This window comes from Drosophila eugracilis, unplaced genomic scaffold (genome assembly GCF_018153835.1).
Source record: "Drosophila eugracilis isolate 14026-0451.02 unplaced genomic scaffold, ASM1815383v1 contig_1254, whole genome shotgun sequence".
NCBI classification, from domain to species: domain Eukaryota; kingdom Metazoa; phylum Arthropoda; class Insecta; order Diptera; family Drosophilidae; genus Drosophila; species Drosophila eugracilis.
Genome location: NW_024572045.1, coordinates 109,508 through 181,372, shown reverse-complemented (window position 1 = coordinate 181,372; position 71,865 = coordinate 109,508). Strand labels below are relative to the sequence as shown.

Genomic DNA, 71,865 nt, shown 5'->3' with positions numbered 1-71,865 from the left:
TGCTGGTGAAAAACATTCGCACTTCCATTCTTGCAGTTGGTCGATTACTGAGTGTACACCGACTCTGTCAAAGGCTCTTGAGGTGTGCATTTTTGACTTCGTCTCTAAGGGCGCTTCCGGAACCATGTCTGGATGATCGAAATCACAACAGTCTGACTCGCTGGCAGCGCGTCACATACCGCAAAGAGCAGTTTTGGGAGCTCTGGCGACGGGACTACCCTCACACGTTGCAAGAAGCAAATCAAGCCAACATCACGCATGGACAGCTGGTGATCATCGGTCGAATCTTAAACATTTGTTCTGGAGCTGATGGAAACGAAAGAGTTGTTGACATAAAAACGATGAAAGAAGTTACTCGCCGACCCATCTACAAAATGGCGCCGCTCCTAGTTTAAGTTATCTGTTGCAAGAACCAGAGTCCTTCGAACGGGGGGAGGATGTTGGAGCACGACATTAAATTTGTATTGTTAAAGAATCCTAAATTTTTAACCCGAATTGTATACGTAAATAAGATCTACTTTACTGTAACTGAAACGAGCTTGCATGCTCGTCACTTATATGAAACTTTGTACTCAGCAGCGAAATCAGTTCAATACAGATCTTCGGTAAACACAGAACAACATTCTGTTTCATTGCACTTTTTTGGACTCTAGTCTGCACACGGGCAGACACACATGAACGGATACCCATATTATTATTATTATATTATGATTACCTTATATATAGGTGTTTATAGTTTGAGGTGTTGAAGCTCGAGCTCCAGAGACGAGAAGAGACTCCAATGAATTAAAAAAGCTGTCTACGTTGGCTTCATCGTCACTTACTTATATCCGTAAGGAAAACATTATTGAGATTATTGTGAAAGCAGCCTTTTTATCAATAGATTTTGGTTTCGCATCAGATCTTGCATAGTTGTGCGCATAAACGACATAAATTCCGTAAGACTACATATCATAGCTTCAAAATTGCTGAGCTGTGTTCGGTTCTTGGTATGTTGATTGCGGAAATGAACTTTTTGAGGCAGGGGTAGCCAGTCCTTTCTTTAAAACACTTGCGTATGTCACATTTTTGGCTGCAGTCGATAAGAAGACTTCAGGGCTTGATCTGGAAGCTGTCGACTGTTTATTTTGTGTGCAGGCAGTAATTCCTCTCTGGTGGATGACGACTTTTCAGCTCCTTATTAAATAGGCAACCTCTATAGTTAGTAGTGTGATTGCCACTGCAATGGCCGCACTTTTTCGAGTTGTAGTCATCTTTGCTCGCTGGGCAGTGTGTGAAGTTATGAAGCTCTCCACAAACTACACACACCGGGCGCAGCTTACTGTAGGACCTTGGCCATATTCTTGGCAGTTCGCACATTGCAGCGGGCGATTGCGTTTGTGCAGTTCCTCAACTGTAATTCTGCAGGAGGAACCGAAGACTGTATATAGGTGCATTTCGCATTTCCTCAGGGCATTTTTTTGGAGCTCAACTATAAAGAATGCCTGCGGCTTTCAACCCCTGTTAAGGATATTGAGGACTGTCTCATCCCTAAATCCCTGCTCTTGTAGCGCCTTTGTTATCTCTGTAGGGGTTACTTCGGACCAGTCTGCACAGTCGGCTTAATATTTTCTTTCTTTTTATTCTGTTTTTTGGGCAGCTCAGCGGCAGATGTATTAATGTTTGCGCTACTAGCCGATGTTGTCGTTAAATGCGCTGTCGATACAGTCGCGGTTGTTATTGTTGTTGTTACGGTTGACGTTGTCAAAGAAATTGCAGTGCTAGTTACTGCGCTCTTTGGCTGCAGAGACAAACATGATAGGGAGGGGAGCAAGATGTTTAAGAATTCGGTCAAGTTGGAGGTAATTGACCGCACTTCAGAAGAGCTTGCATTACTTTCGGCTGCTTTAAATGAGAACGTTGATTGCCGTTTAGACTCGTTGAAATAGGGGTTGAGTTTGTTAGAGTTTTACGTGTTTTGTTTATATTAATTTATTAATTAATCAATATAAACATTAGCGATTTCATCACTGAAAGCGTTGTTTTACTCTGGTTCGTTCATAGGGTCGGAAACGCTTCCTTCTACCTGTTACATACTTTTCAACGAAGGTAATATACCCTTTTACTCTACGAGTAAGGGGTATAAAAGAGGACGTCGGTATGAGCTTGCAGGGCATTGGTAAACCTAATGACCAAGCAAAGAATAAAATACACACAATAGTGATGTCGCGAATAGGAAGTTGCCAGTTGTCCGATTTTTATGTTTCAGAAAATATTTTTGTATATCAACCGGATCAAACACATCAGCGGGTAGAAGGTGTCCGAAAATATTCAATTGGCAGATCCATTCTTCTTCTTGAGGCCCCAAAAAATTGGCATGCCTATCTGGGCAGATTCATCCTTTGATATTCTATCAGTTGGCCAGATAAAACAGGGGCCTAAACTTCCAATATGACAAAAAATTATTCCAGGCAGGATTACGTCAGGGAGATGTGCCTCGGAAAACATAATAAAGCCAGAAAATTCGGTACATCTCAGCTGTCCGTAAGAAGCATTGGAATCAATCGATACCACCCTGTAGACATTTTGGTCTAGGAGGACTTGCCACCTAGAACTAGAGTCCATACCCCTGAGCAACACTTTGAATTCTTAAAGACTGTCGCAAGGGACCCAAATCTTCTTTGCTCGTCGTATGTGTTTAAAAACGTAAATTTTTGTTACTTGAAGGACGATTTTCCTAAGATCCTTTTTTAAAGAAAAAGTATCTGGATTGCATGAAGGAATATGTATCAATGGGCAACACGTCTTCAACTGATGATAAAATTCCAGACTATTCACACTATTTCATTACGTCTTCGATGCTTCAATCCGCATATTAACGCAAGTGCGCTGAATGACATCTTGTTGGTAGTTACCAATAAGGAAATCAAACTTTACAGACTTAAACCCCTGGAGTGGTTTGGTTACTATGTAAAGATTACTTTCAATTTTGATTGGATGACACTTTCCTGGATCTGCGTGCGACAAACCAACCATTAGGCCTATTGTGTCCTTTGGCCAAAAAAGCCAAATGAACTGTCATAATAAAAGACTGTGCAGTTCGTATAAGGGCGCCAAATACATTCAATTGCAACCTACAAAATGAACTGGCATAAACTTTAACCAGCTTATTAGGTCGAATGTATCATATGTACCGCAGGAAAACGTAGGAAAAGGCCGAATTTTCCATAAGATTTTATATTGAATCGCAAAAACTGGTATTTCGCTGGTTTTTTATTTACTTTAAAAACTCGGTGATTGAAAACAGATGATAACAGACGATGTGGTTTTATGGGCGTGGCTAGATGGGAAAAAACAGTGCGCATTAGTGCATCATTAAAACCTACATTCTTAATCCTTTCTATCACTTATTGATACTGAGATATCCGCTCTTTTGAGCTTGGTGGACGTAGGAGTAGGTGTGGCGAGATAATGGTAACACCATAAGATGCGCTGGCATTTAAAGATCATACATACTGAATTTTAACTTCAGGCAGGTGTGCCCGGGAAAACAAAAATAAGGCAGAAAATTCGGTGCATCTCATCTGTCAGAATGAAGCATTGGAGTCAATCTATACCACCCTGTAGGAAATTTGGTCTAGGAGGATTTGCCGCCTAAAGCTAGAGTCCATACTTCTGAGCATCAGGGACCCAAATCCTGTCTGTTACTGATGAGAAAATTCCAGACGGTCTACACTATTTTATTCCGTTAAAAGTGGTATTCGATGCTTTAATCCAACTCTTTTTTGGATCTTTGTGCGACAAAACAAAATATACTCTGTGACTGTGCGACTTTTTGATCCATTTGGCCTATTGTGTCATTTGGCCACGAAGGTAAAAATGCCTTTACAAGTTTTGTGGCTTTGAAAATTAAATTGGTATAGTGTATCGAGTATGTTTCGTTGAAGAACTCTCAACATCCATTAGGTTCCCTCGCCCATCGTTTTTACCCGACTCAGAAAGTATTTCTCCTGTAAATACACACTTTGAACCACTTTCAGACTGGTATCAAAGAAGATAAATCTATTTTTGCAGGAAAATTAATTAGATTTGTGCTAAGTTGGTAGTCGGTTATTAAATGAACAAATTAGCAACTCTGTTTACAAGTACCCTTAAAGTGTAGGGGAAGAGGTAGAGAAATAATTTAAAAAGATTATTAAATAGGAAATAATTCAAAAATTGAAATCTCTTTACTGTTCATAGGTGTTGCCAATTTGTCCTTTTTTAGGATAGATGTGTCCATTTCAAGCTGCTCTGTTAGCATAAATTTGGATATATCATCTATCGGGTAAAACAACCTTTTTTATTTTGCCTTATCTGTTTCCGATATTTTATTTTTTTAATTTTTGTGCACTTTACTATTTTCAGCTATATCAACAACATTGTGCAACATGGTCAACGGTTTGGCATCGTAGTAAGCTGTAAAGTTCGTTTTCGGGCGCCATATACATCAATTGAAACATACCAAATGGACTGGCAAATAAAAATGTTAACCAACTTATTAGGTCGAATGTAGCATATGCACCGCAGGAATACGTAGAAAATGACCGAAAGTTCCATAAAATTTTATACTGAATCGCAAAAACTGGTAATTCGCTGGTTTTTTATTTACTTTAAAAATTTGGCGGTTCAAAACAGACGATAAGTCACGGATGTGGCTGCCCTAAGATCCGGCGTTAAAGGTCTGACCGGATTAAGCGGTATGTGGCTCGGCGATTGATTATGACCAAGAACTGGGAAATGCAACACTGTGTGATGGCGCTGTCCACAAACTTGACAGTCGTCCAATCTTGCCCAAATACTCAGCGAAAGAGAAATTGGCATCAAAAATCCTCGAACTCCGACTGGAATTCCTTCGTGGCATAGGTCAAATCAGAAAACACAATCACCCAATCCGTCTCCCTGAGCGCCATCCGTAGCTCCTTCTCTTTCTCCAGCCGCTTCTTCAAATAAATACTAGTTATGCTCGCAAGCGCAGGTTCACCTCATGGGCCACAATGTAAAGTTGTGTTCTCTTGTATTCAAAGGGGGCATTGTAAGAGGAGTTCCCAGGCAACGCGATCGGCTGATCCCTCCTAGTTTCCCGCACACTGCGACAAGCAGTTAATTTAACAGAGTACAAGTAGAGGTTAGTTTAAGGTTAATTTGAGCAAAGAATCAGCCGTGTCCATTGAGCAAATCGGTCTGTGATCAATCAAAAACAAATTTTAAGAATTTTTTGCTCTGCTTATTCTCTGACCGCGATCAAAGAAAGTAAAAGCCTTTTACATATGTGCGCAGACATATGTATAAGTTATGGCCGGACATGGCTTTAGGGTGGAGTGTTCTCCTAGATATTACCTGGTGAGGATTTATCGCATTGTTGTTCCTTGTTTTTACGTTACGGTAAATAAAACAATAGCTGTTTCTCAACTTTATAGTAGTTTATTTCTTAATCAAGAGTCGCCCCTAAAGTTGGGAGTTCAAATTTAAGTCCATCATTCAAATCGTTGTTTGTACCTCCTCATATTGTTGCTAGCAAAGCTGCGGAAGAACAGATCCTAACTGACTCTGTCGCTGGCCTTCCGTCGCTCTGCTTCCGTATGGTCTTTGCATTACCGTTTCTGCGACGCTGCTGCTCTCATAACCTAGCGGCTGCACTGTTTTAGCCACTTGAATGTTTGCCGTCGTCAGGTGATGAGAGGAGGCGCGGGTTGTGAGGCGGTGAAGGGAAGAGGCGCTTCGCCCCCTGTGTCCCACAGATTATTAGGCTTTGCTTGCATGTGAATTCCGCAGCTTTAAGATTCATTTGGTCGACGCTATAATTATTTTTATATTATTATAATTATTATTTTTATATTATTAATATTCTTGTATTATCATTATTTTTCTAATATTACTTGCGAATTATTATTATTTGTGGCTTGTTATTACTAAAAAAAATTGTTTCTGAGGGGAATGTTCTAAAAAAAAAAATTCTTATAAATATTTATCTTGAACTCGGTCTATCTTAAATATTTTTGCTTATATTTGGTAGAAATTTATCGGTTTTTATTCCATCTGTGCTTATGAGTTAGTTTAGATGAATTTTAATAATGTAAAGGGTTAAGATATTCTGTTGCTAGGCTTCCCTACTGAGAAAATAACAACTACATGTGTTGACCAAAACATTAATTCCTTAGGTGCGACTTATGAAAGATTGTTCCAGACCTTGTTTTGATAGTGACCCTTGCTGCTTAAAATTGGAAAGCCCTTGGTAGTTTTCCTAGAAAAAATGTCTACGGGTGTTTTATTCGTCACCGATAATTGAGTTAAGGCCGGTGGATTTGAAGTTGGGATATTCGGCTTTTAAGCATCGATATATTTCCATGGAGGTAGAATGTAATCTTTCTACCTGGCCCTTTACTTCACTTTTCTGAGTTGGAGTACGGTAGAGCTCGATTTCCAATGTTTAGAACAGTAGGGCATAGAAGGCCTCTTTCGTTATCAGTTAGTATCATTCTAGGCGCCGTTAAGTAATGAAGTGCGTCCAATAGTGTTTCACATTGATGATTGCTCATTTCGATTGTAAGGGGAAAGTTTAGCAAGTTTAGAGAATTTGTCGATGCAACTGAGGTATATTTTTTTCTTCAATGTAAAAACGTCGATATGAACTATCTCACATGGATAGTTAGGGATAAGGGTTAACTGTAGTAGTGGAATATTTGAATGCCTGTTGTGTGCAAATAATATTAGTCATCCTGAGGAAGAAATTCTTCTCTAGAATTTGAATACGGGTCTGTTTTGAATTTCTATACGCTCTGCGATGATCTCTTTCGATGACTTTGCAAATTTGCTCTTCGTCCGTGATATCCTGTACTAAATGCTGTGTTATGCGTATTTCAAATAATTTAAAATTCTGGAAGCAACAGGTTTGAAGGAGTAGGAAGGAGTTGGGTAATCGTGCGGAATTTTAATTCCATTTCAAGTACTTTTGTAGTGAGTTTAAAAGGTTTGATGGGGGAAGCGTTTACTGGAATTGAGTGACGCACATATCCAGCATGTGGGAGTTAACACGAGTAATCGGACAGATCTGGATAAGAAATCAATTTATTCCGGTAGGCGTTAATTGGTGTTTCAAAGTGGGGAATTAAATGAGACGCATAAGGAGCGCTATGAATTGTAGCTATAGAATCCGACTCGGATGCAGTATTAACATATAGGATGCAGGTAATTAACATACGTTGTAACTCTTATTGGTAGTCACTAAACTAACTTAAACCTTGTTAGTGGTTTGGTTAACTTGTAAAGAACACATCTACTTTCGATTGGATTACGAAATATACTCTGCTTTTAAAGTAGCTGTGGCTTCAAAAATTAGATTGTTACGAGTGCAATTACTATATTCATGGGAAGCCTTTAAGCAACTCTACTGCAACTACCCAAAGTCATGGTATCACGATTCGTTCACACAGATCCGCCAGTCACGATTGAAAAACATGGTTTCGTTGCCGCTTCCACGCGAGCATATTGAGCATGCATCTGCATTCGTACTCTAACTGCTGAAGGTGTAAGAGTGTAATTACTGACAGCCAAATCAAAAGTAGCTCCCTTCCAGACGAAAACTTTGCTTTGCCTTGAGCTGTATGCAGCTCACCTTTTACCAGATCTTTTTAATTTTGTAAGGCCTTTACTTAATTGCCCTAATACAAAAGTTGTCCCAAGCGACAATCTAATCTTCGTGTTTAGTGGTACGGTGTGTGTTGTGTCTACCGGATTTGTGCTTATAAGGATTGGTAGAAAAGCCTTCATATCGAAATGTTCGAAGATAATTGAGTCTGTATGTTCTTGAATATGAAACTTGTTAAGAACGATATGACTGTTAATATTAGTGTTTCATTTTTGAATGTGGTCTTTTGTAACCAATGCCGGATTTATAAAAGAGTATGTTCGTTCAATATTCGGTCACGTCGGGGTCACTATTAATATTTAATATGAGTTTATATTAAACGAACAAAAACTTGTGAAATGTAGGGTTTTAATTCGAACTCCCTATCGTTAGCACGTACCGGGCCCTGTCGTAGTTAATAAATGCGCTAATTCGGAAGCACCAGCATTTCACAAGTTTTCGTCGTGAATATAGGCATTTTAAACAAGTGTTCGCGTCGGTCTAACTTACACAGCAGCCAGAAGCCATCAAAAGCCCACTAGAAACAAGAGGAAACGCTAAAGTCGAGTGCCGCGACTATAAGACACCCGTTACTGTTTTACAAAATTTTAATATACTATTTTGCTAGTGGAAATTCACAAGGCGCCACCTATTGTCAGAGGAAGTATGTTGAGTATGCTTATAGTGACGTCACTGCCCATGTCAGGCCTTATAACCTTAATTTCTTTATAAATAGCGAAATAATGTTCCGATTAGAAAAATCTTTAGTAAATCGATACTGAATTTCAACTTTCTAGCTCAAATAGTTCCTGAGATTTCAGCTATTTTAGTTTTTTGTGATTTGTGGGCGTTAGAGTGGGCATGGCAGGATGCTGTAATAAACTTGCGCTGTCCCGGGACCTCAAGAATCTTCATGGTAAATCTAAACTTTGTATCTCTTATAGTTCCTGAGATCTCAGCGTTTATACGGACAGACGGACGGACGGACAGACGGACAAACGGACAGACAGACAGACATGGCTCATTCGTCTTCGCTATTCATTCTAATCAAGAATATATATACTTTATAGGATCGGAAACGCGTCCTTCTACCTGTTACATACTTTTCAACTAATCTAGTATACCATTTTACTCTACGAGTAACGGGTATAATTGCTCTACGAGTAACGGGTATAAAAACGATATACATGGCGCCAAAGACTTGAAGTTGCTGACCGGACCGATTCGGCTATACAGGTATAGAATGCTTAAGGCTAAAAGTTAATCTTTGGCGTTTTTATAAATTATTTCGGCTCAGCTTTCATCTTTTTGCATTCGTTAAAAATTTATTTGGGTGTTTATTTTAATTTCGTCGTAGACCCAACTTGTGTCTTAATTCCCGAACTTATCGTAGTGAGCACCAATTTGGGGTTCAATTTTAAGACAGGAAAAAGTGATTTATTTAGTTTTTGTTTTTCTTTTAGCCTGTTGCTCGAAAAAAATTACGTGACGTTTTTAAGCGCATTTTCTGTCCTAAATTTGCAGCATGTCTGCCATTTTCCAAGCCTCAACGCTATTTTCTGGGGACTTTGGATCCCGCTTATATATTCGTTGTCTTTTTATTTATCGGCCAGTGCATCATTTTCCGCTAAGTATCGTTACATATAAACGTAACAAAAACGTAACGTAAACTCTTTGCATTTTCCTTCCGGTCGTTGAACAAGTGCAAGCGTTGTTGTTGTTTTTTGCAGCGTTTTAGGGATTTTTGGCTAAGTTTGGGCTACCCTTTACTTTTTGTGCATGCCTCGTATTAGTGCCGAAGAAATTAACAATTAATATATTATGTTTATATTTTTTTTTCCAAAATTCATCTACAAGTCCCCTGCCGAAAAAATACCACTCGTTTATTTATTATATTTATTTTTTCTCGATATAAAATAAATTATTTATCACGCTCTTTGAATCTTAAAAAATTTCAATAAACATCAACGAACAAATTAACAAATAATATATTATTTGTATTTTTTTTTCGAAAATTCATCGACAAGTCCCCTGCTTGCCTACGTTCGGAATATACCACTCGTTTATTTTTTTTCGAATTCAAATAAATTTTTGATCGCGCTCTTCGATTGCTTAAAAATTTTAGTAAACAATAACATGGCGAGCAAAGATATCGAAGCGCTTACAAATAAACGAGATTTAATAATGAGGAGTATATCCCGAACACAGCTGTATTTACAAGAGGGTCGACTATATCTAAACCCAGTCGAATTAGAATATAGATTAGAAATTTTGAATTCGCACATTGAAAATGTGTGTGTTTATTCGTAGGAATAAACTCAGAGCATTGTTCCACGAGGAACTGGAAGAAACTGCCGTAATGGCCAGATCATTATTGATTTCGCTAATAAGCAAAGGCAGGCCTATGAACGCCGATGATGCTGCTCCGTCGGACACTTCTCAATGCTGTTTGCCGAGCGTTGCTCATCCAACTCTTCCAACTTCTTATTTTATAAGCCTTTTCGAAACATTTGTCGACAAAGATGATAATATCGGTCTGGCTGGCGACGCTTTAGGCACAGTCAGGAGGTTCCAAGTCACTGCGGTTAATTACCCCAAAGCCCTGGCTACCCTGAAGCAGGTGTACCATGTGTTCTTCGACAATATATCGACACTTTTAAATCTGCCGAAAATGTCCCAGCCATCAGCTACAGAGCTCTTTAGGATCCTCTGCAGTCTATTGGGAATGACAAACCGATAACGAATGCCTTCCTCATCCATTTAATAATGAGTAAAGTCGATGCAGGAACGAAGAGAAAGTGGGAAGAACAGTTGGACTATACTTCGCTTCCCCTTTGGAGCGAATGTGAGACGGCTTTGGATAGGCGATATGGCACATGGTCGCCGACGAGGCTTCCAAGCCTAAAAATGTTCAGCCTAACAATACGTTCCCGAAGAAGAGTGGAAATAAAAGTTTTCCGTTGGTCGCTGCCAGGGAGGACCCTGCCTTATGTGTGTTTTGCACCTCAGCAGAAAATCAAATAGGAAATTGCACCTTTTTCGCTTCTTTAAACGTGCAGCAGAGATTCGATTTTGCTAAAAAAAAAGTGCCCTTATGCATTAACTGCCTTTGCAAGGGTCACACTGTTAAAAAATGCAATTCGAACAAGTGCAAGGTGTGCAAATCTTCTCACCGCACAATATTGTACAGATACTCTGCTAATACAAATCTCACGTTGCCGCTTCCTCCCCACCCCGCGCTCATGCAAGAGTCTCCATCTACTTCTTATGTTATGCATGCGACTGTATCAGATAGAGTTAGTCTTTCCACAGCTATCGTGAGCGTATCAACGAAAAGTGACGAATTTGTGATGGCGTTGCTTGACTCTGGTTCACAAGTAAATTTTGAGACTACAAATTATGAGAGAGGGCGTGGTGTGCTCTAGTGCTCAGGCAACGAAAAATACACACAATAGTGAAGTCGCGAATAGGAAGCAGTCAGTTGTCGTCGGATTTTTATGTTTTTAAAAATATTTCTGGTTATCATCTGGATCAAGCGGTGAACACCAACGGGTAGAGGGTGCCTGAAAGTATTCGATTGGCAGATCCATTCTTCTTCAAGTCCCAAAAAAATTGACGTGCTTATCGGTGCAGATTCATCTTTGTAATTCTGTCAGTTGGTCAGATAAAGAAGGATGGCGCAAGCTAAGTATCCAAATGCTGCGAAGGTCATTCAGAAAGATTTGCGACGATCTGTTGACAGACGCCAGGAGCGTTGAAAAAGCGTTTTGCAAGAGGCAGGTTTTGAGTTGGCAAAGTGGTTTTCAAACTGATTTGTTGTCATCTCTGTTTATAGCATAAGATAATTTAAGTCTAATAAAAGAGTTAACATTGGAACTCCCTATCTTTAGCACGTACCGAGCCATGTCGTAGTCATATTAAATATTAAGAGTAAGTGGACCCGGTGTCTATGAGAAATTTATGCGGGTTTGTTGTACTCAATTTTAAAGATAACAGGACATAAGGTTAAGGTCTTCCGTGGGACTAATGGTTTAAGACGCCGACTGGTTGTCCGAGGCTTCTTGTAAAAAAATTGCACCATCGTTGATGTTCCATGAGGCAGTAGGGGTATTGTCGTTTCATTGGATTGTCGTTTCGGAATGGGTTCTGCCGACCTTTAGAGTTTTGGTCGTAAAAATTCTGTTTTGTTTGTGCAATTTCGAAAGCCTATAATACAGATTCCGGATGCTAGGATCTAATTGAGGCAGATGTCGGAGTATAGGGCGTGTTTTGCATAGGTGTCATTAGGTCATTAGTCAATGATTCCAGTTGGCCTCTTAACTTTGCTATTGTGAAGAATAGTTTATTAGAGTCCCCTTGGTAAGGTTAATAAGGTAAGCTTCATGTGCCATGCCTTTTACTCTAATCCGAATAGCCCTAAGCATCATTTGCCTGTACGACGTCTGATCTACGGACCATTTTATTAGCAATTCCTCGACGCTGGTAATGAAAGTTTCCAGATTGTCAGAGGGACCCTCAAAAGTTGGCAAAAGTTGCACAAACGCCAATATATCCTTCAGACTTAAATTTGTGTTGGCGATAGTCAACGAGCTGCTAACTGCGGGGCTGATGGAGCATGATGCATGACCAGAGTCTAAATTATTAATTTTGGTGTTAGATAGTGGAGATTCTTGTTCTATTTGATCAAGCCGCTCTTCTTATTCAAGTTTCCTAATGTTGTAATGCCTGATGAGGGGGATGAGTATTCCATTGCATTTGTGTCAAAGAAGCTAAACAAAGCACAACAAATTATTCTGTAACGGAGCAAGAACTCTTTGCAGTGTTGGTGTGCATCAAAAGGCTTACGGAATACATAGAGGGACACCAGTTTACCGTAATCACTGATCACGCTTCTTTAAAATGGTTAATGGCGCAGACCGATCTGCGTTCCCGATTGGCACGGTGAGCATTGAAACTTCAGGGCTTTGATTTCAAAATCGAGAACCGGAGTGGCAAGCTGAATATCGTTCCCGATGTTTTGTCCAGGGTGAATGGAAAGAATGTTGCAGCGGTAGACGTCGATCATGGGTTGATTGCGGACTTGCATGCCGAAGTATTTAAATCACCGGATTACTCAATGTTTCGAAAGCAAATACTAGCAAATTGGGATAAGCTGCCTGATCTAAAATTTGTTGATGATCTGGTATACAAACGGATGGAGCAAGATACGAGTGATGCAATTCACGATCAATTTATTTGGAAGAAATTGGGAAATGCTCATGACGATCCTTTAGCATCGCATGGTGAAATCCACAAGACCCTGGAGCGTATAAGGCGTTATTATTATTGGCCAGGGCTTGTGAAGGATGTCAAGGCATACGTTTAGGGATGTGAAATTTGTAAGGCAGCCAAGGCTGCTGAGGCTGAATAGGGTGCAGAAACCACCGATGGGAAACGCACCGGAGTCAAATAGATTCTTTCAAAGATTATACGTGGATTTCTTAGGTCACATAGGTATTTTTATTGTCTTGGATCATTATTCCAAATTTGTATTCCTGAAGGCAATAAAGAAGCAAACGCCAGAAAGACAAGACAAGGTCGTTATCAAGCATATGGAGCAGGAGTTGTTTCATACATTTGGATTTCCGGAGACGAGTATCTCGGACAATGGTTCGCAGTTTAAGGCAGACGTTATTCAAGCAAATGCTTCGGAACGGGTTAACCGATGCGTGATCGCGGCTATTAGGTAGTATGTAAGGCCAGATCAGAAAGACTGGGACGAAAAACTCAGCAGCATTTGATGTGCCTTATGAACAGGCATTCACTCCGCTATGGGAACGTGTTGGTGTTTGGATATCAGTTTATGGGTTCCGGGGCTACTTGCAAGTTCTAGGACTCTAGGGACTCAAGACCATGAGATGGAACAGGGAAGACTTCATGGAGATAGTGCGTGTCAAGGCTCGCGATATTTTGCAGAAGCAAAAGGAGAAAAATTAGTGATTATATTATTTGCGCACCAGACCTATATCTAGAGGTGCCGTGCGAACTCACCTTTGACAGGGGCTTATGTCAGAATTCGGCGGCTACCCGAATGAGGTTGAGTGTTGGGAGAGGGTCCCCGCTTGATTCGGGCGTCTCCGCTTTCTTTTTGATCTTGGCAGTCGAGCGGTGCAGTTCGATTTCGGTAAAGACAAGTTATATAAAACCGAAAGCAGTTAGACGCGAGTGAGAAAATGCATTCCTTTTTATTCTTTTTTCGTTGCCGCTGCCAAGACAAAGAGGAAATTTATTTTTTTATTCCGGAGAGCACTTTGCAGCCTGATTCAGCGCTGAGTCCCGCAGGGTGAGTCAAATTGTACTGCTAAAAGGGCGTTCGGTCTAATTGCATAAATTCCCCAAAGCAGGGCCCGGCCATAATATTATAATAAAACGAGAAAAGAGGCATAATTTATTCTGCTAACGAAGGAAGACCTTTGAGCGAAGCGGAGAATCCAAAGTCGAGCGGAGCTCAAGCAACCTGCAGCAGTTCCGCGATCCCGTCCCACAGCAGCCAGATAAGCATTTAAAAACCTAAGTTCGGTGCCCTTTGCCAAGCAAATCCAAGCGGGGCGAGATAAACAAGAAAACATGTAAAAGTCTACCGTTGAGTTTATCTGTCCCGCGGGGAGGCGCTCAAAAAGAGAGGGACTACCGGTCGAAGTGACGCTTTAGTCAAGCGGCGGCGCGATTGCGATTTTGATTGAATTTGAAGACGACACCGTCGGGTCTAGTTATTAAAGTTAAATCTTTTTTTTTATGTTCTCGGCATAGTGAAAAGTCAATAATTGTGAGTGGAAGGAATAGGGAAAAAAATGGTGGAAAGGAATATGGCGGCCATAAAAAATTTGGTCAGCCAGTTTTATTTATATTTAAATGAGTGGTTTTTTTTGTAACTTTTTTTTTGTGTGAATGTCAAGTGAAGTGGAAACCCGGTTTTTGCGTTTTTATAGCAAAAATGTTACAACAAAAAAAAATTATAACAGAAAGGAAAGTCCCGTTGGACATATTTCTTCCTTTCCCCCTTTTTCAGCTAGCTTCGACGAAAGCGCTTTCTTCAATAGATCCCTAAGGAAAAGTGGTTAGTGAGGAATTATCTAATTTATTATCTTTTGAAAATAACACCCGACCGCGATTTAATGCAAGCCTCATTATAGGCAATGCCTTTTCCACGGTGCCTGACAAATGCATCAAAATTAAGTTTTTTTCTGTTCTGAAAACCGAGTCTAGTACATTTTATGGAGAACAAATTCCCAAAAGTTTTTTTACTATTCATCCACCCGATTAAACGGCTTTGCCAATCGCTTGAAAGTACCGTAATTTGCTAGTTTTAAGTTTGAGTTTACCATTACCAGTATCCATATTTTTTAGTTTTTTTTCTATGTGTAATTTCTGTTTGCTTGTTAATTCTAATGTTTTGGGCCGTAAATAAATATTTTTTATAATGTTTTAAGAATTTCTAATTTTATTGCCTTCACCAGCATATCGCACCAGTAGTCGCCAGAGATTTAGGGGTCATACCATAGGATAGAATCAGATGTAGGGCGAAACAAAACCTCAACAACAGCCGAGGGTTTAGTTCCAGTTACGTGTTGATGAGAGACTGTTCTGTCTATATATGTGATTGTAGTTACTTGCTTGAACACTCGTAAGTTAAAAAATATATATTTTTTTTTATTAAAGCGAATTATTACAAGATTCTTTGATGAAGAACACCGACTCGAACAATTTTGTGTCTTGAACTGAACTTCACTGGGTGTTGAGTTTTACAGTAGTGCACTTAGATTTATAAACTTCACTTAATAGTATATCGATTATAATTATACTTGAACGCGTACCGATAATAACTATCCTCGAGCGTTAACTGTCTTAAACTGATTTTATCTTAAGTCTTAATTTACTATGAAGCCTTGGTTTTTGGGCTTTTACAATTATTATGTTCTCTGAGAGATCTTTCTTATATCTAAGCTTTATTCTCTTGTATTCAAGTTCGATACTCTTGAATACAAGATTTCTCTTTTCAAGTGTCCGTAACAGGACTCCTACTTTAACCTTAATCGTCAATGGAAAATTTCGGTATGAATGTTTAGTCTAAGAGTCTGAGTAACAAGACTCTCTTGTTTTTCGCAAGTGGAGAAAATAATTTAGGCCTGCGATCTGTCTATGTTTAGATAAAGTTCTGGGGTGTTTAGATAAAGGTCTGGGAAAGTTTATCTTTTCATTTTTCATGGTCGATTAAGTTTACATAAAAAGGTATCTATATCTTACTTATGACTAAAGTTAAAGGAGACGAGGTTATTGTGGATATGTAACTCCCCCACACTTTGAATAAAGTCTGTCCTCAGACGTTAATATTTGGGTATAAAGTTATGTTTTCTTCTGTGCTTATTTGTGGAATTATTTCCTCACAGGTTTTGTTTTCTTCATTTTTCTTAACATACTTCACAATAAGTTGTTTTGGAATATTCTTAAATTTAAATATTACGTACAATATGATGCTTACTATTACGATTACAAATGTCGTGATACATATAATCTGGAATGTTCTGTAATATTTAACTTGAGAATTTATTATCTCTTTTGTCTGTATGTGTGAACTATGTTCAACTTTTGTTATGTTGTTGCTTACATAAATGCTTTGTGTATAGTCGGCTATGGAATTTGATATTATAAATTCATCCACTTGGATGGTTTAATTTTTGATTTTAATCATATTGTTTCCATAGATGGAAATTTGATTACTTATACAGTTTTGTTTTATAAAGGATTTTGGCAAATTTCATGTTAATAATATATTTGGTTCTACATAATTTATTTGTTTTTTTTTGTGAGTCTTAGTGTATTTACATTCTGTTTCTTCCTGTTTTATTATTCCAATTATACATTTATCAAATGTTTCTATTCCTGTTTCTTTCGCAAAAACTTTTCCTTCATTAATATAAAATTCTTTAGATGTGACTTCCGTTAATATATTTCCTAGTCTATCGGGGTATGGAATTATTTTAAAAATTGGTGTTTCAATTAATTTATTGGGAATTTGAGAAATAATTAGAATTTCATTTGTATCTGATTTTAACCATGTTGAAGTTTTTACTTTAGGTATTTTCTCTGAATTCACGTGATCTAAATAGTCATGTTTTAATAGTTTGGGGTTGAATATACCACGACGAGTTAATTGCATTCCAAGTTCTATATCTTCAACGTATTCTGTGAATTGCTGGAGATTGAAAATTAATACAGCTACTTGGTTATCTTTTTCTTTTTGTTCCTTGAAATTTTTTATGATGAACATCAGCCGGTATTAATGACATAAATTACTAATTTAAATCACTACTTTCGATAGAATTTTCTGATAGAGTTTTAATTTTGTCTGCTAATTCGGCTCAGTCTTCCTGATCTAGTGTTTCAAATAAATATTTGCAAGCTGAGCTGCTTCGTCTTAGTATTTTTATTCCATTTATTTCTCTATTTAACTTTTCAACTAAGTATTTAATTTGGAGAATATTTTCAAAGGTTTTTGCTTCTTTTAATAAGTTTTCTTAAGTTCTTTGTGTTTTTGTTAGATTTACGCATAGGTAGTGATATTCGAAATCTGTTGGGATTGTTATTATTCCTGTTTTGAATATGAAATATCCATTTTTCGCTTCGATCGGGTTTATCTCCATACTTTGTCCATTAGTTATTGTTGCTAACTGAATTACTAAGATTAGTACGTGTAGTAGATTGGTCTTCTTCTTCAGTTCTTCTGGAATTATCTTATTTGCTTTTATTAAACTTCTTTTTCTTTTTATATTTTGACTTATAATGTATGATTTTCCTGCCTCTGTTAGTTTCTTCATATTGTTTATTGTCTATTTGTTTAATTTCACCAGTTTTCCTAAATGGGTTAGTGATTTTGGCTTTTACAATAGGGGATTGTCTATACTTAGTATCAATTTCATAATCACTTATTTGTTCATTTAATTTATTAATCTTTCGAATTTTCTTTTGTTGAGACTTATCATCGCAGCGGACTATTACTTCTTTTTTATTATTTCAGTATGTTGTCCCCGCGAATATGCAGCGCCACAGGGTACGAAGATAAATCGCCGCGGCAGGTTATTCACAATTTTTTGCTCCAATGAGCAGTTAACTGTGTTTCGCAACGAGTTCTTGTAACTTAATTTTTATTTGTATTTTTTTTCATTTCAAACGCACAACGCCGTGTTGTTGATGTTTTCTTTAATTTAATTAAATTTTTCTTTGTTTGAACTTTGGGAGTACCTTTTGTATTGATTTGTTTGTATTTAATTTTTTTGACTGGTATAGGTCTTTTCTGCTAAGCAAAGTGAACGTAGGAAGAGCTTACACCGAAGTGTCGCGCTCTTAAACCGGACCACACTCGTCCGTTGGGCTCTCGCTCTCAGAGCCAACACTTTGGATACAACTTTGGATCAAGACAACAGACAAAACTGTGTCATGTTTTTTTTTTTCATTTTCTCTGTGTACGAATTTTCTACATGTAAATTTTGTATTAAAAGAAACAATTTTTTTCCTTGCAAGCCTGTTAAAGGATTTTTGTGTACTTTCGGTTTCCGTGCAGTTTGTTTACTTTCTGGCACTGGGCGCGGTGGTCCGTATAATAATACCAATTTCAATTTTTCCAAAAACCTTTACACGATGTCAACGAAATCATATCAAATAAATTAACTACATAAGAAACTCTCTCGTATGCACTTGCCGTGCCCTATCGTTTATCGCCGGGTCTTAATATAAATAAAAAACCTGCTTTACCAGTTTCGTGGTCTCCTTAATTTAGAATCATATTAAGTTTTTAATGGTCCGTTTTTTTTCATAATTTATTTATCTTTATCAAACTACCTAGCTCTTATAGTTACCGAGATTTAAGAGTTTTTGGTTTTCCGTGTTATGTGGGCGTTAGAATGTGCTTAATCCCACCATGCTATTACTTATACTTAACGAGATATCAGCGTTTCTACAAATAGCCGTATTTTTAGCTTTTTGATCTCAAGATTACACAAGCTTAATCATAACTTTCGTGCTCTAACAGTTCCTGAGATTTCAGCGATTTTATTTTTTTGCGATTTGTAGGCGTGGCAGGATGCTGAACTTTGAGATCTCAACGTTTATACGGACAGTCGGACAGACGGTCGACGGTGGCTAAATCGACTTACACTTGATTCTTATATATTTCTTTATATACACGTGGCCCACGTATCGTTTGCTTTTTGAACTAAAGATAATTTTGACTTTGACATTTTAAGACACATTGACAATGTGTCAGATATTTAGTAAAAGCTTTGCGGCTTACAAAATGGTTAAGTTTACGGTCAAAGAAAATGTAAAAATATTTAAAACTTTCTATCAAAGTTGATAGTCTTCAACCTTAAACGCAAGAAATTTGCGGTCAAAATTCGGAAAAAATAAAGAGCCTTCCAGGCAGTTTGTGGATAGTTTTGTGAAGCGTGTGCATGAGACTGGATCGTTGATGGATAAAACAACACGTTTACGTACTCGTCCAGTTCGGTCGGTCAAAAATATCGGTGCGATGGCTGAAACTGTCAATGACAATCCATCGACATCAGCTCGGCACCGTGCTCAAGATTTGGACAAAAATTGTATTTTCTGATGAGGCCCATTTCCACCTTGTTGGATATGTCGTCTTGGAGAAGCCAATGCATCCACAAAGAGTGACTGTTTGGTGCGGTACGTGGTCGGGTAGCATCATTGGGCCGTTTTTCTCTGAAAACGAGGAAGGAGCCGCCGCAACCAACCGCCGTTTACGCTATCGCGGCATGTTTTCCCCGAATGGAAGAGGAAGGCATAGACAACTTATGGTTCCAGCAGGACGGGGCTACGTGCGACACAGCCAATGTTTCAATCGATCTTTTGCGCTGTACGTTCGAAACGCAAATCCTTCGTCGGCCACCCTATACATGTAAACATATACAGTCGAATTAATATTTAATTAAAAGTGTAACGCTTTATATGTTTTAAGTTATATTCGTCGTTGACCCAATAAGGGCTAAATAATTAACTAACATCTGTCGTAGTGAGCAGAAATTTAAGGTTCAGATTCAAGGCTGAAACGTTTTTTATAAAGTGTAACATCATTTTTTGACCTGTTACTTAAAGGAAATCGTTATACATTTATGCATGCAGTTTCTTTCCAAGCTTGCCGCGCTTTTCCGCCATTTTTTCAAGCCTTGGCGTTGGGACTTTACATCCTGCATATATATTCGTTGCCTTTATATAATATATCCGCCAGTTCATCATATTCTGCTAAGTGCCGTCCTATATAAAACAGAGTGCTGCCAGTTAAATACAAATTATATACATAGAAGGGATAGTGGGTTTCCCAGGCTACCGTCTATGTCGCCGTGGTACAGCAGTCAATATCCGGTTCGATTATGTAATGTCAATTGCCGTTCTGCTTTAATGGTTCCTCTAGGTAAATGTTTGGTCTAGTCTGACATGTTGCAGACCTAAAGCCAGCAACTGCGGTATATATCCACCCGTGATTGATAAGTCATTTTCGAACAAGAAATATCCCTCCATTCGTTTACAGGAAGCGACAATCCAATCTTGGTGTTTAGTGGTACGGTGTGTGGTGTCTACCGGATTTGTTTATAAGATTGGTAGAAAGCTTCATAAATATAACAGACTATGTTTATTTTGGTAGAAGGATAGTGGTTTTCCCAGGCTACCGTCTATGTCGCCGTGGTACAGCAGTCAATATCCGGGTTTCCTGGCCGATGTATGTAATGTCAAGGTGTCTTCTTGGTCAGCGACGGGCGCTCTTGAAAATTACCGGGGATAGACGTCTTATAAGAATAGAATGGAAGCAACTACCTTCAGTATTAGTGGCCTTAAGGCACGCTAGCCAAAATCAGAAAACATAACAGCTTCCGCAGGGGTAATTTTAATTAGCGACCTCTCTTTTATTGAAGTAAAATACCCGAAGTCTTAGCTCCATTCTAGGGTGAATCAATAACCACCAGGGAAAAGTACGACCTGCTGTTACCCGTTAATTAACCTATAGAACCATGACCGTCATCGAGCATCTTCAGTCCATCGGCGTCGCGTGTTATAACTCGTACGACGTACGTTGTTCATACGAAGTCTGTGACCCCTAAGCCAACGCTGTTTCATTCGGATACCCGGTTGTCCTGTGTTGCGGCATGGTGTGCTGGTGCGACACGGGCAAAAACACATGGACTGACGCTCTATTATTTCATAATCCGGACTTCAAATATTGATCATTAAACAAGGCTGGAGAAAAAATGTTAGACCTATAAAGAGTGATTGCGACTTTAAATTTTAAACATTGGCTATAAGTCATTCTCAATTTTTGCAAAAAGAGCTTTATACGAATGTGAAAAACCGTCCAGCTAGTTCTCTCTTTCCTAATTCACTTCATTATTTGTACATTTAAGTTACTAATTTGCTTAGAGCTAATGCTAGAGCATGCTCTCGGCTCTTGGCAACTCAACGCGGACAAGATGGCAATGAAATCTTGAGATAGTACTTATGGACCACCCTCCCCCTAACAAGAAAAAACGTTCCCATCTCTGATTGTACGCGCTCTTCCGTGCGGTTAGTTAATTCCCCAACCTATTATTGCTTTTAAGGTATATCTTTTCTCCTATATCAAAAATTTTTCTAGTCGGATAGCATCCCTTTAGTTTAGCATGATTTTCGAGACTGTGTACCACTGCCAATTTTTATCGTCGTAAGCTGAGTGCAGGGCATATCTTGCTTGCAAGACTTTGAGCGACCTTTCAATATAATACACCGAAGCGGCTCTACGATAATGATTACCTGAGAAACTCCATCCACATCGCATGGTACCGAATCGAATTTTATGAACGATGAGTTTGCTCAGAGACTACAAATCAAAAGAGATATGTTTTTAAAAAATATTTATTCGATGCTTCAATCCGCATATAAATGCAGGTTGGTTTGAATGACATCTTATTGGTAGTCACTAAACTAACATAAACCTTGTTAGTGGTTTGGTTAACTTGTAAAGAACACATCTACTTTAGATTGGATTCCTCTTTCCTGGATCTGCGCACGACTAAACTCAATATACTCTGCTTTTAGAGGAGCTGTGGCTTCAAAAATTAGATTGTTACGAGTGCAATTACTATATTCACGGAAAGCCTTTAAGAAACTCTACTGCAACTACCCAAAGTCATGGTATCACGATTCGTTCACACAGATCCGCCAGTCACGATTGAAAAACATGGTTTCGCTGCCGCTTCCACGCGAGCATATTGAGCATGCATCTGCATTCGTACTCTAACTGCTGAAGGTGTAAGAGTGTAATTACTGACAGCCAAATCAAAAGTAGCTCCCTTCCAGACGAAAACTTTGCTTTGCCTTGAGCTGTGTGCAGCTCACCTTTTACCAGATCCTTTTAATTTTGTAAGGCCTTTACTTAATTTCCCTAATATAAAAGTTATCCCATGGACCGACTCGGAGATAACATTTATGACCAATCGCCACTTTTTCTGACCTGATTCATTCGTTTTTTTAGGCACGACCCATACAGGTGCGCTCTAAATGGAATGGCTATTCTTGATAATATTCTGTTGAGGCATCTTTAAAATTTGAAAAGTTTTTTAAACTGCTTGCTAAGTTTAAGTCAATTTTGTATTTCTTCATTGTTCCTGTTTGAATATCTAATTTCGACTGTGCGTTGTGCCGTCTCTGCTTGTAATGGTTCCTCTAGGTACAATGTTTGGTCGTAGTCTGACATGTTGCAGACCTCAAAGCCAGCAACTGCGGTATATAATCCACCCGTGATTGATAAGTCATTTTTCGAACAAGAAATATCCCTCCATTACGTTTACAGGAAGCGACAATCCAATCTTGGTGTTTAGTGGTACGGTGTGTGTTGTGTCTACCGGATTTGTGCTTATAAGGATTGGTAGAGAAGCCTTCATAAATACTAGGACAGACTCTGCTATGTTTATTTTTGCGTCTAAGCTGCTTTAAAACCCCATGCCGAAGAGGGCCCTAAAATATGGGTGGAAGTCGAACAAAAGGAATTTTGGTTTTCCTGCTGTATCGAAATGTTCGAAGATAATTGAGTCTGTATGTTCTTGAATATGAAACTTGTTAAGAACGGTATGACTGTTAATATTAGTGTTTCATTTTTGATTGTGGTCTTTTGTAACCAATGCCGGATTTATAAAAGAGTATGTTCGTTCAATGTTCGGTCACGTCAGGGTCACTATTAATATTTAATATGAGTGTATATTAAACGAACGAAAACTTGTGAAATGCAGGGTTTTAATTCGAACTCCCTATCGTTAGCACGTACCGGGCCCTGTCGTAGTTAATAAATTCGCTAATTCGGAAGCACCAGTATTTCACAAGTTTTCGTCGTGATTACAGGCATTTTAAACAAGTGTCCGCGTCGGTCTAGCTTACACAGCAGCCAGAAGCCATCAAAAGCTGTTTTACAAAATTTTAAAATATTATTTTGCTAGTAGAAATTCACAAGGCGCTACCTGCCCGTGTCAGGCCTTATAAACTTAATTTCTTTATAAATCTTTAGTAAATCGATAGATATTAACAGAAATAAGTTATAAAAGGTCAAACGAAGGCATTCATAATAATATTATAGACGGCACAGTTTTCCGCGGTTTGTGGGCGTAAGAGTGGGCGTGGACGGATGCAACTTCGTGACAAGTTGCAGAGGCATCTCTTATATACGTGTTCATAAGCAAAATTTTATACCTTTTATAGTTTTCAATATTGTTGCATTAGTTAGTAGCCTTGATAAAAAAAAAAAAAATTCTCATTGGGAGCATCATAAAAGCCTACATGCTTAATCCGAAACGTAACACAGGTGCAGATATCAGAGCTTATTTTAGTCGGCGAATCGGAATGAAATGTCCCTACGAATCAAATCAGAAAGTGGCTTGGCCTTCAACGCGTAGTCTGTACTGAATCGCCTAAAGTAGGATGTTGATCCGAGGAAACGCAAAAGACTCTTTCGACCATGTGGAAGCGAAAAGTTCTTGACTGCTTGCGTTCCGGCTTCTGACGGTCTTATAGTTCCTCCTTCGACAATATAACCTAAAAAGTCAACCTTTTCCTTGAGAAACTGACATTTGCTCCACTTAATTTTCAAATTAAACTCTAAAGCTCGGTTAAGGACACGCTCTAGCTTGTAGATTCCTTCGCTTACATCCTTAGAGGAAATAATGATCATCCATGTATGGTACGACTGTACCGTCTTGAACCATATCCAGTAGAATTGCATAAATTAATCTTGAAAATACGGCTAGTCAACTGGTACATCGAAAAATCAATTCGCTAAGCCAAGTGTTGTAAATAGTCTGTTTCCTTGCAGTCTTTCAATGACTTCATCTATAAGTGGCATCGGGAAATGATCCTTGGCAATCTTCGCGTTTAGCCGTCTATATTCGCAACAAAGCCGTTTGCTGCCATCCTTTTTCGGTACCAAGACAACAGGTGAGGCATACTCAGATGAACTTGGCTGGATCTCTGATAGCCATTTCTCAACCTGGTTGTTTACGATAGACTTGTCTGCATGTGAAATGCGTCGAGGGCGTTCACTTAGCAAAATTTTCATTCCTAAGGGACTGTCCTTTTACTTCTCTGGCTTGTAGTTGTTGGTCAAATCTTTCACAGTATTTGCAATTGGTTTCTCCAGATTAGCGATGTCGATCTCGGGCTACTCGCTTTCAGCAAAAAGACACACTTGAGTGTATTCCTGAAATATCTGTAGCTCTGTCTCAACTGCTTTTTCTATAGTAAAGGACTCCTGGCTGTTCTGGTTCTCTTTTGCCTAAAATTTTACCGACTTCTCTGAGAACATCAGGTATACTTGCTTCCAAATGCTATTCGCGATGACTTCTGAATACTTGATATCATTTCTGCTGGCAACATGAAAATTTACGGTTTCAAAACTGCAAAGCGTATTTAACTCACTGTTACAAATACCGACCAGACAGTGGTTTTCATTAACAAGCTCGATATTTCCTAGCGTCTCAACCATGTCATCAAGGATAAGGTAGAGATCACAGCATGTATCGATCAAAGCGGAAAATCGAACACCATTACAGGAAATGTCCTTAAAAATGCATTTGCCACTGCTGCTAATATGGTTCGTCCTCGTGTTGGCATTTTTCCCCTCCTTCGTTTCAGCTACCCAAGTACCTGGGCAATTCTATGCCTTATGCCTTGGCTGTTCACACCTGTAGCATTTGATGGGCTTGTTACACTCTTTTGCGAAATGTGAAGGATATCCACACTTGAAACATTTTTTGAAATTTTGTTTGGTCACATTTGGTTTTTGTCTTCGTTCGTAATATGAGATATAAGGCACTTGAGGGCGACTGCTACGAATTTTCTCATACACCTTTATTTGCTCCTTAAATTCCTGCAGAGTCCTGGCCAAATACAAGTTGCTTTTGTTGCCTTTTCCGTTTCAGCAAACAATGCGCACCCTGTGGCGACGATAACGTTGACGCTGACTCTCAGTCTATTTCACCAGATTGCAGTATTTTTTAGGCTTTTTCACCAGATTTGCGCTTTCCCAAAGCCAAGTTTTCGATGTCTCCTTCCTCCTTGCAGGATAATTGCGCACCTTGCTACACCTCTCCGGTGTACACGACTTGCCACTTAACTGCTTTTCCTCCTTCGTAAAACGCCTCCTAATTGCTGATGCGCATAATAATATTTTGCAGAGTTGCAAGCGCTATGTTTATGTTAATAGATAGTGAAGGTAATGCTAACGAAAAATACTTAAGCAAATGTCTTATATGTTTAGGCAGAACTATTGTAGACCTGACCTTTCCTTGTTTTCCTTTCTTTTCCCACATAACATATCTGTTGATAACGAGTATGGATATTTTTTGGAAGTATACCCAATTTACCCCTATCGCCTTCATGATACACATAATGATCTCAGTTCTTAAACTCAGTCAAAAATAACAATGTGATAAAAATTTAATTATAAAATTCAATTTTCATAGTGCAACTAAAATAAATGACGCGTTTTATGCCATCCAAATGAAAAATCTTTTAGTAGTTTTTAAAAAGCCAATGTATTTGGGTTTCGCTGTATTAGACTTATCAAAGTGGAAAATGTATAATTTTCATTATCAATAGATGAAACCAAATTTTCAAGGTTTTTAATTATACATAGACCAATTCATTCATCTACCCAATAAAAACTGATGATTTGTTTAAGATATTCATAATGACGTTTTAAGCAAAATTTTTCACATCCGATTTTTTTTGAGGAGGGCATTAATTTATGCCACCCATTTTATAAATAATATATATATATAATTTTTGGAAAAAAGGGGTGCCGTGAACGCTATTAATGAAAGGGCCGAAAGATTTATTTTTCTATGTTATATTTGAAGAGCGCTGCGCCTGCGTTTCTACAGCGATAACCCACTTACCCAGCCGATAAGTAAGCGACACGCATACGCTTATCTCGGCTTGTCTGCAGATAAACAGATAATTCAGAGTACAATTATTCTTGTCAGTGATCCGGACCAAATTGTAAATAGAGATTTTACTTTCAGCTAGGTGACTGGTCCTGAAATACACCCTCCGTTTGAAGAGCCATACTTCTACATGAAGTGGTTTTAAGGGGCAGGACACCTAATTTCCTCGTTGCACACTTGCGTAGTCCAAAGCTTGTGTGGATTACGCGGTCGACACCAACATCTCCGGAGACGGTGCTTTCTAATCTGTCGACGCGCCACGCAAGGGGGGTAAGTTGCCCTCCTTGATGAGGACTAGCCTAGTCTTGTATTCCTAATCGAATTTGTCCAATACAAAGCAACCGGAAGAATGTACTAGCTTAAATAAGGATCGGCAAGCTAGAGATTTTCTGGTATTTTTCATTCAGATGTGTTAAGGTGCTGTACCTTGCGTTTCAGGATTCTGCAAAAATATAAGCCCATTTATCCGATGCCAGTGAGAATTCACCGTTTCCTGATATAGATATGATTGAGCGATGGATTTTAAGTGGAAGTAGATTGGCGAAAAGAGAGGTGATGAAATTAAATTTGGGATGCCGAATTGAGTAAGGTCCGGCATAGTACAAATACGATAGAGCGGTTTTTGACTATATCGGTTGTTGAACCCGTATTATTTGGCGACAAATCGACAGGTGGTGTTTTGGACTAGGCTGAGATGAGCTATGTGGTGGCCTTTTAGGACCAGGCTGCGGTAAGAGAGTTCGATTTCATAAGAAGAAGAGAATGGTGCCTCTGGTGCCAGATCCTAAAGTTGCCGGACCTGCATGCCGTATGCATTTTAAACAAAGATGCAGCCTTTTCGCTTATCTATACCGCTGAGTCGGAGTTCATCGTAAAAAACGTGGGCATTTCAAATCGGAAATAATTCGCTTGCCTAATTCGTGCGGTTGAATTAAACGTTCTTCGAATTTGAAGAATGACTGCTCATTTAAAAAAGTAATTTGCCCGTTAAAAACCTTCGTCTCTTGGGTTCGATTTTATAAGAAGAAGAGAATGGTGCTTCTGGTGGCAGATCCTAAAGTGGCCGGACCTGCATGCCGTATGCATTTTAAACAAAGATGCAGCCTTTTCGCTTATCTATACCGCTGAATCGGAGTTCATCATAAAAAACATGGGCATTTCAAATCGGAAATAATTCGCTTGCCTAATTCGTGCGGTTGAATTAAACGTTCTTCGAATTTGAAGAATGATTGCTCATTTAAAAAATTAATTTGCCCGTTAAAATTCTTCGTTATCTGGTGCATTTTACACAAGTTCGGTTGATATTTTATTAGTTTTGCCATTATTAGGGAAGGGTATACGTTAGTCACTAGGCGAATTTTTCGATCCACTTGACTAAGGCGAGAATAAAACATGATGGTAGAACGGAACCAAAAACAAAGCGCTTCTATATTGTAATGTTTTCATTCTTATAATATAGTATTATTTTAAAGAAAAAGAGTTGAAAAATCTTGTGGCATATTGTGTCGTCTTCTGAACCCTCTTCTGCAGCACCAGCTGAATGTCGGCTGGTTTTGGCACGCTTATGCTCCCTAGATGGCCCAGGAAGTGGTGTACTCCCACGCTTGATGAACTGCTGCTGATGTGTGGGGCCTATATGCTGAGGTGGTACAGGTGCGGTCATCGCAAAGGTTTATTTGCAGTGCACGCTTTCAAACGGTACAGGGCAATCGGTTTTACAGGCTTTTTTTAGTAAAGTCACTTGTTTATTGGATTGGGAATTGTCGCGGAACGGATGAGGTAGTCTGATAAGTATCGATAGTCAGTCAGTCAGTTTTAATTGTATTCGCTCCGATCAGCGATCCCATAGAAAGAGGGAGGAGATACTGCGGTAGGTCAAATATATATTAAGTTAACGATATTTCTAAGTTGTATTTTCCCAACAGAATAAAACATCAATGCACACACGCTTTGTATAGTGTTGGTTACGCTGTGCCAAATGCCAAGTGTTAGAGGGAACTCTCGGAATTTAGATCGGCGGCTTTTATTTGCATGCTTTGAGTAGGAACTCTAACGGCATTTTGGAATTGTACGTACAATGCTAAACGTGCGACATGCCGACAACACAGTCGCCCACACGGAGCCCCAGACTTAAACAATCTAAGGCTACCGCAGCTACGAGAACCAGACCTGCAGCATCTGGCACACCAGCCGGCGCGGCGTGGAATAAAGATGGTGCACGGCACCGCCCACAGACTTCAAAGGAAAGTGGAATAAGACGCACCATGAGTACTGCTCAGGCGGAACCGCGACTTTAGGCTAGGGACCCCACAAGTACACAGATGGCGACGCTAATGGAACGGATCGCAAGTCTGGGGATTGAGTTCCTACAGGCAAGGGCAAATGAAGGACAGGCGATGGTCGCCAGGAATTCCGTTAGTATCGGGTCGAGTGGCGTCGGTGCGTCGAATACACCGCTAGGACAGGCGCCATATGTTAGCGCAACGTTAAGGCAGCGCTTAAGTGAAAATCTGCCAGCGGGACCACCAGAGTTGGTGACGTTATCTTACGATGAACAGTTACCGGCACAATTGAGTGCAAATCTACCGCCACAATAGAGTGGAAGCTTTCCGCCATATTTGGGCAGTAATGCGGCGATAGGGCAACAAGTCACACGAAGTTTAGGCTGCACTCAGAAAAAGGCTACTTTCACGCACCACGGAAGCTACAACACAATTTCGTCGCACCTACGCCATCATCCGGATCCTATAGAACAGCGAGCTTGGCAAATGGATGGACGCCACGCAGATTGCCTGATCTTCCAGAGTTTGAAGGTCGGACTGAGGAATGACCAATATTCTAGTGTGCGTGAAAGCTGTGCCGTGTGGTTGGCGGCGAAGAATACCACCACAGTTCGCCATAGCTTGTCGTAAGAGGCGACTAACATGGCAGGGCCCCCCATCCGAGCTTGTCGGAGCTAAAGGGGTGGGTCACCGAGCCCACAAACTTCGGTACCACGGGTTTGGATAGTGTCCAAGCACTACCAGTTGAGGTAGGCCCCCTAGTGGGAGTATCGTGGTGGCTGTGGTTGATACCTAAATCGCGGGTAGTATCTTTTGATTCGACGTGGAGTTGCGTTATACAACTCGGGTGCTGCGACCCATAGAGCGGCAGAGGTGATAGATACACCTCGTCTCTTATCCAGAGGGAGTATGTTGCCCGGCAAGCGCATATTCGACAGGTACCAGAGTGGTCGCTATGTACATAGCTATAGCTTCTAGTCTGGGGCGCTGGCAGACGTACCATCCTTGCCCATGCACTATATGCCTACTTGGAGGTATATTCGAGTGCCGTGGTTGTAATCCCTTCAGTGTGGAACACGCCACGTAAAATAAGATCGGAGAGATCCGAGACACGCCTGTGCGTGAAAGCTAGTGAAAGCCCTGAAGGATGAAGCGAGGACGGATTTAACAATCATTGCTCATTTATCCGAACAACGTACAGGTCGTAAGGGAGCAGCTACGCTTTCGATATGGACGTCCGAAGCAATTGATTCGGAGTCAACTGGAGAGCGTGCAAGAGCTACAGCCGATTCAGGAGCGCAAGATAGGCAGGGTTGTATCGTTCGCCACAAAGGTGAGCAATAGTGCTCCTAAGCGAGTGGTTAAGTAAGCTCGCTAAGCTGGTATGTACCATTACAGACGTGAGCAGTAAAGACCCAAAGCGAAGGGTGTTTCCATAGAAAAGAACCATCGGGAAGACAAGTAACAGACGGGATACAACGACCACCCCAGAGGTTGCCTCATGTGTAAAGGGCAACATGCTGTCAAGGATTGCAAGCAATTCAATCACACCACTGTCAGGTAGCGGATGGAGTTTGTCAAGAAACATCGGATCTGTTTCGCGTGCCTTGAAACCGGGCACATGGCACGCTTCTGCAAGAGGAGCCGAGTGTGCAACGTCTACGGATGCCAGAGGACGCATCACTATTTGCTGCATGACGAAGCCGGTAGTCCCAGACGGTCGCAACAGTCAGACGGTGGCCACTGGAGGGATACGAGGATGGTTAGCCTGCAGATCAGTGGAGCGGAAAAATCGAACCTACATGGATTAAGGAACTTGTACGCAGTAAGCAATCTAAATCTTCCGGTGCAGAGTTTACGTCGGGAGGATGTGAAGACCGCAGGGGCGAGCGCACACCTACCAGTGAAGCCGCTCAACAACGCTGCGCCAAGGATCCTTATTGGGCTGGATCACGCGCACCTAGGAATACCCCTGCAGATTAGAAGCTTTAATTCAGGAGGACCATATGCAGCAGCTACCTAGCTAGGATGGGTAGTGCAAAGACATGAGAGGTTTCCAGGCTTCCAGTCAGCTATGGTATGGCACTACAGCGACTCGTCAACATTGAGAGGAAAATGAAGCGCGACACAAAATTCTCTCGAGCCAACAATGGAATTATGGATCACTACATCATGAAAGAATACGCGCAACGACTAGACCAGCAAAAGGTCACTTATGGCAACAGTGACAAGTTGTGGTACCTGCCGCACTTCGGGGAACCCAAACATGCCTGGAAAGATCCGTCTAGTTTTCGACGCAGCAGCCAAAGTGAACGGCGTGTCCTTAAATTCAGCAGTACTGAAGGGCTCCCAGAACTACAAGTCACTCCCGGCTGTCCTTTTCCACTTAAGGGAAAGAGCCGTAAGAGTCTGTGCGAACATCATGGAAATTTTTCATCTAGTATTAATACAGCAACAGGATAAATGCGCTCAGAGATTCCTGAGGAGGCGTGGATATGTCCGAAAAGACCCGGAGATCTACGAGATGAAAGTGATGACGATTGGAGCAGCTTTTTCGTCATGCTCAGGGCAGTACGTGAAGACCGTGAACGGGTAAGAGAAATACATGCAAGCGCCGGATTCGATCTGTGCCGAATTCTTCCAGCTCGGCGAGAGTGGTCAGAGCCTTAAATCCGCTAGGCACCAACGAGAACGTCGAGTGGACAGAATTCGAGCAAAAAGGGTTTGGGATGTATTGGCATCTGCCCACAGATGACTTTAGATTTAGTGTCAAATACCATCGTGTTCCCAGCAACGTGATAACCGGGGAGCGCATCCCTACTAAGAGGGAGTTCCTCAGCCTAGTGATGTCCACGTTTGAAACGATTAGGTTTTTAAGCAGCTACATGGTTACCGCCAAGCTCCTAATGCGAGAGATTTGGGAGTGCACAACCGATGCAGCCAATACTGAGTCCCCTGCACATAGACAGACTGGAAGCCAACGGATGGACAATCAAGGCAGCGGCGACTTGCCAGGAGTATTTGCCTACTCTTGTCCGCAGAGAGAAATGGTGTGAGCCCGTCGAGCCTCTGCGCCGAGGAAACTTCGTGTTCATCGGCGATCCGGACATACCACGACGAGAGTGGAAACGAGGCATCGTGGAGGGGGTGTTCACTGGAGTAGGTGGAGTGCCCAGACGAGCGGCGGTACAGACAGACGATCGAACAAGGAATATTCGTCACGCTTCGAACCTAGCTGTCCTGGATGTCTTGAATGCGGCTGCTTCACGGGGTGGGGATGTCACGGAACGGATGAGGTAGTCTGATAAGTATCGAAAGTCAGTCAGTCAGTTTGAATTGTATTCGCGGTTTACACTTTCTTTTTATGTGGCCACACTGATTGTGGTCTAAGGCAACGTTAAGATTGGTGACACAGACACTCCGATAGCGACCGATAGGATTTAGATCGGCGTCAGATATTATTAGTGGTTTTTCATTTATATAATTGATATTTATCCTAAGTAAGTGGTGATTTTTGGGAGATTATTTTTTGGAGTTCATTGTAACAAATCAAGCTCAGCTCAGTAGCCACTTTATGTGCGCTATCCCTTTCTTCATTTTCTGGTTTCTCATTCAGGTTCCGTGTCATTGCCGTTTCAATCGCTTGTTGTTTCCAGTCATAATCCCTCTTCCAGGCTATTCCTTTCTTTTTGCTTAGCTGTTCTATCTCGGTCGTCATGTGTTGCGCCCAGTAATTCAGAGGTTACACGGTTAGATTGTAATTGAGCGTCCTGTCAATTATGCATTTATTATTTATGCAAATAAGAATTAGATCTAATATATAATGCAGTGCGTCTAAGAATCACTCAACCAATCAGATAAGCACGCAATTTGGTATCATGAGCTGTTTACATTAACCCTAAACTAAGCGTTCTTACAGAATGCGGCTACCGTAATAAGCGTTTTGTAAGCGTAAGATTATAGTTCCTGAAATCTCAGCGATTTTGGTTTTTCGACGTTTGTGGAAGTTAGAGTGAACGTAATAGAATGCTGAACTAAACCTACGATGAGTAGTTTGCATGCTTAGTCTAAGCATTCGACCACTTAAGCTTACAAATATCTCAAATACTATTTAAAAAAAGCTAAAACCAAAACGACCTATCTTGTACATCCTTTACAATACAGACATTCCCATAGCCTTCAAAAGGTTATATCAACATTCTCCGACGAAACTGCAGTTTTCTGCCGCTAAAAGTCTTCACATTCGTCAACAGAAAATATAAAAAAAAAAAATGCACAATTCGAGGAGAAAAAATTGAGGGAAACCTTATAAAATAATATTTTCATGTACATATTTCATTTTCTGAGGTAAAAAGTTTTCAGTAAAGTTTCAGCTTAGCCATAACACTGATGGATTATATAGAAAGTGATAGACGAATTTTGTGGAATTAGGGTATAATGAAAGCGCCGAAAAAAAATCAGAAGTCTGAACTTGCTATAAATATTATGTATGTAGTTAGACATACCAATGGAAATAATTGATGGCTGTATTCAAGAGAAATATGTCCTCTGGAATTTCAAAAATTTTAAATTAAATGATTTATATAAATAAATAAATTAATAATTGATCAAAATTCAGTAATGAACAAAACAAGTGACCAGCGACCCCTTAATTTTAAAAAATGTAAGTAAATTAAGAATGCGTATAATAATAAACATTTTGAATTAATAAACAAATAAATAATATTTTTCAAAGCCCCCGAAAGTGATGGCGAAATCAAAAAACGACGGGAGATAAAAAAATGTATTGAGCAAAGTATTGACCAAAACCTTTCGCTGGATGTACTTGCCAAGTTATGCCTGACTCCGTACGGACTGGTCAACGACCATTTTCGACGAATTCTGTGGCCACAGATAGCAGGTGTTGATGTAAAAAGCTTAGAACGAGCTCCAACCCTCAAAGAATTGCAATACCACCCTGAATATAATCAAGTAGTGTTGGATGTAAATCGTTCTTTAAAACGTTTTCCACCTGGCATTCCGTATAATCAACGAATTGCACTACAAGACCAACTTACTGTTCTTATTTTACGAGTAATTCAAAAGTATCCTAACTTACGGTACTATCAAGGCTATCACGACGTGGCTGTCACATTTCTACTGGTTGTTGGCGAAGAAATTGCCTATGCGATAATGGAGAAGCTCTCTACGACGCATTTTTCGGAATGTATGCAGGAGACTATGGAGGCTACTCAAAGACGTCTGTTGTTTATTTGGCCTGTCATAAAGTCTGAAAACCCAGAGCTTTTAAGTTTATGCAAAAGCTCAACGGTAGGGACTTTGTTCGCATTACCATGGTATTTGACGTGGTTTGGGCATAGTTTAAATTCGTACAAATCTGTAGTCCGTTTATATGACTATTTTCTAGCATCACCTATATATACACCTATCTTTCTAACGGCTGCAATTTTACTGTATCGATCAAACGAAATATTAAAGGAGGAGTGTGATATGGCATCAGTGCATTGCCTCTTATCAACGGTATACTAATAATATAACAAACTCATTTTTAAACAAAAATGAACAGAATTTTTTTAGCTTCCAGAAAATTTACCATTTGAAGAGCTTTTAAGAACATCCACCATGCTTGTTAATAAGTATAACCTATCAGAAATAGAGAACGATGTTGAAGTGCTTATCTGCCAAGAGTAAGTAGAACAATCGTACATAATTATTTTAATAACAAAATATTTTTTCTCAAACAGGAAAAAGCTACGTGTAGCTGAGGAAAATATGGTGATAAATAGACGCCGACAGATGTCAAGACCAGCCAAGGCCAATCAAATTTTTAGCATAGGACATTGGCTTTCAAAAAGTTCAACTTCTAAGTCGTTAATATTAACATCGGCTCTTTCTATTGCAGTAGGTATATGTGTGTATTATTACAAGAATCAGTACTTGGCGGCAGGTATTAGCTGAATATTAGGAACTTGTGTTCATTCAAGAATAATTTGTATATCGCGATTTCAGGCAATAATCCCGAAATTAAGTTTAATTGTAGAAGTCAACTTGTGAAATGTAAATATTTAAACAAAACTGTAATATAGTAAAAAGCGCGTTTAATATTTTGAATTCGTTATATTAAACTTAAAATGGTTTTGATTTGTTCAAGCCTGTAACAATTATGGCATATTTAAACAAAATTGCGTGAAAATATTTAATATTAGTCTTCTTGAGGACTAATTTCCTCTAGGTAATTAAAAGCCAATAAAACTAACAGAATAATTATAGGGTGATTTTTTAAGAGTAGTTGAATCAAAATTATTGTAATCTATAAATTGGCCTTTGCCATTTACGTTTTAAAAATAACTTCATGTAAATGATGACCGCGGCTCTGTTTCATTCTCTGTCCATTTTCGCATCACTTTTTCAAACATTTCTGCCTATATTCAACGAATCACGCGTGTTATGTTATCCTGTAAGGATTTAACCATGTTCGGCTTGTCTACGTAGAATAAAGTCTACATAACCCACAAAAAATAGTCAAGGGGCCTTAAATCGCATGATTCCTATATAGAAATTAACTGATCATAATCCGTTTAGCCAGAAATGGGTATCGTCGCTGAAATGTATTTTCATAGATCAAGAATTTTTATAAGTTTCAACAATTGGCAATGGTTGTTCGTTTGTATGTCTTTCCATGATGACATGGCGTCTAAGTTATTTTAGTACCGACCTTTATTGTATTATTTCACTCAAGCCCGTTGGGGCAAGGATCCATTTATAAGAGATTGGTTTAATTATTTTTCTTTTATTTATTTCACTTAAACCTGTTAAGGTAAAGGATAATATAAACAGTGTGATATAATTGATATAATTATTTATTACACAGCTATGGCTGCGGAGTATGATTTAAAACTAAACTAAATATCCGATCCGGCTGCAGCTAGAAGTCTTCGTCCAGTCGCAGCGTTGTCGCCAAAGTGCCGGATCAGCAATTTTATCCAGGCGCTTACGATCACTCGCTGCGCGAGTGTTCTGGCCGGGAACCACGGGATAGACTCCAGAGTGCGGAGTCAACGATTTCTTTAATGCGCGTGTTGGCCACTTCTGATCGGGCTCTGGGTGATTGCCCCCAGAGTGCAGAGTCGGCGGTTTCTTCGTCGCGCATGTTGACCACTTCTGGCTGGGCTCCGGGTGATTGTCCCCGGAGTGCAAAGTCGGCAGTTTCCCTATTCCGTGTGTTGGCCACCGGATGTGGCCCGCAACTCGGCAGTTTCCCAATGTGGGAACTGGGTGTGTTAACTTCTCCTCCTTTTAAGTGGTCGCCGTCCCGGTGACCCGATGGTTCCAGGTCATGGTTAATTCTTGAGTTGACGTGGACTTTGTTCTTCAGGTGATGGTAGCTGAGCCAAAGGGTTGAGCACAGCAGGAGGAAGCCGAGTAGGGCGAGGGAGTAGCTGACGAAGGAACCCAGGGAAAGTTCTTCTCTAAGGGTCCCAATGTGGTGGAGGTTCCTCAGACTCAACTCGTGCAGAAAGGGAAGGCTCAGCCGAGCTTGGTGGGTCGTGATGTTGACCATGGTCATGGCTGACACAGCGGGTTTTTTCATTGAGTCTCCCAGCTGATTTATGAACCAAGTTCCGTTTAGGCTTATTCTGTCTGAATAAGATGCGAGGTACGTTCCAGATATCTTTCGGTCTCGTCCTTGGTTATCGGTTATGGTCATGTTGGCCTCGTTTACTATGAGGGTGCCATGATCTACCACAGTTATTGCATCCAGGTGACCTGGGAGCGTGGAACAGTGTGCAATAACTCCAGAAACCAATTGCTGAGCACAGCTGTTATTTTGGAGCTCCCTGCAGAAGGTGGCGCCAACTGTCGTCTTGCAGTACCCGATGTTGAGGTTTCGTCCCGGGCACTCAGCGACTAGGTTTCCGTTTTCGAAGTCTAGGATCTTGTTGTGGTGCTGGACCGGATAGCGCTCGAAAGTTCGTTCAAACGTTCTTGGAACTTAATATTTAATTCTGTTTGTCTTTCATCTGCTCTCATTAATTGCTCTTGGTTGAATTTTACTTGTTCCCAATCATTAAAGTCGGGTGTACGTGCAACAACTTTTAAGGCTGTTCCGATTAAGTTTATAAATTATGTCTTAAGTGTGTAACACGCGCTGTCCCTCGCCGCTGTCCGTGAGGGTAAGGGGTTACTCTCCAATTGCCACCGTGACTGGCTGGTTATATGGGTGAGCCGGGCGGTTGCCTCTGGCTCTCTTCTCTCCTTTTTTAGAAAGATTATGTTGGGAGTAACTGACTCCGTTGCTAACGGCCCTTAAGGCAGGATAATCAATTTCAATTAATAGAATAAATGTTGACGGCCAATGCCGGAGTTTTACATTCAAGCAAATGCTCTTTATTGAATATCCAAATTAAAACTAAAGACAAAGGAATTTACGTAAGCTAAGTGCGGCCGACAAGCCGACCGTTCGTGCAGCCAAAATGCTGACACTAGCAAAATCAACATAACTCACCATACCGTTCACCAATAAGAATCAGGCCCGGCCCCTAAAGATGTTTATGCTGATTCTGCAATTAAACACTAGGGTGATCCAATAATCACCCAAGATGTGTACCGACTTATAATTTCTCCTTAACAGTGTTAACAACTCTCCCCTTAGAAATATGATCGTCCTCGGTCATCTGGAATTTATCGACAACTTGTTGGATTTCCCGTGCGTCTCGTCTCCTCCTCAGCATCATGATGAGTAGGAAGGAGCAGCTGATGAGAAGACTGGCTCCCACGCCGACCGCGAACCAGATGTCAGTAGTTCCCGCCGATTTCACTTCCTCCTTGAGCCCTTGGATGACCTCCAAGTTTTGGTTGTTAATTCTCTGGAGAAGTGGCATGCTTAGCGTGGGGTCTTGGCCGATGATGTTGAGTAACGGGGATGCCGCCATGCCCGGAGGCTCAAAAGTGATAAGGTGCGAGCCGTTGGTGGCTATTTCAGGGCCGTCGTCAGTGCTGACTTTAGCTGGGCACTCGTTAATTATTATTACTCCGTCGTCCACTAACGTGATGGGGCTTAGGTGGCTGGCTTGTGTCTCGCATAGTGCGGTACTCCCCGCGTGTAGGCCTCGAGCGCAAGTGTCATGGGCCGCAAGCTTGCAAAATGATGCGTAAGTTGTTGGTACGCACTCGGTGACCGCTAAGACGTCGCTATTGCATTCGGCTACTGTATTCTCCTTCAATTGCAGGATGGTATGTCGATGTGATACGGGGAAGATTGTGACCTTCTTACAAGTAGTTTTAATCTTAGGGTATGCGATTAGCACATGGATTATACTATCGGACTGAAGGACTCTAATGTTAGACGCTTCTAGTAAGCTAATGATGGGGACTTCTGTGGGGTGATCAACAAATACAGACTATAAATCATTCTGGTTAAAAATTGATGGGTTATTATGTTGGCCTTTGCAAGCGTGGTTGTAAGCATAACATTTTGAATCTCGGTTATTAGTATTCTATTTCTGGCCTTTTATTAACGGCCTCTGTTAGTACAGGTGAGAAGTGTCAACTATATTATTTTGTTTGGCTTTGGCCTTTTATTAACGGCCTCTGTTAATTCATTAATTTTATTCTGTGTCTGTGTATTTATTACGGCCTGTCGGTTATTTGAATCAATTAGGAGTGCCTCGGAAATTTTTAGCATATCAAAATCGGCTGCATCAGGTGTGCCCGCAATTACCTTGAGTGCGGTGCCTAGGAAGTCTAGGCTCCTGGCCATCCTATGGTGTATTTTTAACACAGACAATAAACTTCTAACATGTTCGGTGTCGACGTCTAACAATTTTTTCATATGAGACTGTGGGAATAAATCGGACAACCTGGTAGTTTCTTCTACTATAATTGAAAATTCGGACAAATTACTTGAATGTCTAAGCAAGTTTCTATGTTCCCATACCAACGCAATTCCGTCCGTAATTGGGATATACTGAGCGTGCGAATAATCCGTAATCCTAGCGTTAACCATAGTTAACGTTATCAATAAAGTTCCCACGATCCTGTAAGAAGGCGAAAGGTTAAACCTACTATGAATAAAATGGAGTAAGTGTGCTAATGTGTAGTGTTTACGAAAATAGAGTAAAAAATGTAAGAAAGTTGAGGGGTACTTTTTATCTAAGGTTGTCCTTGTGGACCACCCTCCCTCTAATAAGAACAGACGTTCCCATGTCTGCTTGTACACGCTCTTCTGTGTACAGTGCGGTTAGTTTATTTCCTAACCTTTTGTTATTTTTGAGGTATACTTTTTCTCCTACCTCAAAAATTCTGTTCTGTCTAGTAGGGTTGCACCTGTCTAGATTGGCCTGTTGTGCCTTTTTCATATTATTTATTATTGCCAATTTCTGTTCGGCATTGGCTGAGTGCAAGGCCTGTATGGGTGGCAGCCCTGTCACTGAATGTATAGTCTTGTTATATTCTACCGTGGCTCGCATAATAAGCTCTACGGTATCGTCGACCTTTTGGTCGATTTTCATGCACCTAGCTATCTCAGTTAGGGTACTGTGGAATCGCTCCACTTGCTCGTTCGAACTGCTGTGTAGGGGGGGTGCGTTAACAATGTCAATGTTATATTGGTTTTTCAATAGTGAGGTTATAGTCTCCGAGTTAAAAGACGCCTCGTTATCGCAATATATGGTTTTAATGTCTGGGAAAAAGTTTATTAGCTATAATATAGGGCTGCGCACATCGACTATGGCCCTAGAAAGTAATGGCTGTACTACAGCGAATTTTGAAAATTTATCTACACAGGTTAAAAAAAACCTCTTATCGGTAGAGTATATGTCTATATGCAGCATTTCGCCAGCATATGAGGGGTTGGCGTGACACCCAACTCCTGCTTCTTGGGGTGTCTGTTGTACTTCAGCACTGCATGTCTTGCAGTTTAAAACCACTTCGTTGGCGAGTTTGGACATATTTGGAAAATAGTAATCCTGAAGGATTTGCTTTACATTTTCCTGAGCTGCCCTGTGAGCGCGGTTGTGTTCGCAGGTAATTATTTCTTTCTGTTCATTTGCATCCGTGATGTCGTTCACGAATTTTTTGCAGTGCCAGAACTTGGTTGCCGGGAATTCGGTCACCAAGGCATGTTGGATGCATGCTAATGCGGAGAGATCGCAGTAAATGGCATTTACAATATATTCGTTCACTACCTCTTTGACCAATCCGATCAGTGAGTCCTTGTTATTGAATTGGATTATGTGTCGGTTTTTGGTCCCGAAAACTATGAAGTGTCGCCGTAAAGGTTGCTCTGCTTCCTCTAGGACTATTTGGTTTCTGTAGCAGTTTACCGGCTTATCGGTGGATTCGACCGGTGGATTTTCCTTTCCGGGCTTGTAGAATAGCTTGGCATTATGTTCTTCGATGAATGCTTTCCATCGTTTAATTTTTGCATTAGTATTTCGCTCGGATACAGCGAAAGTAAGAGGTTGATGGTCTGTAAAAATTCGGATCTCTTTTGTACCGTATAGGTAATTTTGTAATTTTCCTATGGCCCAAACAATTGCCAATAATTCTCTTTCATTGGTTGCATAATTGAGCTCGCAGTCTTTCAACGTGCGGGATATCATTGTGATAGGCCTGCCTTTTTAGGACAGTACTGCACCAATACCGCTTGCTGAGGCATCGGTGGTTAAATCGAATGGAAGTTTGAAATCCGGATACGTTAGTATCACATCTTCTGATGACAAAATGTCTCGCAGGCGGTTGAACGCTCTGCGTTGGGACTCATCAAATTCGATAGCGACCTTTTTTGACATGTGTTTGCTAACAGTGCCATTCTCTCCCTTGAGTATGGAGGTAAGTGGTCTAGCTATGGTGGCGAAGTCTTTAACAAAACTTCTGTAGTAGCTAGCCAACCCTAGAAAAGACCTGAGACTGAACAAATTTTTTGGTTCAGTTTATTCCTGGATGGTTTTTACCTTTTCCGGGTCTGTTCTAGCTCCGTTTGATGTAACGATAAAGCCTAAAAATTCAACGATTTCTTTGAAGAATTTAGTCTTTTCCGGTGCCACTCTCATGTTGGCTTCGCACAGGCTTTTTAGGACTGTGTCAATGTGTGTAACGTGGTCTGCAGCATTTTCGGACAAAATTATCACGTCGTCTACATAGACGTAACAAATTTTCCCGATCTGTTCCCGTAGTACGTTGTCAAATGCCCTTTGAAAGATGCTTCCCGCATTTTTCAGTCCAAAGGGTAGACGGCAAAATTCATACTTTCCTCCGTTTATGGAGAAAGCAGTTTTTTCACGGTCTTTTTCAGTCAGATAAATCTGGTGGTACCCCGATTTTAAGTCTAGGGTAGTGAAAAATTTTGCCTTTCCTAGGTTCGCTAGAATCATAGGAATGCTTGGCATAGGGTAACGGTCGGCGATGGTTCGTTCGTTCAGTTTCCTGAAATCGATCACCAGCCGTTTCTTCTTGTTGCCATCTGCATCAAGTCCTTATTTGTCAACAACCCATGTCGGGCTGTTAAATGGAGACCTAGAGGGCTTGATAATGCCATCCTTTAACAGCTGTTTGATTTCTGCGTTAACAAAATCAGCTGCTCCCATGGGATAAGGGTATAGCTTGGAATATACGGGTTCGTTAGTCTCCGTACGTATTGTGGCAACGATCGAGGTGTTAAAAGGTAGCGCTTCGTTAGAGTGCGAAAACACTTGTTTCCTCTTAAGGATCATTTTTTTAAACTCAGCTTTCACCGAATTTGGGACTATTACGTCATCGATATTCGTGAAGTTCATGTTATCGCATTCGTGGTATTTGAGTTCTTCAGATACCTGATTACGTTGTTACGTAAATTTAATCCCGCTCCGGCCTGCGTTAGCAAGTCGAAACCTATTATGGCATCAAAGGTCTTGATGGTATCAAGTAAAAAGAATTGAGCCTTTTGGCCGAATATGTGCATAAAGCATTTTTCTCTGATCTGACTGGAGCAATGAATGGAACTCACAGTGAATGGGGAGTCGGCAGGCATTATGTTCTTCAGCTCCTTTAGGGGCTTTACATAACTTTTTGCCGCTCCAGTGTCAATGAGGATTTTTATAGTTCTCCCCGCCAGCCTTCGTTCAATGAAAGGCAAGCGGGACCTTCCTCTAAAAAATTGACGATGTCGTTACCGTCGAATGAGTCACTGTCATCATCAATTGCATTTAGTGCGGCTGTGGCCGCGTTTTCGTAATCTTGAGTATCATCCGCGTTTGCAGTTTGCTCAACATTGTTAACCCGCTGGCGCCTTTGGCCAGTCATTCTCTCTGAAGAGTTTGGTCTTTTTAAGCCCTGCATATTTTGGTATTGGGGGTTGTTTCCCTGTCTAAAGGCTGTAGGATGTTGGGATTTAGAAGATGACGGATCAATATCCATAGGTTCTGGTGGTTGATTTGGTTTTCCCTGATTTACCCAGTTGTCTTGTTTACGCCATGAATAATTGTTTTGATATTTGTTTGGCTTTTTAAAAAAATGGGGATTTTTTTCTGGTCCGCGGTCGGCATCAGAATTTTTCCCTTGCTTCTCGGCCGCTCGGAGTTGGCCCTTGTGAAAATCAGTATTCTGATTTCTCTGTTCAGCTACCTTGGCATATGTGGCCGCGAACACACTTCGTTCAATGCTGGCCTCTGCCTCCCTAGCTAATGCCAGTGCTGCTGGAAGGTCTTTTGGCTGTGCTGGGAACACAACAGCCCTTAGTGATTTTTTTAGACCGGAAATGAATACGTGTAGGGCGTCAGCCCTAACTTCTGTATTGAGTAATGCAGCCCTTTCGTCGTCATGTGTCATGACAATTTTGTTAGTAACGAGGGTCAATCTTCGTTCGACCTCATCGTAGTACTGCATTAATGTTTGGTCGCCCTGCCGGACCGACTCAAGTCCCTGCCGTAATAGGCGCAAAGATGTTTTATCTGCGTAAGAGCAGTCTAGTCTGGCTATTATGGCATTAAAATTAAGCACTGTATTGTACGAAACTAGGAGCGCGCGAGCTAGACCCTTAATTTTGTTTCTAATAATAGTAACGGCTTGGAAATGCTCGGGACTGCCCTGATACTTCTCGAATAACTCATAGGCATCGGTGGCGGATTGCCTCCATGCCACGTACTCGTCTTGTATTCCAGTAAAATCTGGAATTGACTTCACTACATGTAATGGTATATCGCATTTTGCTGCGTTTGGTACTATCGCTACCCTTTGGTAGGATTCTACTTCTGGCGCTTCTACACGCAAACTCTGAAGCTGTTCATTAACGGCATTTATTTGACTCGCGAATGTGGCTTTGAGCCTCAGTTCTTGATTAGCTAATGCGGCCTGAATTAACGCTTCTACTTGTGACGCGTTTATTGTTTCTGCGTTATTTTCTAGTTCTGCCTTTCAAGTTGATATTCACGGGGCCCTTCGGCTAACTCTTCTTCACTATCACTTTCAAATTCACGTCTAGCTTCCCTTCCAGGAAAATTCATAAGGCCACTAATTGGTTGACACTAAACACAAATTTTTGGGAGGCCGAATGTTTTAATTCGACAAAATAAATTTTTATATAATGATTTTATAAATAATAGATATTAATAACCGAAAAAATGTTATATAAAGACGGAAGATATATTTTCGCTTTATTAGTATGTCACATTTGCAGTTGCTTTATTTCAATCGTATGTTTTTTGATTTTGGGTAAATAAGATTTAGGGATTCTTATATATTTTTTTCCTATATGTTTGTTTGAAGTTTAACTGTATAGGTGTTGGTCAGCCCACTTACATATTTTGGGGTTGTGGATTCTATATTAAAGTTGAGCGCCAATTATGTTTTAAGTGTGTAACACGCGCTGTCCCTCGCCGCTGTCCGTGAGGGTACTCTCCAATTGCCACCGTGACTGGCTGGTTATATGGGTGAGCCGGGAGGTTGCCTCTGGCTCTCTTCTCTCCTCTTTTAGAAAGATTATGTTGGGAGTAACTGACTCCGTTGCTAACGGCCCTTAAGGCACGATAACCAATTTCAGTTAATAGAATAAATGTTGACGGCCAATGCCGGAGTTTTACATTCAAGAAAATGCTCTTTATTAAATATCGAAATTAAAACTAAAGACAAAGGAATTGACGTAAGCTAAGTGCGGCCGACAAGCCGACCGCTCGTGCAGCCAAAATGCTGACACTAGCAAAATCAACATAACTCACCATACCGTGCACCAATAAGAATCAGGCCCGGCCCCTAAAGATGTTTTTGCTGATTCTGCAATTAAACACTAGGGTGATCCAATAATCACCCAAGATGTGTACCGACTTATAATTACTCCTTAACAGTGTTAACATATACTCCTAGCGGCCCTATGATGGATTTTTAGGGTAGCTACCAACTTGCGAATATGTCTGATGTCCGTTGCTATAACCGGTAGTCTGTGGTCGTCGGTGAATGTTCGTGTTAGTTCTTCTGTCTGGTCGGCGAAGTCCTCGTAGGTCGTCACGTTCGTTGCATGTTGTAAGTATCCAAATGATTCCCAACACAATGTCACCGTCCTCTATGGGGATGTAGTCCGCGTTCGTGTAGTCATTTAGTTTCACCGTCGCGTCCGTCCTAGCAGCTGTTAATGCCCAGATTATAATGTATTTTCCTAGCCTAGAAAAATATAGATGAATATAAAAAATGTAAAAAAATATAAAAAAATAAAAAAAGTAAAAATGTAAAAAGGGTGTAAAAGTTGTCGGGAGCTTAGTGAAGGGTGATTAGCGTAGGTTGTCTTTATGAACCACCCTCCCTCTAATTAAGACCGTTGTCCCCAGGTCAGCTTCAATTGTTTCCTCTGAACATAGCGGTGAGAGTTTGTTGCCTATTCTTGTTTACATGGTCCAGCGTCTTTTCCTGTGCCTGTTGAATTTTTTTACTAATTTCTCTGTCTAATTCCATGGGCTTTGTGTGAACTATTTCTGATGGTTTTTTGTTTGTTACTGAGTGGATTGAGTTATTGTATTTTTTGGTTGCTAAGAGGATTAGTTCTATGGTATCGTTTAGTTTGCATCCGAGTTTCAAGCATCTGGCTATTTCAGCTAGAGTGCTATGAAATCTCTCTACTTGGCCATTTGATGTGCTGTGTAAAGGTGGAGCGTTGGAAATGGTGATATTGAAATGATTTAACAGGATTATTTTAATGGTCTCAGAGTTTAATGATCTTTCGTTATCGCAGTAGATTGTTTTGGTTTTCAGAAAGAAATTTATTATTTGAAGTAAAGGTGCTTTTATATCTACTATGGCCCTTGATGCGATGGTTTGCACTATGGCGAATTTTGAGAATTTGTCAACGCATGTAAGGAAAAGGGTTCCATCTGTTGAGAAAATATCGATGTGTAGAATTTTCCCAACGAATGAAGGTATAGGAGTTTCTGCGACCCTTTGTTTTGATGGGTGGCGTTTGTATTTTGCCATGGAACAGGTTTTGCAGTTAAAAGAAGTGCTAGGGAAGGACTCCACTAGTCGGTGTTGGATAAACGCTAAAGTTGGTAGTGAGCAATGTATTGCGTTTACTACCTCTGCGTTTACAACATCTTGTAATGCTTCTACCAGATTTTCCCGGTTGGGGGTTTTGATTATGTGTCTGACTTTGCTTTTAAACAAGATGAATGTATCCACCGAGAAACTATTTCTCAATTATTATTTGGTTTCGGAAGCAGTTTACCGGATTATCGGTTGTCTCGATGGTGTATGTTAGGGACTCTTCACTATGGATAGTGGCTAAGTCCGATTGTTGTCCGTCTTCTAGGGTTTAAATGTTCTGGCGAGATAGTGCGTCTGCCACGAAATTTTCTTTTCCTGGTTTATAAACCAGTTTTGCACCATGGTCGTCAATAATCCCTTTCCAACGCTTCAGCTTTGCATTGGGATTTTTTCTGAGACGGCAAAGGTGAGTGGTTGATGATCGGTAAAGATCTGCAACCCTTTTGACCCGTATAAGTAATTCCGGAGGTTTTTAAGAGCCCACACAATGGCAAGGAGCTCTCGCTCATTGGTTGCGTAGTTTTTTTCGCTATCACGCAATGCGCGTGATATCATCGTAATTGGGCGGCCATCTTGGGAAAGAACTGCCCCTAGTCCGAAGCCTGACGCGTCCGTAGTTAAGTCAAATGGCCTCTTAAAGTGTGGATATGAGAGCAAAACGTCTTCTGATGCCAAGATTTCTCTCAGTCTGTCGAACGTTTCTTTTTGCTCTTTGGTCATGTTGATATCAATCTTTCTCGATTGATATTTACTAACCTTCCCATTTTCTCCCTTTAGGATGCTTGTTAGGGGTCTTGCGATAGTCGCGAAGTTTTTAATGAAGCACCTGTAATAGCTCGCTAGCCCCAGAAAAGATCTGAGGTCGAAAAGATTTTTTGGTGTTGGAAATTCCTTAATAGCTTTTACCTTTTCAGGTGAGGTTTGGAGTCCCCCTTGCGTCACTATAAAACCCAGGTACTCGACGCTCTTTTTAAAGAACTTCGATTTCTCTTGGGATACTCTCATACCTGCTTCCAAGAGTTTGGCTAAAACCCATTCCACGTCCCTGACGTGGTCCTCTTTTGTTTTTGAAAATATGAGCACATCATCTACGTAGACGTAGCATATTTTTGAGATTCCCTCTCTAAGGACGTCATCAATAGCCCTCTGGAAGATGCTTGGGGCGTTTTTAAGTCCGAATGGCATTCCGCAAAATTCGTGTTTGCCGTTGTTTTCGGAGAAGGCTGTTTTTTCCCTGTCCTTTTCCGCCAGCTCTATCTGGTGGAAGCCTGATTTGAGGTCGAGTGTAGTGAAATACTGTGACTCCCCATATTCGACAGTATTGTCGAAATTGTAGGGATAGGATATCTATCGTCTACTGTTTTCTGGTTTATGCCTTTTTTATCTACAACCCTCGTAGGGTTGTTATATGGGGATCTGGATGGCCGTATTACGCCGTCCGCTAGAAGTTGTTTAACCTCTGCATTGACGAATTCGGTTACACCCATGGGGTGTGGGTACGACTTGGAGTACACCGGTTCCCCATCAGTTTTTATTGTTGCTATAGTGTTAATGTTAAATGGAAGTGCTTCGTCTGGGTCAGCGAAGGCTTTTTGATTTTTAAGGATCATTTTATCAACGGTGGCCCTAATTGCCGCGGGGACATCTTCGTCATTAATTTTAATAAAGTTCACGTTTTCTGCCCTAGTAAATCGGATTTTTTCATCTCCGTTATTTGTGTGGATAATGTTTCCAGTAAAATCGAGCTTCGCATTCGCTTGTTTAAGCAAGTCGAGACCGATAATACCGTCGAATTCTTTAAGGTTATTTAGAATAAAAAAGGGTGTTTTTATTTTAAACACCGAAACTAGGCACTTTTTATCTATTTTGGTGAAGCCATGGATTGACTTCACTGTAAAGGGTTTCTCCGCTGCCACGATGCCTTTCAGTTCCGGGATTGGAGTAATGTAATTTTTTGAGGTGCCTGTGTCTAAAAGTAGTTTTATTTCTCTTCCTGCTACCGTACGTGTAATGTAGGGGAGCAGGGATTTTAATCTAAAAAACAAGAGGAAACGCTATAGTCGAGTGCCGCGACTATAAGATACCCGTTACTGTTTTACACAATTTTAAAATCTTAATTTTGCTAGTGGAAATTCACAAGGCGCCACCTATTGTCAGAGGAAGTATGTTGAGTATGCTTATAGTGACGTCACTGCCCATGTGGAGCCTTATAACCTTAATTTCTTCATAAATAGCGAAATAATGTTCCGATTTGAAAAATCTTTTGTAAGTCGATAGATATTAACAGAAATAAGTTACACAAGGTCAAACGAAGGCATTCATAATAATATTGTAGACTCCACAGTTTTCCGCGGTTTGTGGGCGTTAGAGTGGGCGTGGCCGGATGCAACTTCGTGGCAAGTTGCAGAGGCATCTCCTAAATACGTGTTCTTAAGCAAAATTGTGTAGCTTTTATAGTTTTCGAGATTTTTGCATTTTTGGTTTTTCGGGTTTTGTGGGCGTGGCGTGATTGGAAAAAAACAATTCGCATTGGGAGCATTATAGAAACATACATGCTTGATCCGAACTTTCTATCTCTTATAGTTACCGAGATATCAGCTTTTCTAGAAAATCCGCAAACCGTCTTTTGAGCCTTGTGGGCGTATGGGGTGGGTGTGGCCGGATAGTACCACTATAAGATGCGCTGCCATCTAAAGATTATACTTTTTGAATTTCAACTTTCTAACTGCAATAGTTCCTGAGATTTCAGCAATTTTAGTTTTTTTTGCGATTTGTGGGCGTTAGAGTGGGCGTGGCAGGATGCTGTAATAAACTTGCGCTGTCCCGGGACCTCAAGAATCTTCATGCCTAATCTCAGCTTTGTATCTGCTATAGTTCCTGAGATCTCAGCGTTCATACGGACGGACGGACGGACGGACGGACGGACGGACGGACGGACGGACGGACGGACGGACAGACGGACATGGCTCAATCGACTTCGCTATTGATCCTGATCAAGAATATATATACTTTATAGGGTCGCAAAAGCTTCCTTCTATCTGTTACATACTTTTCAACGAATCTAGTATACCCTTTTACTCTACGAGTAACGGGTATAATTACACCAATCTTCTTCATCAAGATCGTCTTCTATTTCAGTGGCACAGGCTTCAGCAACGGTGTCATAGTCTTCGTTGTCTGATTTCTCTTCTGGCATGAAGTTTATTTTTTGTTTGGTTGACTGCCCTTTTTGCCACGCTGTGGGCCGAGTAAAGAGCCTTCTAGAGGAGGGGTTGACCTCCATTGGCTCTGGTGCTGGTTGACCCTGGTAGGTCCCCGAATTTGTGTGGGGTCTCTGTCTAAAGGAACCACTCTGATTGTTGGCCCCTTTTTGGGTTCTAATAAAGTGAGGAGTTTTCCTAACCGCTCCCGTATTTTCATACTGGGCCTGTGGATTTTTCCAACCTGCTTGTCGCTGGTTGTTCTGCTTATGTGTTTTCTCCTCATTATGTCGGGCGAAAGTGGCCGCAAAAGCACTTCTTCAGCTTCCTGTGCTAATGCTAAAGCTGATGGCAAGTCCCGTGGTTGTGCCGGAAAAACGGCTATTTTTAGAGATTTTTTTAACCCCGATATGAACGCATGTAAGGCGTCATTTCTGTGCTGTTCATTTAAGATGGCAGCTGCGGTTGCGTCATGGGTCATTATTGTTTTATTTGTTAGAAGCGTTAGCTTCCGTTCTATTTCGTCATAGAATTTGAGCAGTGGTAGCTCTCCCTGTCTTGACAGGCTCAATTCTTGTTTAATAACGTGCGTCGGAGTTTTGTCCGCGTACGTGAAATCTAAGCGTGCCAGTATGGCATGAAAGTTGAACACTGTATTGAAGGAGGATAGCACTGCGGCTGCTGATCCTCTCACTTTATTTTTTAGAATACCGACGGCTTGGTAGTGTCGACTACTACCGTCGTATGGTTCGAATACTTTATAGGCTGCGGTGGCAGCTTGTCTCCAGGAGATGTAATTTTCCTGGCTACCATCAAATTCTGGAACCGACTTGACCATGTCAAGGGGTTCGTTGCACTGTATCTCAGGTTTCAATTCGATTTCCTGATAAGTTTGAATTTGTGGGGTGCTATCTTTTGTTTTGAGCGATTTTAGCTCCCCTATAACTGCAGCTAATTTCTTATCAAATAGTTCCTGCTGTTTTTGGAGTGCGCTAGTAATAGCGGCCTCCATACTTGCAATCTGTTCTGGCTGCATTGTAAGCGGCTGTGGGCTTGTAGTGTTAAAAATACTAGGTCGAATAAATGCCCCCCTGCTAGTGGATGGCTGGTAAAAAGTCTCAGTTTCTTGTTCTTGGTGAGTTTTTTGTCGTTGTACTTTTGTGTCTAAAAGTTTCCTATACTCTGCAATAATCTCGTCGTCTGACTCGGTTTCTTTATGGTTTCGGTACATGGGGTCGTTACTAAAAATTTTTTTTTTTAAAAATTTGTCCATGGGCAGTCGGAAATTTTATTTAATAAATCTATTAAATAAATATATTTATGTTTAATATGTTCTCTTTGGAACACCCAGAAAAATTCAAATAAGAGCTTTCTACTTTATTTAAATATTGTTTAAATAAATTTTATTTTTTAAACGTTTTTATTTTCGAGAGAAATAAAAAAAAATTTTTTAATTTACTTCGTAAGTTTTTATTTTCGAGAAAGATAGATTTTACTCGAAATTGCAAAGAGAGGGAATTCTTAATGTTCCCACAGTTAGATGTCGCGGATTTATTTTATTTATTTGGCGATAATTCAGACAAAAAGCCTACTCACATTTCGTATGGTTTGGTTGCTGTTGTGGCCGTCGTTGCTGCTGCCGTCGTCGTTGCCGCCGCCGTCGTCGCCGCCGCTGTTAACGCCGTCGCTGCCGCTGTTGTCGCTGCCACTGTTGTCGCTGCCGCTGTTGTCGCTGCCGCTGTTTTGGCTGCTGCTGTTTTTGTTGCCGCTGTTTTTCATTGCCGCTGTCTTCGTTTTGTTTTTATTTGCGCAAAGTTTGTGAATTTTTCGTTCCCTTTTTTTTTTTGAAGTGGGGAATTTTTGTTGTTCACGTTTTTTTTTTATTTGTCATAAAAAAATTTCTTGGCGTATTTTTCCTGCCAATTTGAGCACTGCACTTTTGTGTGTTCTTTTTATTAATTATGATTTAAAACTAAACTAAATATCCGATCCGGCTGCAGCTAGAAGTCTTCGTCCAGTCGCAGCGTTGTCGCCAAAGTGCCGGATCAGCAATTTTATCCAGGCGCTTACGATCACTCGCTGCGCGAGTGTTCTGGCCGGGAACCACGGGATAGACTCCAGAGTGCGGAGTCAACGATTTCTTTAATGCGCGTGTTGGCCACTTCTGATCGGGCTCTGGGTGACTGCCCCCAGAGTGCAGAGTCGGCGGTTTCTTCGTCGCGCATGTTGACCACTTCTGGCTGGGCTCCGGGTGATTGTCCCCGGAGTGCAAAGTCGGCAGTTTCCCTATTCCGTGTGTTGGCCACCGGATGTGGCCCGAAACTCGGCAGTTTCCCAATGTGGGAACTGGGTGTGTTAACTTCTATACATTGGCCTTTGCCATTTACGTTTTAAAAATAACTTTTTCTTTTATTAATTTAAAAGTCTAAAAGTCTTTCCTTTCAAAAAACGTATTACGTCAAGAAAACAAAATTTTGCGAAATTGTTATCCAATATCTCCAATTTAGTGACCACATAGGCAGAAGTCGGAAACAGAGACCGTTATCTACGAATATTCAGAAGCTAACTCCTAAAACTTCGAGCTCTTCGCCCTTTCAATATCTGCGGCGTTGATTTTGGTGGACCATTTAGAATAACCTATCGTATCCGTGGTAAGCCACCGTACAAGTTATACGTGGCCTTGTTTGTGTGTTTGCGTCCAAATCTATCAATTAAGAGTTAGTGTCTGACATCACCAATGATGCGTAAAAGAGGTTGTGGTATGATATCAAGTACACGTATAAGTGTAAAGAGGGGATCGTGACCAAATAAAGCTTTTCGCTGAAACACAGTTTCTGAATGCGGTAGTTCTGCAATTTTCTTTATTGGCCAATTTATTGGGTCGATTCTCTTGATGCCATATTGAGCCTTACTGCTCGCATGACGTGGCCCTCTCCTGGCTACGTTTCTATCACCTTCGTTAGGTGCCATGATGATTGTGGTCAGTTAGACTCCTTGACAAGCACAACGCTGCCGAAGACTTGTCCTGGTGCCATTGTTTTCAGAAGCCTTGTTACATCGATTGGATACTCTGCCGGTATCCCAAACGGCCCACAGGAATGTGGCCAAGATCCGCACCAGGGACTGTCGTAAATGGTCGCCCAATTAGGAAATGGGCTGGTGACAGATAGGTGCTATCTGTATCCGAGCAAGGTGCCCATTTGCTCATGTGTAAGTGTGCTGTTTCCAATGACTCGTCGAATTTGTAGTTTACACATCGAACTGCTGATTCCCATTTTCCTCCCCAGTGTGGAGCACGAGTTATGGTCCTTGAGTCCAAGTTACAATAAAATTATGAGACCGAGTCCCAAGATATGATAACCTTCTCGTTTGAATTGCTTGTTGAGAATTACTCTTTATTATAAAAATGCTTAGGTTATATGGTACATGAAATCTGCATCGTCCGCACGAAGAGTTGATGTTGACGTTCATGGCGTTCATGATGATAATGTGTCCAATTTCCGGCTCGATTATATTTTCGTCGTTTCCGGATTCTTGCATGTCGCAGGTAACAGGCCATCCCTCCAAAATTTTCCTGATGCAGTCTCCGTTGCTCGTCCGCCCAAACTGCGCATTATTACAAATGTACAAATTATGAATTTTAGGGCATTTAGATTCTAAGTACATAAATTTAAATTTTGGATTGAACAATAAAAACTTAGGAAGTATTACAAATTGTGTACTATTTAAGGGTAATGGGACCATGTGTGCTAGGGTATAGACTTCGTTTTCGAATATCGGTACTTTAATTTTAAAAATGATTTTATTGTTTTCATTAATTGTTTCCAAGTTGATGAGCCTGTAAATGTGCTCCTCATTTTCTATGTTAATGTTTTGTTCCGAAAGAATGTCTTTAATGATCTGAATTTCTAATGGACTCAAAATAAATTTCGGAATGATCTGTAATTTAACTAAGAGAAGACTTTCGGCAATATTATTCAGATGATTACTTAAAACGTCTATACTATAGCCCATGCGATTAAAGTATTGTAACATGTGTATTTCTCTTTGTTCTTGTGTTAACTTAGTATATACGTTGTCTTTAAAATTGTTTACAAATGTGTTGATGGTGTTTTGTTCATTGTTTATATGTTCAGTAATATTCTTAAATCTATCGATTAAATTGTTATTAATAATAAGTTGATTCTTAATGGTATTACTCAAATTATATTCTATTCCTTCAATTTCTTGGAATTTGTTGTTGATTTTAATTTCATCCGCGGCATCCATGTTGCCCGTAATGATCTTAACTAAACTACCGAGACCATTTATGGCTCCTCGTTTCTTACTGATATTCGGTTGAATAGAATGAATCCTATCCTATAATTGTTTAATTTTTATTTGTAAGGATGCAATTAATTCTTTGGAAAAAGTCATATCCATTGTAATCTTAATATTTTCTTCAATTTTTTTAATATTTTTGATGAAATCGCTTAAATCTAATGTGTGCGTTATAGTTCGGAAAGAATGTATTACCTTTGCCTCTCCTAGATTGATTTTTAAGAAAGGGGATTGGGGTGCAGGATGTCGAATCTGGGATTCTTGGGCCGAAAACAGGCTCACCGTGAAAAGTTAGTTTGAGGAAATGGGGGAATTAGATTAGTCACTTTTCTTCTTAGTTCTTCTCTTAATCTTGTCTTTGTGTGATTTTTGTCCTTTAGTGGTGGTAATTGTTGCCCCATTTTCTTCCTTTATGTTGAGAGAATCAAGGTGTTAGTTTGTTCCTTCTGTTTTCTTTCCTAAATATTATGTCACCTGGTTCTACAGGAATAGGGTCTTCCCTGTCCAAGTTGAGTTTGTCTGTCCTAATTTTGAATCTTTCTTGGGCCTTTAGTGCTATTTCTGGGTATAGTTTGGCCCTAAATTCGTTTAATTCTTTTAAAAAGTCATGTTCGTTGTTGAATTCTATTTCCCTTAGGAATGTGTGTTTTCTTCCAGTAAAGAGCTCGTGAGGTGTCAGTTTCGTAGCTGAGTGTATGCTGTTGTTATAAGTTATAAAAGTTTCGTTCAAAATATCATCATGATTGATTTCTAGTTTTTCCCTCTTTTTACCCTCATATATAATACGGTAAATTTCTGTTAACGTGGAATGGAGTCTTTCGACTGGAGCGTTGCTTGAAGACTGTTGGAATGAAGTAATGTGTGTATCTATGTTGTATTGAGAACAGAAGTCTTTAAAAATCTTCCCAGAAAATTCGGCTCCTTGGTCATGTACTATTTTTTGGGGTATACCGAATGTATTCAAAAAGTTTGTAAGAGCCTTTACAATATTTATACACTCCCTAGCTGGCACTGTGTACCCACTAGCGAATCTAGAGAATTTTTCGATTATGGTTAAAATTGTCTTTCCGTTTATGGTATACAAGTCGATATGGACAATGGATAATGGTAGTTCCGGTGTTTCGGTCACTTGGAATTTGTTTTTCTGGGGCTGTCTGTCGTATTTTAGGGACTGGCAAATGTCACAGTTATTTATAATTTTGGCAATTTTCTGTTTAATATATGGGAAGTACGCTTGTCGTTTAAGTTGGTTATGTGCTTCATCTATACCTCTGTGGTTTGTGCGGGAGTGATATTCTTTGATAAGAGTGTCTTGCTCCTCTGTCGTAGTTAAGTCTTTTAGTAGTACGTTACACCTAACTATTCTGTATATTTGATTGAAAATGTGTAATATGTCGTTATTCGTCATAATAGCGTAGGTCTTATGCGGGGTGATTTGATCTTTGAAAATTTTGACCATAATTTCTTCTGTAAATTCTTTTTCGGTGAAGGTTTTCCTAATTTTGTTCTTGAATATTGACTGTGAGTTTGTTTGGTTTGGGTCCTATTTTGAGTATAATTTGTAAATTAAATTCGTTCAGGGGGGAATTGGAGCTTTTAATGTCCTGGTTGTTTGTGGGCGTCAAGTCGTGGACGTTAGTTTCGACGCGACTTAACGCGTCAGCCACTACGTTTTCAGCTCCCTTTTTGTATTATAGTCATATTCTAAAAGTTGGAGTTTCCAACGAACTAACTTGGAATTCGGTTCTTTAAAATTCATTAACCATGTCAAGGGTCGGTGGTCCGTCTTGATTTTGAATTTATTGCCGAACAGGTAAGGTCTGAAGTATTTGATGATGGCTAACATTTCCTTTTCCACTGTAGAGTAATTTCTCTCTGTGTCGGACAGTGTTCTACTAGCAAAGGATACGGGTCGTTCTATACCTGTTTGGTCCTGCGATAGTACTGCCCCGATTGCCACGTTGCTGGAATCAGTTGTTAGTACAAATTTTTTTGTAAAATCAGGGTATTGTAAGATTGGGTCATTGCGAAGTAAGATTTTACATTTTTCAAAAGCTCTGATGTATTCTTCATCAATCTTGACCATTGTCTTTCCTTTTAGTTGCTGTGTCAAAGGTTTGGTGATTGAAGCGAAGTTCCTAATGAATTTCCTATAATAACCTAAGAGGCCTAAGAATGATTTAATTTCCTTCTTGGTTTTGGGAATTGGAAACGCTTTAATGGCGTGAATTTTTTTTGGGTTAGGTTTTTATCCCCTTATCGATTTCCTTACGGAAAAAATCGGATTTGTCCGGTTGAAGTTTAAGATTTGCCTCAGCTAGTTTCGAGAGTACTCTGTGTAAATCATTTATGTGTTCTTGCAATGATGATGAGAAGACAATTATATCGTCAAAATATACTAAACAACATTTGCCCTTGAGATCGGCTAGAATATTATCCATAATTCGTTGAAAAGTAGATGGGGCGTTAGTAAGCCCAAATGGCATTCTTATGAACTCGTAGTGACCTCCTTCTGCCGTGACGGCTGTTTTAGGTGAGTCTTTTGGCTCCATTTCGATTTGGTGGTAGCCACTTGCTAAATCAAGAGCCGTGAAATATTTTGCCCGGCCGATCTTGTCTAGCGTTTCGTTAATATTCGGCATTGGATATTTATCCTTTATGGTCTTCTTGTTAAGCTTTCTATATATATGTATATATATATATATTTATATATATATTATATATATATATCCATTTCTTCTTTGTAGGGTCATTAGATTTTTTGGGCACCAGAAATATAGGAGCGCTCCAGGGGCTATGGCTATGCTTAAGTATGTCTTGGTCGAGTAATTTGTTTAGTTGCGTTTGGATTTCCTGACTTTCGACTCTACTGTATCTAAACGGCCTATTATAGATAGGAATGTCGTCAGTGGTTTTGATTTGGAGTTTAATGTGGTTTGTAAAAGAACGTTTTTGGTTTTCAAAGCTTCCTTAGAGCAGAGTCTTCTTCGGCATTTAAATGATCACATTTAATGCACATTGATTCGTCTTTTACATTTTGTGGTTGGATTGTCTTTGATTTGGTTTTAGGATCAAATTCTAAAAATTGATCTCTATGATATTGATCGACTTTTAAATGTGAATCTAGTACAAAGTTCTGTTTGTGGTCGGCATAGTTTACCACCTCCATCAAGCTATTATTATCTTTGGCTTCATAAAGGCCACCGGAAATTATCAAGTTGTTTTAATTTGAAGATCCTCACAGAAGAAAGTGCCGTTAGGCAAATTTACAGGTAAAAATAACACGACCTTAGAAAATTCTTCGATTATGTGAACTTTGGTAGCGGGGTTTCTTTGCATAGTGTAGTTTGGAGACTTGATTCAGGCAGGTTGAGAACGGCGTTATTTGGTCAGAGTATGTCCATGCCTATCAAGCCATGGAAGAAATCATGGAAGTGAAATAAAATCATGGAGAAGCGTTGGTGGTCTTTGAATTCTTTAAATAGCGGAACATCGACCTTTGTGTAGAGTTTGTGTGTATTAATAACTGTCTTTATTATGACGGGATTGGTCAATTCTATGTGTTCTGTTATAGGGATTAAATCAGGGCTAATAAAAGAGACGGAGGACACTGTGTCTACCAGAAAACGTAAAGGTTTGTTATTCAAATTGATAATTACGTAGGGAAGTATAGGGCCATATTTATCTTTGTTTAAGTACCCTGATTGTGGATCGAGGCCGGTCCTTGAAAATTTGCTCCCTCGTTAATGTTGTGCAGTTCGTATTGTTGTTGTTCGGTAAAATGTGAGTTTGCGTTTCCTGACGGTTTTTTGGGAGTAGGAGGACCTTGAATTGCCCTGGTATTAGAATGATTCTTCTGATTAAAAGGGTTGCTATTGTTGTATCCCTGTTGGCCATTTCTGTTCTGATTATTGCCCTGTTGGTTAAATTTGTAACGATTATTTCCCTGTTGATTGTGTAATCTGTAAGCTTCTCTGAGATTCTCTGGTCTTATAGACCTAATCGTGCCTCCAAGTGGACCTCTAAGGCCCGTCAAAAATACGTGCAGACTTGCACTGGAAAACATTTGTTTTTTAGTCTTAACCAATAATGGTTCAGACTCTTCGTTTTCCGCTAACCTATGGAGTGCTGCATTGCAGGTTGAAATCTGGTCATAAAGGTTTTGAATAGAGAGGTTCTTTTGAGCCAAACCGTGCAGTTCGCACATTAAGGTTGGCTCGTCTCTCTTGTCCGTACAGTGAACTAGTAATGTTTCTTTAATGTCGCCCCAGTTCTGAGTAGTTCCTACTTCTTTCAGAATGTCGTTGGCTTTCCCTTCAATCTTGTTCCTGATTGCCCTGAGGAGCATTTGTCCGTAGGGGATCTGATCAGTCCCTGATGAACAGTAGAATCTCTTCTACATTGGAAATGAAATCGTTAAGATCCTCGGGTTTACCGTCAAAAACCTAATTTGGTCCGGGACCAAATGTCGGCTGGTCGGTCGATAGTCATGTTCTGGTTAGGAGGTGGGGAAATAGAGGAGGAGTTCATATTAGACGTGTCACTAGGTGCCCTAGGTAATAAGTCTTCGTTAGAATTTGGTGTACTGTTCTTAGGCAAGTTACTCGTAGCTCTAGTCCTGATGCTCGGTAACAGTTTTCCCTTTATTGTCGACATTAAATAGAAAGGGTGTCCGAGTACTGAACTTTTAATATAATTACTCTGTGTTCAAGGTGTATGTGTATATCTATCTATAAAATTATGTGATTGGGTGTGTGTGTGTGGGGCTTAAAAGTAGATTAGTTTACAAACTTAATGGCTTACTCGCCGTTTATTTTGGACAATGAGTCGGATTCTGGAATTAATTATCAAAGTTAGTATAAGCCTTAGATTTCAGTGAATATTTGTTGTACTTGCGAATTGTGTTTTAGCACAATTAGGTGCTGTGTGATAGACCGGTAATGTAGTGTTGTTGTGTTTTCATTTACTAAAAATAAAGCAATATAAATTAGTTTTATATTGATTGTTTCGTTTGAGTATATATAAGTGTGTTTATTATTCGTCATATATGTATATATATTCCCTTTTTGTTATAATTTGGTTTCAGAATTTTTTTCTAACCGCTCATCTATCGCCAACGCATAAGTGCATATGTGTGTAAATTAGTTAGTTTTATTGTAGAGGTTCCCTCGCTGCTGTCTCCGTGCAGAAGTCTGGTTAGTTATTTCCCTCTAAGTATTTAAGTTCACAGTGGAGGTTTCCCTCGCTGCTGTCTCGGTACAGAAGTCCGTTTCGTAATTTCTCTCTAATGGTGAATTACGATGTTTAGGATGGAAGGGTGACTGCCCTTCTTAACCTGCTGGCCTAGAGACTCAGTCAGTTTGTAAATGATAAAATGTTAACGGCGGTTGCCGGAGTTATAGTGAAGGAGCTTGTGCTCTTTATTCGGTGAATATCAAAATTGAACTGAACTTAAAGCTAACATAAAAAGAGACTCATAGCGGCCACTCCAATGGGTAGTGCTTGCCGGCTATGAACGGCCTTGCGGCCAGCAATTTGGCCGGAGCGAACTTTCGGACGATCGGTCATTGCCGTCGCCCGGTTAATTTAGTTAACTTGTACATTGCTAATCAAACATGATTCACAGCATACCATCAACGCTGTCACGTATCAGTGACAGACCAGCGTGCATGTTTGATTTGCCTACAGACCGTCTGGCTTCAAACATGTCGAGTATCGGGTTAGAACAAATCAACATACGTGTTACACACGATCGTGTTTCCTATCTTTTGTATTGAACCTTGTGTTCCCTCATGTTGGCACTGAACATGTAACATCATACAGAAATGTCATTGGAGCGGCGTAATACATGTTCGCCCTGAACCTGCAGTAGCAACCCCAACACACGACATCGAGTAGCTCAAACCATTTGCCCTAAATGGCTGTGCACTTGTTGTGATTTGAGCCAACACCAACCTCACAACATGTTGTATCACACCAACTGTCGACAAATGTTCGCCCTGAACCTGCGTCAGACCGTATCGGATCCAACAAGAAGCTTGATTCGAACATTTGCACTAAATGCACAAACCAAATTGTTGGCACAACGTTCGTGCGGCGGCTAATGCATCGGCTCACACACAATTTTCTCGATTGACGTTGTAACTAAATTACACTTTACACATATGTACATAAACAACTTTTGTATCACTTATTCTTGTTTAGAGTTCACTGTTTGGCATTTATTACAACTTGATATTTTCGTACTCACTGTCCAACATGTTTAATTCATTATTTTTTCTTTTTTTTTTTTTACACACATTTTGTTAACAACCATCTTACATCAGAAATAATATTGGTATCCTCATCTTCCGGGAGAAGTTATTTGTAATAATATAATAATAATCATACTAATTTGTTCGACAGTTTTTCGTCCAAATTCAAATTTTACAGCCAGTTTTTTTTAATAGTATATTGAATTGAACTACAATTGGTGCCAATAGACGGAAAGGGTTGAATATGTGTGAGACATCCGACAACACTTGCCTCTTGGTACAGTTTGGACTTTGGACTTTGTTAAATTCATAGTGTACGAAAATGTGACCTTTATACGGTGCCAATCCAGCTTAGCACAGGACATCAGTTGGATGAGTATTTTTTGCTGCATTTTTTGTATTTAATTAATATATTTTTTATTTAATATATTTATTTATTTATATATTTATTAATGCTATTAAAGCTATTTTTTGTTGTATCTATCTTTTTGTTTTTGCTTATTAGTTTCTAGCATTATTCTGGTTCTTTTATATGCCTGTTCTTATTTAAATTTGGATTCCTTAGCTCTTCTATATTATATAATGGTTCTATTCTATCTATGCTATTGAAATGGTTTGGTAAGTTTGAAGTTTTATCAACTGAGATATGTATATGAGCGTATAAACTCGTTAAGAGTTTTGTGACTTCGCTCCACTGTTCCGACAGTCTGGTGATGGTGAGCAGTAGAATTTTATATTTAAATTTTTACATAAATCTTCAATTATTGAATTTTTATATTCTGTTCCCATGTCCGTAATGAAATTCTTCATTGGACCGTACTTCAGAATAAAATCTTCAAATATAGCTTTGGCTATTGTTTTTCCACTTTTATTTGGAATTGGTATTGCTACAAGGTATTTTATAAAATCGCAGATTAAATTAACTGCGTATTCATTCCGTTGTTCAGACTTAGGCAGTGGACCGATCGTGTCTACGATTACCCTGTTGATGGTTAATGGGGTCTTTGTATGCGTGATTATTTTCGCTTTTTGGCATTTTAGACATTTTTGTATTTACTTTGTAATATATCGAGTCATACCTTTCCAAGAGTAATGCCTTTTTACCTTGGCCAAGGTTTCGGTAATGTCAGTATGACCTCCTTGAATTGGTTCATCATGGTATGTAGACATCACCGGGTTGAGTAGCGCTACTCTCAATGCTTTTAATGTTTTATTGCTCATTTTCTTGAAATTATCTATTGAAACGTGTTCAAAGCTATTTTTTTTGCAGTAATTTTTTTCATGATTAAATAGACATAGCATATTTTTTACGTGCAAGGTCACTACTTTACGTACTTCGTCTTCGTATACTCGTACGTGGGGGTTTGCAGCTTTTTCTATATATTTTATAGGCAAGTCTATTTCTTTTTCTCCTGCACAGGATTTCTGTCTACTTTGGTATCTTATAGTGACTTTATTTATATTTTCGGTTATACTTTGTAGTTAATTGTCTTTTCCCTATAAATATTCAACTGTGAAGTTGTATTCTTTTAATTCTACCCTCATAGTGGCAGTTTGGAGTTTGGGTTAGTCATTGAGAATAAGTATGTTAAAGGTCTGTGATCTGTTGTGATAGTGAAATGTTTGCCATAAAATGTAACATTGCCCAGTGTATTGCAGCTAGTTCCTGTTCGTTAGTACGTACTTATTACATTCTCCCTTGGTAAAGGCTCTTGATGCATATGGAATGGAAAGTTGGGTTCCGTTATGGTTTTGAGTTAAAACCGCTCCACAGCTTACCAACTTAAAAGTTGCTAAGGACTACAAGCAGTTATTAAAAGTATCGAAGCAACAGTCCCTATCTGTGAGATTATAGCTGAACATAAAGAAAAAGGTTTTAAATGTCAAACAGGCTAGAAATATATTAAATAAAAAAAGTTTCACAGCCAATGTTCAAGGTAGAGTTGGAGCCTGAAAGAATGCACTTGAAAAACAATGAAGTTCACCCAATTCATAAGCTTGAATATCTATTGTCCTATAAACAAGGAGAACCACTCTGCCAAAAAATATAGTAATTGTAGGGGAAATTACACTGCAAATTACAGACGTTGTACTATCTATAAAGAGTTGTCCTATCTCTAAGAAAACGACTAGGCAAACATATAACTGCCGCTCAAAATCCTGGAAAACGATACAATTTTTCAAATATACCATCGACCACGACCCCGAGAGTTTCTTTTGCACAGGCGTTAAGATATAACAACGGAACCTACGCCTCAGCATCTAAGCTGACAGGTCGGCAGGTCAGTGTGGCAACCAACATTAAACCAGAGTTCAGAAACTACTGACCAACATATATCTGCAAACACACACTTGCCTAACGGCCTATAAACAATGATGGTCACTATAACCAACACAATGGCAAACGCTCCAGGAACTTATGCGCTCCCAAAAATCCTTTTTATGTTTCTAAAATGCGAATGGCATCTCACAGCACATATAAGAGGTCTCGCAGTTCTTAGATCATTGATTGACCCAATGCTTATATCAGAGACTCACCTAACAAACAAAAAATATTTTTAACTTAATGGATATATATTTTAGAAAGAAAACCATCCTAATGGCAAGGATGATTGCGGTTGGCACTATGAGTTGCCATCATTTGCAACAGCCTATTTACAAGCTACATCAATACACATCGATACCAGAAGCGGTATCTTAAACCTCTCAGCTGTATACTGCCCACCACGCTTTTCCATTTTCGAAGATGAATTTGTACAGTTTTTTGACCTATTAGGTGACCGTTTTCTAGCGGGTGGTGATTACAATCTCGACTCACCAACCCCAAAGGAAGACAGCTGTACGACGCTATAATCACACCAAGAAACAAGCTTGTTATTATAATAACTTTCCGTCCGAACTAAAGCCGAGGTTTCAATTCCCACCCTTCCGGCTCCATAACAATTAAATCCGACAATTAGTCAAAAATTAATTATTATTAATTATTTATTTTTTGTTAAATCCATGCCAATGTCAAGTACACCTTTCCGGCGCCGCAACAATTAATTTCGAAAATAGTTAGGAATTCAATATCTACGTACGAGCCACATTTATATAAATATACACATATACATAGATCGTCATCAATTCTTCCCGAACGAGTACGAATTTTCCGGTACTTGTCCATTTTCCGTGCCACCAGCGCTGCTTCTACTCCGCATCAGGCAACAGCCGCCTACAATCTCAACAAACCTCGTCTTCTTTTGGGTTGTTTTTGGTTCCTGAACTTATTTTCCACATTCGATTTGTGCCGCACACGACCTTCCTTTCGACCTCGCCGTTGCTAGTTCCCACTAGTTCGTTGCAATCGCAATTCATCCGCGATCTCACCGTTCTCATCACATTAGTGTGACCGGCCACCGCTTCGAACGAGGCACCTATTGTGCAAGTGACCAGCGAATTGGATTCTAAGAATGCCCACGGGGGACGACAAAAAGCAGCGTCCGATCCCAGCCATCAGTTTGGACAGATCTCAATCCGCCTCTCCGCGGACGACTCTTTTGAAGCCTAAGGCGACCATGGCCATTCCAAGGGCAAAGAGTGACGAATTCGTCAATACAATCCCCGGTCCTGAAAAAGTTCATCGCCACAACAGATCGAATAAGCCAATTTGAGGCTAACATAAATACCCCTGGCGCCCCAGAAACGGAAATAGGCTCCCAATACATGTGCGAAGTCCATCGGGACCAAGTTCGGGCACTCTGGGAGAAGGTGGAGAAGTGCTATGAGAGCTGCTCCGATTTACTAGCCGTGTCCGACGACAATGCGGCCACCTCAACAGTGCTGTAATCGAAGTACAGCTACTGTTACTCCGTCTATTCGATGTGTATAGCCCAGCTTCGGGAGAAAATTGCCTCCCAATCCACTCAGGCTCCCGTCAATGTCCACACGCCCGCGTCTACAGGCTGCCAGTTACCTCCAGTGGATACCGAGGTCTTTGCGGGTGATTATCTTCGGTGGCCTACCTTTAGAGACTTGTTTACGGCCATTTACATCCAAAACTCGCGGCTCACCCCGGTAGAGAAGTTGTTCCACTTGCTGTCCAAAACAAGTGATGACGCACACGCCATTGTTTCTAAGGCTCCGCTTACCCATGAGGGGTTTGTTGCAGCGTGGCAAAGCCTCACGGATCGATTTGAGAACCGGCAGCTATTGGTCAATAGCCAGTTGAATATCCTTTTCAATATCCAGGCTATTTCCCAAAAGTCCGGGGTCGCGCTGAAGGAGCTGCAAGTCACCATTCAGAGTTGTCTGACAGCCCTAGAAATGTCCGCCATCAATGTTGAGGCTTGGGACTGTCTCCTAGTATTTATGATTTCCTCAAAGCTCCCCAAAGTCACACTTTCTATGTGGGAGCAATCCGTACATAATAGGGCCGAAATTCCAACATGGAAGCAATTAGATAACTTCCTGACAGAGCGCCATCGCACTCTGGAGGCCATCGACGACGTCAGGCCTAGTGGCTCCGGGCAATCTCCGACAAGGTCGGGACTTCCTACTGCCCCTGCACGGAGGCTCAATTCGTATGAGACTCGAGTGGTTCCGGGCCAAAAGGGCTGCGATCTCTGTTCGAGGGAGAACCACCCTATTCGCTTATGTCCGCGTTTCCTAGAAATGGATGTAAATGGGCGCTCTGACTACATTAAGAGGAAACAGTTATGTTTGAACTGTTTTGCCCGAGGGCACCAGCAGCGAGACTGCACGACCGCCCATACCTGCTTCACATGCCACAGGTATGTCCGCTCCAAGTCCGCCTACTCCAGCAAGGGCTCGACCCGCACAAACTGCCAAAAGCACAAACGGCTCAGAGGATCAGTCGGATGTGCAGGTGTGTTTCGCTTCCGGGTCAGGAGCCGTCCTACTGGGCACGGCCCTTAAAAACGTGTGCCATTTGGGGTGCAGCTTCCAGGCACGAGCACTGATAGACTCAGGGTCCGAAGCGACTTTTATAACGGAACGACTGTTCAACCTTGTCAAGCTTCCCTTCAAGACGATTCAAGCCCAAGTGTCCGGTCTTAATCAGACCATTTCCGCGCAGTCTACTAAATTGTGCCATTTCTCCATTCGGTCGCCGTCTAGACCCGGGCTACAATTAGAGACTGCGGCTTACGTTCTTCCGCAGTTGACAGGAAATCTGCCATCATATCCGATTCCGCGAGATCGTCTCAAGGGGCTGCCCGACATTCCCCTGGCAGACCCCAACTCCTTTAAGATCTCCCAAGTCGATGTGTTAATAGAAGCTGACATTCTTCCGTCCATTTTCCTCGGTAATACCAGGGCTAACATCTGCGGGTCGCTTCTCGGTCAGGAGACCATTTTTGGATGGGTGCTGACAGCCCCATTATCTCCAGCCAACCCTCGCAGCGTGTCCGTTTTTTCCACACGAGTTGGCCGTAGCCTCGGTGACTCGCTGGATCAGCCCCTCACCAAATTTTGGGAGGTGGAAGATGTGCCCACACAGATCAGTTCGGAATCGGATTCAGTTTGCGAGCACAATTTTCCAGACGACGAGAAGAGACGAGTGTGGCAAGTACGTTGTGACGCTCCCCTTACGCGACCTCGAGCAGAAGGGTTCCGAGCTATCGGCTTCACGGTCCTTTGCTCTTGCTCAGCTCCTGCGTAATGATCAGCGCCTGAAGAGGGATCCGCCCCATAAGGTCCGCTATGACTCGGTAATCCAGGAATACATCGATTTAGGCCACATCACCGAGGTCTCTCCCATGAGCAGTTCCGCTACCTACTATCTTCCACATCATCCCGTCTTCAAACCCGAAAGCACGACCACCAAGGTTCGGGTAGTCTTCAATGCTTTGAGTCCGTCCGCAAACGGGACCAGTCTGAACGACATTCTTTACGCGGGCCCGGTCTTACAATCCAACCTGACGAATCAAATCCTAAAGTTGCGATACTTTAGGTTTGTCTTCAACGCCGACATCGAGAAGATGTATCGGCAAATTTGGGTAGACCCCAAGCATACTCCGCTCCAACGTATTTTGTTTCGCAATCCCGATGGGGATATCCGCGACTTTCATTGTCCGGGCGAAAATGTTCATGCAGGACATTTGGCTTCTGGATCTAGGGGACGACGACGCCCTCCCTCAAGATTTCTGTCAGCGATGGGTTGACTTCCTGAAGAACTATACGGTGCTCGATCAGATTCGTGTTACTCTATGGGTCGCGTTCCGTCCACACCTAAAGGGCGAGCACTTCGGGTGCTGCGACGTTTCACAGAAGGCGTACGGCGCATTTATTTATGTACGTGTCGAGGTTGGGTTGCTGACTGCAAAGACTCGAGTGGCCCCAGTTAAAACGGTGTCGCTCCCTCGGCTAGAGCTGTGCGGTGCCTTGTTGTTGTCGGAGATGGCCACCGCCGTTCTGCCAGAGTGGCCAGGGGCCGCGTCTGCCCCATACTGTTGGACGGACTCCACTATTGTCCTCGCGTGGCCGCCGAAGCCAGCGTGTCAGTAGACAACGTTCGTGGCCAACCGGGTGACCAAGATCACCCAGTTCACCGACGTGCAGAAATGGGCACATGTCCGCTTCAAACATAACCCTGTGGATCTCGCCAGCCGGGGCGTAGCTCTCCAAGATCTTGCGGATAACCAGTGTGTGGTTCGAAGGAACGGACGTTCTTCTCGCGCCCATTCATGTACACAGTTGTGGATTATGCCGGTCCTTTCGAGATAAAGAACTATACGGGGCGAGCTTGGGGGGTATGTGTTGGTGTTTGTCCCGAGAAGGGGTATGTGACCGAGAAATTTCTGGCTACTTTCGCTCGGTTCGTGTCCCGGAGAGGATGCCCCCGTCAGGTGCAGTCGGACAACGGAAAGACCTTTGTGGGGGCAGCTGCCCTGCTATCTCGGAATTTTCTCCAGAGCCTAAAAGGGGCTGTGACCGGTGCCTACAGTCACCAGCAGCTTCTCTCGCATTTCATTCCTCCGGGAGCTCCCTACATGGGGGGCCTGTGGGAGGCAGGCGTCAAGAGCTTCAAGACCTTGTTCTACAAGTCCACCGTCACGCGGATATACACCTTTGAAGAGCTGGGTACTCTCCTGGCGAGGATCGAGGCATGCCTAAATTCGCGGCCGCTCGCGCCAATGTCCGAAGACCCTACTGATCTGTTGGCTCTTACACCCGGGCACTTTCTTGTGGGAGGTCCACTTCTCGTCACGGTTGAACCCGAGTTAAAGGGGGATACCACGTCCATTATTAACCGCTGGCAGCACCTGAAGGCTCTTCAGCAGCAATTTCGGCTGCGATGGAAGGAAAAGTACCACAAGGAGCTCCATAAGAGGAAAAAGTGGCGAGTCCCTACAAGGAGTCTCCGCGTTGGGGATATGGTGGTCATCAAAGAGGACAACCTTCCGTCCAATAAGTGGTAATTAGGCAGGATTGATGCGGTCCATCCAGGATCTGAGGGCCATGTCCGCTTGATCGACAACCGCACCGCGCGAGGGCTCGTCAAGCGGCCCCTTGCTAAAATCGTCCTTCTTCCGCTGGACGCGTCCGCCTGCACACAATAATTATGCGTTTCTTCCGTTCCAATATTCCTGTCCATTGCGCTGTCTCGTAGCTCTGTCCACGCAGCGCCCAGTCACTGAAGAGCAGACTTCCTCGAGGTACACAGTCCTACCGATGCCGAGTCTGCAGTGGGATCCATTCTTTGAAGAAATATCGGCGCTTTCTACGTCTCAGAAGCGGCTCCGGGCGGTTCCCGTGAACCGGTATTGCACCAGCTGCCTGGCTCACGAGCACTCCGACGGATCGTGTTGGCGTGGGGACTGCCGGTGGCCCAGAGCACCGTTTTTGGATGGGTCGTGTCCGGAGCCTGTCACCAACCGTAGCGACGAGGGAGCTGTTGCAACCCGAGTGATTGCAAGGGGGCGGGATGTTTAGGTGAAGGGCCGTTGTGCCGCCGCTCATCTGAGCTTAAGAGCGCATCCACGCTGAAGAGCGCAACCGCGCTGAAGAGCACAACCGCGCTGAAGAGCGCATCCGCGCTGAAGAGCACATCCTTGCACAATCTTGCACTCTCTCTCTCTCTCGGGTCCAACTGCAGCGGTCGGCCGTCGGCGATCGTCCGCTCTGGCGGTAGCGGCTCTTTCAGTTCCATGTATGCAGAAGAATAAAGCTGACGGCCTTTGAAAAATACTCCACGACGCCCCCGACTTCTTCTTTTCGAGCCTATGGGTTAATTTGTGCCTTCTGTGCCTTCTCCAACCACTGGAATCTTTTTGCGGCAGCACCGCCCTCCACATATAATAATAATAATATATATATGTATGTACAATTTTTTAATCTATCCTTATGAACTGTCTGAGTTTTGTTTTTTGTATTGAAAATTGTTATATTATTATTAGGTTCTTTCTTCTTTACCGTATAGGGTCCGGTATATTTAATTAATATATTTATTTATTTATATATTTATTAATGGTCTCCTATTTTGAATTTAAAATCGAAGCTATTTTTGTCGTATCTTTTTGTTTTTGCTTATTGCTTATTAGTTTCTAGCATTATTCTAGCTCTTTTATATGCCTGTTCTAATCTAAATTTAGATTCCTTAGCTCTTCTATATTATATAATGGTTCTATTCTATCTATGCTATTGAAATGGTTTAGTAAGTTTGAAGTTTTCCCAAATACTAGTTCGTATGGACAATAATCAAGTGCCATAGAGGGGGTTGTGCTAAAGCAGTATACGAAGTATTATAGCCATACATCTGGAGAGCAGACTTCCTCGAGGTACACAGTCCTACCGATGCCGAGTCTGCAGTGGGATCCATTCTTTGAAGAAATATCGGCGCTTTCTACGTCTCAGAAGCGGCTCCGGGCGGTTCCCGTGAACCGGTATTGTTCCAGCTGCCTGGCTCACGAGCACTCCGACGGATCATGTTGGCGTGGGGACTGCTGTAGAACGTGTGGTCAGGATCACAACACGCTGCTGCACCTCGTGAAGAAGCCGCGGGCTCGGCGCCAGCCGCGTCAAGAGGAGCACCGGTCACGGAGCGCGGGAGACAGTACACGGAGTGTCTCAGCTGGCGCTCAGCCGTCGTCCGTCAACTCCCGGCGCGGTTCGGTTGCTTCTCGGCCGTACTCACAAGCCGGTCCACGGCCATCGACTTCCCGGCGCTCGCCGGCAGCTCCTCAGCATTCTTCCGCCACTGGCCGGCAAGCTTCAGGTGCTCCACGGCCTTCGTCCGCCACTCATCGGGTGCCGTCCAACGCTCGTCCGCCCGCGTCATCCATGACTAGGCAACTTTCCGCCTCTCGTCAAGGGGCCCCGCAGGACGCAGCCGCTGCGCCCACCCTATCGTCGCTGCTGCAGAGGAACAGCGTCAACGTTCTGCCGACCGCGCTAGTACGCATTGACACCGGGACCCGGATCTTCAACACGGGGGCCCTTATCGACCCGTGAACGCCCTCGAGCTGTATCGACGCATCGCATGCGGCGTGTTTGTTCGGCCACCGTGGGTTCCAAAACGGATGATAGCGTTCGGCTGGAGGTTGTTTTCAAAATCGAGCCTCACGTGCGCGTTCGTACGCCGTCTCGAGAGCTGAGCGAGGCGGTGCGTGCCCACTTCCGAGGCGTGACATTGGCGGATGAGCGGTTCTATCTGCCAGCGACGATCTCCGTTGTCCTGGGCGCGGATGTGTACCCGCGTATCATGCAGCCGGGCTTCCTGAAGATCCAGGACGGGCTGCCGGTGGCCCAGAGCACCGTTTTTGGATGGGTCGTGTCCGGAGCCTGTCACCAACCGTAGCGACGAGGGAGCTGTTGCAACCCGAGTGATTGCAAGGGGGCGGGATGTTTAGGTGAAGGGCCGTTGTGCCGCCGCTCATCTGAGCTTAAGAGCGCATCCACGCTGAAGAGCGCAACCGCGCTGAAGAGCACAACCGCGCTGAAGAGCGCATCATTGCACAATCTTGCACTCTCTCTCTCTCTCGGGTCCAACTGCAGCGGTCGGCCATCGGCGATCGTCCGCTCTGGCGGTAGCGGCTCTTTCATATGTTAAGCTAGATTTTTTCAGTTCCATGTATGCAGAAGAATAAAGCTGACGGCCTTTGAAAAATACTCCACGACGCCCCCGACTTCTTCTTTTCGAGCCTCTGGGTTAACTTGTGCCTTCTGTGCCTTCTCCAACCACTGGAATCTTTTTGAGGCAGCACCGCCCTCCACATATAATAATAATAATATATATATGTATGTAAAATTTTTTAATCTATCCTTATGAACTGTCTGAGTTTTGTTTTTTGTATTGAAAATTGTTATATTATTATTAGGTTCTTTCTTCTTTACCGTATAGGGTCCGGTATATTTAATTAATATATTTATTTATTTATATATTTATTAATGGTCTCCTATTTTGAATTTAAAATCGAAAGCTATTTTTGTCGTATCGTTTTGTTTTTGCTTATTGCTTATTAGTTTCTAGCATTATTCAGGTTTTTTTATATGCCTGTTCTAATCTAAATTAAGATTCCTTAGCTCTTCTATACTATATATAATGGTTCTATTCTATCTATGCTATTGAAATGGTTTAGTAAGTTTGAAGTTTTCCCAAATACTAGTTCGTATGGATAATACTCAAGTGCCATAGAGGGGGTTGTGCTAAAGCAGTATACGAAGTATTGTAGCCATACATCCCAATCTGTTTTATCAACTGAGATATGTAAATGGGCGTATGAACTCGTTAAGTGTTTTGTGGCTTCGCTCCACTGTTCCGACAGCCTGGTGATGGTGTGCAGTAGAATTAATGTTTTTAATATTATTTTTAAATTTTTACATAAATCTTCAATTATTGAATTTTTATATTCTGTTCCCATGTCCGTAATGAAATTCTTCATTGGACCGTACTTCAGAATAAAATCTTCAAATATAGCTTTGGCTATTGTTTTTGCACTTTTATTTGGAATTGGTATTGCTACAACGTATTTTATTAAATCGCAGATTAAATTAACTGCGTATTCATTCCCTTGTTCAGACTTAGGCTGTGGACCGATCGTGTCTACGATTACCCTGTTGAAAGATGTTTGTGGTGTTTCAGTAATGGTTAATGGGGTCTTTGTATGCGTGATTATTTTCGCTTTTTGGCATTTTAGATATTTTTGTATGTACTTTGTAATATATCGAGTCATACCTTTCCAAAAGTAATGCCTTTTTACCTTGGCCAAGGTTTTGGTAATGCCAGTTTGACCTCCTTGAATTGGTTCATCATGATATGTAGACATCACAGGGTTGAGTAGCGCTACTCTCAATGATTTTAATGTTTTATTGCTCATTTTCTTGAAATTTTTGCACGGTGCCACTTTGAGTTGGCTGATGGTGGAAGGTAATACCATGGACACAATTTAATAAACATTTTTGCGGTGTCAAGTGCAAAGCATCCAAGTTTTTCCGAATTGTTTTTATAGCCAGATGTCATGCATTGCAGTAATGTGGCACACCTAATTAAAACATTTTCATCCAATCCTGTAATATCAGCAGACAATTTCGTTTTGCTAAAAAATATACTTGCCGTATTACCAGCATTAGAAGTTCCACTACCTCCACTACTTGGTTGGTCGACATCTATGTAATCCCATTTGAGCGCGGAAGTCTGCTTGAATTTGAGTTTATTTATCCCTTAATAATTTTTTATATTATAAGGTACATATTCGCCAAGTTTTAAATGCAATCTATATGTCAACTGCGAGAAATATTAAAAAAACCGATTATAGGAGTGCAATGGAGCAAGGGAATAAACAAAAAATAAATAAAAACTATTAATAAACACAAACTTAAAAGACGAATACAGAGCAACAGTACAACAAGAACACGAGCGAAAACGAATTTTTGTAGTGTAAAACTGACCCTAAAAAATTTAAGACGGTGTTCGAATTTTTACAATTTTAAGCACATCTGCAAATTTCTGCAAAAATGTTTACAAATTTATTACCTTTAGAGCCAGGCAAACATTGGTTTACCACTTAATTGAATATTTTTGTGGGGTCACAAATGCAAATTAAGCATTAAGATTCTTAGGGTCCGTACGAAGCGCAAGTCAGCAACCTGCCACGCCCACTCTAACGCCCACAAATCGCGAAAGACTTAAATCATTGAAATCTCAGGAAATATTAGAGCTAAGAAGTTAAAATTCAGTATGTATTATATAAGCAATGGTACTTTACTGCGGGCACATCCACCCATGCGCCCACCAAGCTCAAAAGGCGGTTTTCGCATTTTCTAGAAAAGGTGATATCTCGGTAACTAAAAGTACTAGAAAGTTCGGATTAAACATGTAGGTTTTTATGAAGCCCCAAATGCGAATTGTTTTTTCCCAACTAGCCACGCCCGCCCTAACGCCCACAAATATACGTATAAATACGTATTTTAGAGATTCCTCTGCAACTTCTAACGAGTTTTCATCCGGCCCTACCCACTCTAACGCCCTCAAATCGCGTAAAACTGTGGCGTCTATAATATTATTATGAATGACTTCGATTGACCTTGTATAACTTATTTAGGTCAATTTCTATCAGTTTAGCAAAGATTTTTATATCGGAACATTATTTCGTTATTTATGAAGAAATTTAAGTTACTATCAGTTACTGTTCAAAAAGAACACTAATTGTTATAAATTTAAGATATTACGAGCTCTGTTCATGTCAATATGTATATCTATCTAGAGCCGTAAATAATGATCTGTAACATAAAACCTACAAGGGTGCAGAGCCGAACAGTTGTAATCTTAAGTACAGATCACTTGAGCCTGACAATAAATAGCAGCATGAGAACTATGCTGTACAAAGAGTCGCCGGGGACCGTTGATAAGGCTCCCGCTCAGGAAAACAGATGTGGTCTCTGCGTAGACCATAGATAAGTATATTATAAGAATTTCATGTTAGCTGCGTAAGCAAAGACTTAGAAAAATAAAATCAGTTTTTAAAAATTCCGGAAAACTATGAATGAGACTGCGGCGAAACGTCCAATCGAGACGCTATAAATTTTTACACAATATTAGAAATACATATAAAATGTTGATAAGGTCGTTATTAGCCTGAATTTGCCAGTAGCTAGAAAAATCCGTCTGTGAAAACAATGTAACAAATGTAAGAAACTCAGAGAAAT

The 71,865-nt window shown here is 41.1% G+C and overlaps 3 protein-coding genes across 4 annotated transcripts; 2 read left to right on the top strand and 1 right to left on the bottom strand.

The window, feature by feature from the left end:
• Positions 1–32,952: 32,952 nt before the first annotated feature.
• On the top strand, positions 32,953–34,567 carry LOC108105201 (TBC1 domain family member 20). 2 transcript variants are annotated; one of them, XM_017211653.2, is made up of 4 exons: positions 32,953–33,105; positions 33,178–33,962; positions 34,020–34,129; positions 34,187–34,567. In XM_017211653.2, the coding sequence occupies exons 1-4, from the start codon at positions 33,063–33,065 to the stop codon at positions 34,398–34,400; spliced, it is 1,152 nt and encodes a 383-aa protein (XP_017067142.2). In that variant the 5' UTR covers positions 32,953–33,062; the 3' UTR covers positions 34,401–34,567. The 2 variants fall into 2 exon arrangements, with proteins under 2 accessions (XP_017067142.2, XP_041675105.1); XM_041819171.1 differs by lacking the exon at positions 32,953–33,105 and having other exon boundaries at positions 33,626–33,752; positions 33,850–33,962.
• Positions 34,568–55,238: 20,671 nt separating this feature from the next.
• LOC108117403 lies at positions 55,239–57,835 on the bottom strand. Its single transcript, XM_017229811.2, has 2 exons — positions 57,358–57,835; positions 55,239–57,299 (listed from the first exon to the last, which is right to left on the bottom strand). The coding sequence occupies exon 2, from the start codon at positions 56,811–56,813 to the stop codon at positions 56,157–56,159; it is 657 nt and encodes a 218-aa protein (XP_017085300.2). The 5' UTR covers positions 56,814–57,299; positions 57,358–57,835; the 3' UTR covers positions 55,239–56,156.
• Positions 57,836–59,850: 2,015 nt separating this feature from the next.
• On the top strand, positions 59,851–65,226 carry LOC121530289. Its single transcript, XM_041819164.1, has 3 exons — positions 59,851–59,877; positions 64,371–64,547; positions 64,816–65,226. Exons 1-3 carry the CDS (start codon positions 59,851–59,853, stop codon positions 65,224–65,226), a joined length of 615 nt encoding a protein of 204 aa, XP_041675098.1.
• Positions 65,227–71,865: the final 6,639 nt, after the last annotated feature.

Excerpts from the sequence above, each read along its gene's own strand:
- LOC108117403 (XM_017229811.2), bottom strand. The coding sequence starts at position 56,813 with ATGCTCCTCAGGGCAATCAGGAACAAGATTGAAGGGAAAGCCAACGAC.
- LOC121530289 (XM_041819164.1), top strand. The coding sequence starts at position 59,851 with ATGACCTCCTTGAATTGGTTCATCATG. Across the intron at positions 59,878-64,370 it reads CCTTGAATTGGTTCATCATG|CTCCTGCGTAATGATCAGCG; the intron begins GTATGTAGACAT and ends GCTCTTGCTCAG. Across the intron at positions 64,548-64,815 it reads CCGAAAGCACGACCACCAAG|GACATTTGGCTTCTGGATCT; the intron begins GTTCGGGTAGTC and ends ATGTTCATGCAG.
- LOC108105201 (XM_017211653.2), top strand. The coding sequence starts at position 33,063 with ATGAACAAAACAAGTGACCAGCGACCCCTTAATTTTAAAAAAT. Across the intron at positions 33,106-33,177 it reads ACCCCTTAATTTTAAAAAAT|CCCCCGAAAGTGATGGCGAA; the intron begins GTAAGTAAATTA and ends TATTTTTCAAAG. Across the intron at positions 34,130-34,186 it reads GAAGTGCTTATCTGCCAAGA|GAAAAAGCTACGTGTAGCTG; the intron begins GTAAGTAGAACA and ends TTTCTCAAACAG.